We start from the raw sequence: 52,473 nt of genomic DNA, 5'->3' as shown, positions 1-52,473 counted from the left end.
CAGTGGTTAGGGTGTCTGCTCTAGAGTCGCGGAAAAAGGAGTTGATCCTTACGTCGCAGGTTCGAATCCCACTGCGGGTCGTGGAGACCGGTCCTTTGGATGAGACTGTATAAACCAAGGTCCCTTGTCACAGTAAGTGCTGGCTCGAAAAATATCCCTCACTGGCCCTGAGTGCTGAGTATAGGTCAACATTTGTAGCCCTACACCAGCAAGTGGTAGCATCTCTATATGAATGAAAAATTCTCGAGAGGGACATTAAACAACAAACAATCAATCGATCAACAAGATTTATTAACTGGAATGAAATCTATAAGACATCACGGCTTAAGGAAAAAAACATGCTTGTATACATGTACCATTACTTGCTAATAAAAAATAGGGTTGATAGGTAAAATTTTGTTTTTATTTTGTTTAATTTTTTTTTATAAAGGCATAAACATTGCAATTCATTTTTTTTAATAACAATTTGAAATTTTCGCAAAAAGATTGGAAATGAAAAGGGTTAAAAACATGAAGAATGCTGAAAAAAAGATTTTAGGGAGTGCCAACTCACTTCGACAAACATGTATCCATGTATTTGAGATATCAGTGTTCTAGATAACAACCTTCATTAAAAGAAATTAAAATCTATAACAGGACATGAATGCCTTACCCAGGATAAGTTTTGATGAAACAAGGAAAAAAGCATCAGGCTTCTATGGTTCAAAATCAGAGTAAAGGAGGAATGATGAGGTCAAGGTCAAAGGAAACTTTATAAAGGTTTGAAGTATTATGACACAGTTGAATAACTCTCACCAATTTTGTGTTATTGTACGTTTGATAGAAATATTATGAATACTTTCTTTAAAAAAAAAGAGCTGTAACTAAAATAAATAGTAAGATTAATGATTAACAAAAGGAACAGGTCATAATTTGGACACAGTTGAAATGTTATCACCAATATGTGTACTCTTAAAATACACAAAAACCCAGGAGCTTCCGGGGGCTTCGCCCCCTGGGCCCCCCTCCATTCAAAGTATGATATGACTAGTATTAATAATGCCAAACTTTGGTACATATAAACTAACCAATACCCCTATTATTGTGCCTGCAAGTGCATAGATAAAAATAAATTAAAAGATTTTTTAAGACTAAGCTACATGCAAAATAAGGAATAGCGAGGTCAAAGGGAAGATCAAGATAAAAAAAATTGACATAGTTTATCTCAGATATGTGTATAGATAAAAACATCTTGAATAATTTCTTTGAAATTGAGCTAAATGCAGATTGAAATAGTTGGGTCAATATCATAGGGGTCACAATAAAAAATTCAGGACACATTTGAATACTTCTTACCAACATGTGATAGTACACTGTATGTGTATTTGGATAAAAAAAAAGTTCCTTTAAAACTGAACAAAATGCAAAATGAAAAAAGCTAAGTCAAGGTAAAAAAAATGGACACATTTGAATAGTTCTCACAATATATCATTGTGTGAATTTAGATAAAGATATCTTGAATACTAAGTATTTCCTTTGAAAATCAGCTGAATGTTAAATTCAAGTGTAGTAAAGTCAATATCATAGGGATAGTCAGACTTTCAGAGGATTGTTGGAAACATGCATTAAATTATAATTATTTCTGATTTAATTGTAATATTATTTTGTTTAGTTTTGAGGATAGGGAAATCATATTCAACATTTTCTATTATATTGTCAATTTCTATCAGAGCCTTCCTATTTGTGGATTTTTTTATGCACTGTACAGCAAATACCTGACCATCCTTAGATTTATTTGCAACTTTTATGAGCCTATATAGCAGGCAACACATGTTTTTTCTTGGAACACTCTAGATAAACATACGTATGTACAAGTAAATATTTTTTGGAAAGAATTTTCAGCATAATGTCATGAACCACAGAAAGCATACAAAATAATGCAACATCCACTTAATAAGTATATTTGGCTTCGTATTCTTAATTACTAGGATAATTTGAATTGCAATATCAATTACATTCAAGTTTCCACAAATTTATAGTCCATGAATAAGAGACTAGGCAATATTATTCACCAGAGTGGGACCAGTGCATAACCATAGATTTATAAAGTCTTAAATAAATTGGTCTCATACCTTCCACTGCAGTGAAAGAATATATTTCCCGTCCTCATTTTGTATGAAAATTAAATCAAAGTACAATGTAAAGTTCATAAATACCCCTGTACATATATACAATATAATATGACCTTTAAATTTCTCCTTCATCAGCCATGTTGAGGCTGTGATATAGATGGCTACTACTTGAAGGGTATAGACTCCATTCAGTTGCAAAATATTTGGTGATTTCCTTTTCTAAATGAAATAATTTTGGGAATTTTAAACGTGCATGATTTTGGATATCATGCAATCTGAAAATGTTTGAAAGTTGTATAAAATCTTACTTGACCATGACATTTTTTATTTCTAAGGAAATATGACATGCATTGGATTGTTTTTCTTGTAATTCTAGCAGGGATATATCCACTGCAATTCAATCAAGGATGTAAAGAGATTTTCCTCTGGTAAATTGTATTCTATACATCCTCAGAGGCTGAAGCAGCAAGCTAACTTGTAATACAAGATTTGTTTGTATAGCAAGCCAGCTGGTGTAATTTAGTATACATGTACTATGTACAGCTTGAGCTGAAGGTAAAATATTGTGATGTCACAAGGCATAGTTAAAAAGCACTGGGGCCTTCTGCACACATGTATGGAATACAACACAGAGTAAATCCCCTACACCCTTGATTCAGCCTCAAGGTGTATGGAATACAATCCAGGGTAAATCCCCGTACACTCTTGACTAAAAGTATATTATTCTAAATCTAAATTGATTAATTAATTTCCTGATAATTTGATTATATTGATTAATTTGACAGTTTTGCATGGAAGGCCAGGTCTAAATTGTCCAAAAACTAGGAGGAACCTGTGATTTGAGGGTTTATTTCATGGATTTGAATAACTACATGTATTCATGAGTCTTTTCTCAATTCATAATAAAATCAGGGACCTTTATTAGGAGGGGGTTCGGGGGGGGGGGGGGCGCCAACTCCCCTGTTATAACCAAACTTATTCGTATAAAGATTAAGAAATTTTTATTTTGTTGTTGCTAAATATTGCATTTATATATTGTGTCCCAGGCCCTTAATCTTTAGACACTTCTGGATCCGCCACTGCCCTACAGTTACTGAGTTATATAGATTATGTATGTAGGGTCTTTTGTTGTTAAAATGACTTGTCCCACCCTAAAATGGCCAAAATAAGTACCTTTGCCATCATACTTTGCAACTGTCCCACTCTAAAAGTCATAAATATTGCCTGCATATTACAAGATTTTCACGTTTCAGAAATGTGCTGGTTACCGGAAGTTCACAAGAACCAGTTAAGCGAAGGTAACACCCTACAACATGAACATGAACTGATGAAGTTGAACTGATCACTGAGACTGCATTGCGTATGAAAGACAGTTTTGTAAGTATTTGTAAGCTTTAAAGTATAAAAATCTTCTCTTGTTACTTTTGAAGATGGAAATTTAGAAGATGCTTGAAGTTCATCGTATGTACTGTGAACTTTGGAAAGTTGTCACTTAGTTGAGAAAATTCGAACTAGGTCAGTTGTATGTGTCAATTTTTCGGAACGATAATCTTTATAGTGTCCGTTTTATTCATTTTTTATACACGTACAATGAACACAGTTGGGCCTGCATTACAGTCTATCCTTGTTTGGGATTGGGAAACACAGAAAAGTTACAGTGTCTGTTTAAGGGTTTTTGGTCAACTCGTAACCAGCCTCGTATGATCGTATCTAGGTCAGATCTCCTCCTACAAGTAAGAGCCTCGGTTAAACGTCCCTACGCTCCTTATATACCTCGGAGCGCCAAGTCAAAAGTATATCGCCGTGAACCTCTAGCATGTTGAGTAGATCAGATCAAACCCAATAGGTCAACTCATATTAATGAAACGACAAAATTCAACTCGTAACCAGGAGAATTGTTACAAGCTGACTCCCCTATATAAATTGATGACAACTCATAACTTAACAATATTAACAATTTATTACCTCTTCTGAGGTCAACATGGTGAAATACAGACCCAAGACTTGGTCTACGAGGTGAACTGACCTGACCATAGATAGAATGTTCTATCATTAAAATGATAAATGTCCTACGGACCCTGTTTAATGATAGAATGCATTCCGTGTATTGTCCATGTAGCAAAGAAAATACGGGAGATAACTCTAACTTTGTGCATTTACTATGAAATATCCTGAGAGTTCTGAATGTCAACATCTTGTGTAAATTTGAAACGAGTAAAAAATGTTGGTGAAAAAGTGTTGAATTCTTCCATTATATGGATTAAATTTTTAGATGAAAGGTATTTACAGTCTCAAAAGGTTTTTTATGATTAATTTGACTGTTATTTTCAATGCAACTTCATTAATTTTCTCCAAAATCATTTTGGAGCGATTCTGCAATTTTCTGCTATATTATTGGTATATGGGAGGGATTCTAACTGTAGTGAGGGCCTGTCCCAAGACACAGTTAGATTATTCTAATTAACCTGAAAAAGGCCACGTAGTGGCCGAGGTCATGTCTGGTTAGCAAGTCAGTCATGTCAAGGGTCCTTCTTTTCACCATGTGGAACTCATATGGGGTATCAATTGTTTTACAATACCGATAAGAAAATTATATATTATACACTTGAGTGCATGATATTGCATTACATTACCAATGTTTTTTGAATGGGATCTTGATTCGCTAGTGAAGTTGTTTATGCTGACTTCTGCAAGTTATGTTAGTTTTTGCATCATGATTTACTGATTAAAACAATTTTTGATTGACAGTAACATGCATTAAATTGTTATGCCCTGTTCACACGGAGAGTTTAATTCGCAGTAAATTAATGCTAAGTAAATAATGTGAATTAAAATAATGCAAATTAAATTGTGTTCACACTACAGCTAATGCGAAGTAAACTAATGGGAATTAAAATTTTATTTCTACAGTAAGGCTATTCAGTAAGGCTATTATGATGTCATTTTCAAATCACGTCGCCTTATGCGCAGCAAACCCATATTACATTCTGTCATAGTCTCTATGCACATTTCAGTGATTAACATAATTTTTCTTTGTTTTCCACTAAAAAATAGCATAAGTATCCATATCTGTCCACAGACATGTGGCATGTGACTTAATTGTGCCATTACGCATGCGTCAAAATTTAATTCGAATTAGCTTCGCTTAGCGTTCACACGGAGCTAATGCGAAGTAATTTAATGTGCAGTTAATTAATTTGAATTAAACTAATTCGCATTAAATTCCCTGTGCGAATGCGATTCAAATTTAATTCGCAGTAACTTATGTTTATTCGAATTAAACTCTCCGTGTGAACAGGGCATTATAATTGAAGTGAACTTTTACTGAGCAAAATGAAAATCTGGTGCAGAATTTTACTATAAAGAAGAGCCATGTCTGCATTTCCTGGAATTGTAACAAAATTTTCAAATGATTAAACAAATAAATTTTTTGACTTATAGGCCCTAGATCTGTTGTATTCCGTATCATAAACAGACAATGCAAATTTTATAACACACTTTTTTAACGTATAATCATTATTCTATGCATTAAGTCAGGGATCTAGATATACTAACGGGATAGGCATCTCCTTCAGTACCATGTTTACTCGCCCAAAACACTACAAGTTTTTCAAACTATGTTTATTCTCAGTAAAAAATTTGTTTTCCGATAAATGTAATCTGTTCTTTTTGTTTATTGGAATGGATATTTAATAAATTTTAAAGTATACGTTGTAAAATAATCTAAATGTAAAGCAAATTACCACCAAATTTTGCAATTCTCGGCCGATCAGGGGTATGTGTTGATTTAACATGTTTAAGTGATTCAAATTAAGAGATAATTATGGGATATTCCAAATTATTGACTCAACGAAATTTAGCCTATGATATTTTCTGAAAGAAGAACAGAGGCCAGTATATATATATAATTATAATAGTAACTTGATCCGAAGAGCCGTATCATGTCAAGTTGACATGCACAGATCATCAGATCAAATTAGTTTGATCTGATGATCCGCGCCTGTCAACGAGACGTAATACGGGTCTCAGGATCAAGTTACTGTTGTAATGATAAATTTATTATATACCCCTTTACAACTAGCAAAATATAATAAAAGGAAACTTTTAGGATCAATTACATAACTTTTATCCGTTAAGCAAACCATTTTATCAAGGAACTTTTTGATCCGTGAGAATAAAAACAGCATTTATCTGTGTCAACTCAAAACCATATATGTTTGTATGTTAACATGTTAAGATTTGAATTGCCTTGGGTACGACTTGACTATGGCCATATGACATTGGGTGGCAGGGGATAGTTTCATACTATAGATTAGTACGCACTGTCAAATTTCTTTAAAAACTGAGATATCCCCTGATTGATGTGATATTTTATGTAGAAAAATGAATAGAATAATTATGGGATACATGTACATGTGCAGTGTAGCAGAGCTTGCTGAGAAAAATGATGTGCATCATGTAGGTGTCACTCTGATGCTTAGCATATATAGAGCTGTAAATGCGAAACTAAGACATTTGGTCAGTCGCAGAGGAAATTCAGCTGAAAAGCAGTGGTGTGCATCTCAGAGGGAAGGTGAATGGCCCCAGATCAATTGGTGAATTTTCATTAGGGCATGCATTGTTCTACAGAATACTGGGTGTTTTATCCTGCTTGCTCGGGAATGGGATGGGCTGTATAGGTGCAACAGCAGCCCAAATCTTGGAAAAACAAGCCAAAATCTTTGGAGACCTCCAAGTTCATTTTCGGTACATGTACACTTTAATATGTAGGTTACATGTTATACGTTGACACATTTTTTGAGCTATAGATATATGAAGTGCAATTAATTAGCACCCAAGAAACTGCTCCAAACTATGATCTGTTTTTATTGACCTCATGCATATGCCTACCCCCTCGGCACATGTTTGGCATTGAAAAGAAAAATTATCCCCTGCCACCTTGATAACAGATATGTGGAAATAAATTTTCTGTTTTTAGAACTTCATGGAGATTTGTCATCTATTACAGCAAGTATTTAGAATAAAATATATTTAAACCAAAATCATTTTTTAATTCCAACTTTTAGAGATCAAAGAGCGAGCCTAGATAATTAATTAGAATTTGTTAGTAATATGGTATTTCATTGTACATTTAAGGCCATTCCAAGTTTTTTCAATGTTTAGCGTCCGCGTGTGCCTTGGATTTTTTGACATCCCTTAACAAAAAAAAAAAAAAACCAAACAAACAAAATCAGGAGTCCTGAAATTGTTTATTCTGGTCGATTCACTGAATTCTGTCAATTTCTCTAAGTATTTGTCTACAATATGCCATATTTGGAATATTTTAAGCATTTAATACCTTGATTTTGCTGAAGAATAAATATTTCTATGAGAAAAATAGATGAATGGAATCATATTCTTTGAATGACATCATTTTTATGGCTATAATGACTTGTGTTTTACTTTTTGGTTTGTGTGTTTTTTGCGAATAGGTAGGGAAGTATTTGAAAGATGGGTGGATGCTAAACATAGAAAAAACTTGGAATGGCCTAAGGTAATATTTTCCATATGCATCAATTTCATAAATCTGTGGTGCAGCCATGCAAAATGACTTGATATTTTGGAGTTAGGAACCACATCAGAGGAAAAGTTTGTTGCTTAGCCAGTGGATGTCAATATGTTGATTGGTGGCTCTGATTTTATTAGGTCACCTGAGTCACTCAGGTGACCTATTGCTACATGTATCTGTTTTCATCCGTCGTCGTGCGGGTGTGCGTCTTGCGTAAACTTTTTACATTTTCAACTTCTTCTCAAGAACCACCGGGCCAATTTCAACCAAACTTGCAACAAAGTATCCTTGGGTAAAGGTAATTCAAGTTTGTTCAAATGAAGCGCCACACCGTCTTCCAAGGGGAGATAACTAAGAATTAGTGAAAAATTAATGGCATCTTTTAAAAATCTTCTTCTCAAGAACCACTGGACCAGGTAAGATGAAACTTATGTGGAAACATCCTCAGGTAGTGTAGACTCAAGTTTGTTAAAATCATAACTCCCAGGGGTAGGGTGGGGCCACAATGGACGATCAAAGTTTTACATTATAGGAATACATAGGAAAAATCTTTAAAAATCTTCTTCTCCAGAACCACTGGGCCAAGAAAGATAAAACTTACGTGGAAACATCCCCAGGTAGTGTAGATTCAAGTTTGTTCAAATCATGACCCCTGGGCAGGGGTGTGCAATTACAAAAATTAGTTACTAGCCTGGGCTAGTGGAAGTTACAAAGTTACTAGCTCGAGGTTGACAATCATCACTAGCCCATTAACTACCGAAAACAATACATGTATAAGTATAACAAAAAGGTAAAAAAAAAAAAAAAAATTTAAGTTGAAATAAATAAAACAAATAATGGTTTCCACTATGTTATTGTCAGGTACTTCTCCCTATTTTTATTGAATATAATTGTGACAGTCACTGAAACGATTGGCGATAGCAACACACAATACATATATGTTGAAAAGAATTAAAGATTATGATTTTACAACAAAGTTAATTCGTACATCAATTCAGTCGATGTAAATATACATATACTTTCGTTTCAGATTTACTAGCCCGACAGGCTAATGCAGTATAGATTTATGATAGCCCAACCTGTAGGTAGCCCTGAGCGTTGGGCAATGGTAATTGCACACCCCTGCCGGGGGCAGGGCGGGTCACAATGGGAGATCAAAGTTTTACATGGGAATACATTGGAAAAATCTTCTCCAGAACCACTGGGCCAAGAAAGATGAAACTGATGTAGAAACATCTTCAGGTAGTGTAGATTCAAATTTCTTAAAATGATGATCCCCGGGGAGGGTGGGGCCATAATGAACAATGAAATTTTTACATTGGAATATGTAGGAAAAATCTTGAAAAAATTATTTTCTCAAGAACAGCAAAGCCATGATTGGTTATATTTACATGGAAGCATCCTCAGGTAATATAAAGTGGGGCCACAATTTATGATCAAAGATTTACATATGAATACATAGGAAAAATCTTTAACAATCTTCTTCTCAAGAATAGCAAAGCCATGATTTGTCTTATTTATATGGAAGCATCCTTGGGTAATGTAAATTCAAATTTGTTCAAATCATGACCCCCTGGGGTAGGGAGGGGACACAACAGCTGGTGATCAAATTTTAGTTAGGAATATATATGAAAGATCATTTAAAAATTTTCTTCTCAAGAACAAGAAAGCCATGATTAGTCATTTTAATACAGAAACATCTTCAGGTGCTGTAGATCACTAAATTTTCGGGACACTTCATTTTTGCGAGATAGTCACTGACTCCTTATTAGCGAGACAGAATATTCACGAAATGTGTTTGCTGTATATAATCTTTAGGAATACTAAGATAAGTGAGAATGAAATTTTCACGAGCACACTGTCTCACGTAATTACGCAAAAATAAAGTTCTTGTGAATAAAAAGTGTTTAACAGTAGTGTAGATTCAAGATTATTCAAATTATGACCCTCGGGGGTAGGATTGGGGCATATTAGAAAATAAAACTTATAGGAAAAAAATCTAAATTGGGGACAGATTAGAACTTAATTTATGAGTTGTTACTGAATATTAGACTAATTATTTCGAAGATCATGATCATCCTATTTTTCTTGCTTTTGGGCAACAAATTAAGGTTCTGTCAGTTTATTTTATACTCTATGGATCCTCTATGGATTATTGTTTTATACTCACGTGACCGTTAAGGCCCTTGGGCCTCTTGTTATATGATACATCATGGATATCATTTAATTTCGATGACGAATACCAAGAGTGCAGACTGCAATGAACTTACAAACTAGAAAATCAGGCTTTCTTGCATTTTGTGGGGTCAGCCAAATGGCACAGTGCACATTTTACACTAATACAGTGGCTATACAAGCTATAATTTGGGTCCATTAAAAATGAATTTGTAATTTTTTTTATTTGTTTACCGAATAAAATTATGAAAATGTTGTAAATCACACTTGAAATTGAACATTCATGTGATTTAGATGGCAAATCATAATTATTGATTTTCGTTTGTGTCGGCATCCCGGTTAAAGTTTTAGGAGCAAGTCCATTCCCAAGTAACTATAAGCCGTACCTGGACCCTACTTACATGGATGATGCATCTAGGGATGGACAATACTAGACTTGCTTCAGATACTGGATCTGACCTAAATTTTTTCTAGATGAGTGACCAGGTTAAAGTTTTTGGAGCAAGTCCATGCATTTCCAAGTAATAAGCCCTACCTGAACCAAAGTTGCATGGAGGATGCACCTAGGGATGGACACTACCAGACTTGCTTTGGATGCTGGATCTACACCTTTATTTTCCAGATGAGTAATTATTAGCCTTACCAGAACCAAACTAGCATGGAATGATGTATCTAAAGATGGACACAAGAAGACTTGCTTTGGATGCTGAATCTGACCTACATTTTTCAGATATGTGACCAGAGTAATGTCTTTGGAGTAGCTCTATCACTATATGACATGTTATGATTAAACTTGCATGGATGACGAAACTAGGGATGGACACTACCAGACATGCTATGGATGCTGGAACTGACCTACATTTTCTTTATGAGTAAACAGTTTAAGTTTAAAGTTTTTACGAGCAGGTCTATTCCCATGCAACTATAAGTCCTACTTTAACCAAACTTGCATTGATAATTGATCTCGCACAAAATTGGTACAAGATTTACCTTACTTATAGATACACATGTACCATTCATTGAGCTTTGTAATCTTTGATTACCTATGTTTATATGTTTTAAAAAAAAAACTCAATAAACAGTTAACTTTTTTGTAAAAAGTATCACTAGTCAACCAAGAAACTTGTTTTCCCTTAGATCCAACACAAGTTTTGGTGGTCATTTGATTACAGACAAAGAATTGATTAAAATTTTAAAAAAATCTTCTAATATTTGGTCAATAAAATATTTCAGGAGGGATCATTTCAATGACAAAACAAAAGGTTAACAATGGTTTTCAAAAGGGTGTCAATTTCATTTGTTACCCTCCAAAACAGGCACCATTTATATAGTATGTTATGAATTAAAGCTTATGTATTCCCTGATCACATCTATTTTCAGAGAAGACGAATGTCACCTTCGTCAGAAGCAGATTTTTACTGCTAGGCTGGCTTTGACCAAAAAAGTTTTGAGATCAAATTTATCAGACTATAAAAGTAAGTTTATATTATTAATTTACTCTCAACATCTGTGGTTTTGTTTTGTAAAGTGGATGGATGTAGAAAGAATGATAATATTGCTTGAATTTCATATTTTTTCATTACATGATTATAATTTTATATGCTCTTAATTTATAGTTTTGTGCAAAAAAGTTAAAATCCAGATTGATCTGTATTTAAATTTAAGTTTGTATATTTTTTCCAAAAAATATTTTTTGTATAATTTTTAACATAAATGATGTTTAAACAAATTGGAAATACTGGGGCTGATTTTAGAGCAATCCCCTAGTTACAATATGATGTCACACAAAGACACATTTAGCAGAAGACTTATACCTGGAAAATAAGATCTCAGAATCTGAATTGATAAATTTTTTTGTAATATTTTGTGTCTATAAGTAAGTCTTTTATTGAACCTATTTGACCAAAGTGAGCATCGTGGCCCATGGGCCTCTTGTTTGAAGACAGTTTTAATTTTTAAAAAGTGATGTTGAATCTAAATGCTTTAATGTTTTAGACATCCAAATGGCTAGCTCAGATGTGGAAGTGGAATCGAACCCTTTTAGTTGGGAATTCAATGGAAATTCATTTGACAGTGATGATGATGATGAGATTAATTCAGGTAATATATATAAATATAATTATACAAGTTGCACTACCCAGTCTGCTGTTAAGCTAATTTCATGATATCATAATGTCATAAAGAGGGATTTAATATTTATCATGTTTATTCACATGTTTTTGGACACAAACTATTTTTTGAGGCGCATCCCTAACAGCGATGTGGCCTCATTGCAGTCGACCCCCATTTCTTTCTTTTCAATTACTGCGGCGACAAAGGACTCCACAATATTGATTCTAAATACGCCATTGAAAATAGAGCAAATGTATATTGACAAGTTGGTGATATTCATTGTCTATTTTAAATACCAAATAACATAAAATCTCACATATATATGTTGTTTATACTTTGAAAGCAACAAAGATAACAAAAAAGAAACAATTACAAAACAAAACAAAAAGAGAGAAAGAGAGAAAACAACAACAAACAAACATGTGCTACGCGGAGTAAGATCTATTTACATCACAACAGCTCTTGCCATAAATTATTAGGCCTTGTAATACGACATTGCTTGTACGAATATCTGAGAAAAATATACAATAATTTTATTTTATAAAACATCACTAACAGTAGGAACAAGATGGTTGTTTTTATAGAAATAGAAGGGATATCATTATTTTTTCACTTGATGAAACGAATAGTAAGATGTTCAACTGAATAAATTTTTGCAACAAGGGCCACCTTTCGCAGTCAAGACGAACTCTAAAAACGGCGTGAACTCCGAAAACGAAGTCTTTGGCTCCATCATGCATTGCGGCAAAATGGCGTCCAATGTAAACAAACGATGGATTGTCGTTCGCTTTCTTCAAATATACGGCTGCATAATGGTTGTATTTAGTGCATTGTGACTTTACTTTAATTTTTGTTGAATGGATAATTATATTTATGAAATTATTTTGTGGATATTGACTTATTTATTGCTTCAAACTCTTGCATAGTAGTAAATTGGATTATACGACATCGAATTCAATACTGCCGGTAAGAATTATTTTCTTATTTGATTTATTGTCTCCTTGATTTAAATTTTATGTTGTTCCTATGATATCTAGGTGCTTTTACTTGTTTTAGAAGACACCCAGCTTGTATGTATTTTAATTAGAAAATGTGCATTTTTCACTACGGAGCAGAGATATTCACAGGTTTATATTTAGAAGACATGTTGTGACCTTAATTTCTAGAAGAGTGGTTTTTAAAGATTTCATTTTGATAGCTAATAGTTTTAAAAATGTTTTCATAATAATATCTGTTTGTATGTGATAAAAAAAAATCGGTAAATAACCATGGTAAGAACTTACGCGTTCAATTCAGATGTCGTACACAAATAAAAATACCGGAATGCTAATATATGTGTAAAATTCAGTCAAGTTTTTAACAGTTACAATATGTATTGTCCCATTTTGCATATATATCCCTTTTATTATGCATATTTACTTCTCAAACGTATCATTTTCTCTGTAATTGACCTGACTTCAAACGTCAACTTTGAAAGTAAATATCTCCTTTTTTGCAAATAAAATCAAAAATCTGACAAATACGATCTCTTCCGAAGTCTTTTATTTAGCATTTCTGAGTACTGGCATAATTGCCATGCTTTCCAAAACTTTGCACAGACAGTTTTTGTAGACCCATCATTTTTGCTGAAAAATCGCTATTTTTTGTGTGTGTGCGCATGCGCGGACTCTATTTTCGGAGTCTTTTTCAGTCTCAATTTCTTACTTCCGGAAAAGCAAAGCTGTTTTTGGAGTTCGTCTAGACTGTTTTGGGAAAAAAATTCCACGAGGAAGGGTGACATGAAACGGTGAAATGATCGGTTTTTGGTAAAATGTCAGTTGAGTATGATAAAATATCTGATAAAAAATTGCAATGACAGTGGATTTCAATTTATAGGTTTACTAATACCGTATAAACATAGGCTTTTTGAGTTAATTTTATCGAAAATATCGGAGGAAACGTGTTTCATAGTATACCGTATACCACTCCCGATTGTTTTTTTTTTTCAGTCCGAATTATATGAACATTTCATGTATCCCACTATGGTTTACGTATTATGTCATTTTGATTCATAAAACTAGTCTAAGACAAAGTATTGATATTTAAAAAAAAATGCTCATAATGAAAGAAACGGAAAAAATTCAGATATGAAATTATATAGAATTATTCAATAATCATTCATTTCTAAATTCTCTTTCATTATTTCATCTTTCTACTATGTTTATAATGAAAGAATAAAAAAAAAATAAAAGTATAATTAAAATCAATTATAGATTAATTTAAATATCAATGAATTATAATTGATATATCAGACTATCTTTAAAAAAATGTTTGTTTGCCCTCTTCCGACCGACTAAAAAAATGCCACGACTCAAAATCTTTTTTTAACCTCAAAGAAATGATATTTTTAATTTTTATTTTTATTCCTGATTTTTTTTCGTTCCCTCAAGATGTATGTCGAATTTTTCTGAGTAAAAAAATTTGAGTTTTCTACCTTCAGTGCGATGCATCTCTCAGGCCTTCAGGTCTTTGATTTTATGTAATGCCACCATCAATACTTCATAAAGATAGGCTTCACCCAGTCTGACTATTAAGCTAGATTTATAATAAGGTTACGAACAAGGATATATTTTCATCAAAGAGCAGTGGTCTAGCTTCCATTTGTTGCAGTGTCTCCTAAATTGTGCACATCATTGAAGAACCATTTATAAAATTTTCAAATCAATCAGCCAGAACATTGTTATAGCAAACATGCTTAAAATGAATTTGTATGCTTACATTGAAGTGATTTCCTTCCCCATAGATTTAAAAGTGTTGTAAATGGAAAGTTTATGTTTATAAAGAATTAAATATTTTGGTCCCCACTCTTTGCTATTGAAAGCATGTTTTACTGTATTACTCCCTGTTGTTTGAATAATTAATTTATCTTTATTTTGTGTGATGCCATTTTAACCATTTCTACTAGTGTTGTCAACGAGTACCTGGTTAACCGGTTAATCGGCAAACAATGCGAGTATCAGATAGTAAAACTGCTACTCAGTTACTCGGATATATAGACAAAAGTAGAAAAGAAATGTTATTTTGTTCAGAAATGAATGTACACCTCTACCATTTTATTTACCGTTATTATACCCCCCGCAAACGAAGTTTAGGGGGGGTATATTGGAATCAGCATGTCCGTCTGTCTGTCCGTCTGTCTGTCCGTCTGTCCGTCTGTCTGTAGACGAGAGTTTGTCCGGACCATTTCTTGGAAACTGTTGGAAGGATTTGTCTGAAAATTTGTACACTTATTATTCACCATATGAAGGTGTGCACCTGGTATTTTCATTATGATTGGATAATTATTTTGCATTTTACAGGTGTTTTTTTCATTTTTATTATGTGGTTTTGTCTGGATCTGTTCCCAGAGACTATTGCATAGATTTGTATGAAAATTTGTACACTTATTATTTACCATATGAAGATGTGCACCTGGTATTTTCAACATTATTTGATAATTTTTCTGCATTTTACAGGTGTTTTTTTTAATTTAATTTATTGACTTAGTCATTTCGGGTTCATCTCTAAGGTTTGAGACATAGAATCTAGAACATCTGTACAAAAATGTGAACTACAGCTTAAAACTACTCATTAGAACTAAAAAAAACCCACAAAGTATTAAAAACAGTTTTTACATTACACAGCAGATAGTGTAAATCCATTTGTCCCTTGGGAGTAATGAGTGGACATGCATCCAGTTAAAGATTAATTAATGAGTTCAGTGTGGGAAGCTGTTAGGGCATCTCTGATCAAGCAGGTCTTATCTATATCTCAGGGGAATTGGGCAGAAAGAAATAAAGATCTCTGTTGTCTAAGTCTCTTACTTGTAATTTATGTCTGTCAAATACATAGTTACTAAAACCAGCCTTTTATTTTTAAAATGAGTTTGATATAAAGGTATTAAAATCAATTTGATTTTCTATAATTAATTATGATATTCTTTTTTTCAACAATCAATTTGCAGAGTGTCATGTCTCACAAAGATGGCAGATAGTTGCAAACTATTTTTTCAATGTAATAAAAAAACACTGTAATTATTAGTGTTGATGTTTTATTAGGCTGCACCTTAGTTTCATTCATTAAATAAAGTGCCCCACCACAGCATGATACGCCCATCAAATATTGTTAAATTATCATAAACAGTTTAGATTCAATTGTTTGAATGACATCTTAGCGAGACAAGGCAGTCTGCAATTTGTTGTAAAGATATAAAAATTCAAATAAAAAATGTACAATAAATAATTAGTTTAAATTATATTATACAATATCATATAACTTTTAATTATTATATACAGTATCAAATTAGTTTTAATTACGTCAAATTTATCTTGAAAGTAAGACTAGCCAACAAGAACAATTCAATACAACATGTACAACACAAGCAATTAATTAAGAGACTGATTCCTTTTGCCCAATTCCCAAGAGATGTAGATAACACCTGCTTGATCAGAGATGCTCTACCAGTTATCTCCTCACACAAAACTCATTAATTTCTCTCTAATTTGACATGCAATTTTCTGCTATCAAAATTTTCCTTGACCAGTGCCTGATCATTACACCCATGGGAGAAGTGGAATTTTTGTTGTTACAGATTGCTGTAAAGAACATAATGAAAAAAAATAAGACTAGTATTTTCTTGATTTAACACTTTTTTAATAAAGATACTGCAATACTCTGACATCTTTTGGGACTGTGTAATTTAAAAGTTAAAAGACATAGTTTTTTGATTCTAAGTCTAATGGTTTTCTAGTTATGATTTTTCCATATCTGGCCATAGCGTCTTTATTAAAGGTCAGAGCGACCTGGTTTTAATGTGCGACACACCTTCTACCCTAGATGTATCAGCTGACAAAGTTTGATAATTCTAGGCCTAATAGTATTAAAGTTATGAGCCGGACATGAAAAAGCTAACGGATGGACAAACATGAACGCTATAACATAATACGTCCCGTCGTAAGACGGACGTATAAAAATATATAATGAGTAATTAAATTTTCACTGTAAATGTTTAAGGAAATTGTGAACACCTCTCACATCTAGAAAACATTAGTGATTTGGTACTTTCTCTGAAAAACCCAGCGGGGGGTATTTGTCCCTTTTGGACAGTTCTAGTTTAACATTAGACTTGATCTAGCGTTTCACAAACATGACCAATTTGTTTTGATAACACTTAGTTTTCACAGTTTATCTAATCGATGGCTTTGATTGCCAAGCAGTATACAATGTAGAAAACCTGGGTTAATTATAATTACCTCACTTATACTGTGCTAGTCCGCAGTACAGGATTAATTTTAAACAAGATGCCTCCACAGCCATCAAAAGCATAGATTCCGAAATGTTTTAAAAGAATTTAAATCCGAAAGGTGTAAAATATGTAAAATGAAATTAACATACACAGAAACAAAACTAAAGTAAGTTTATATTTAGAACATCCGCAAAAATTGCCAACTATTACAGGATATTCAAGAACAAATTCATTTAGAAGCTTTAATTTGTCTTTGTGTAATTAAAAATAAATAAATGAAATGCATCTACAGTGCATTTGCGTTTGATATTGGCCAGTATGTAAATGTTAAACATGGAAATTGTAATGACGTTACATATATTACAGTTATTATTGAATACATACCATGAGCAAGGATGATTAAAGGTCTAAAAAAAAAAATCCATCTGTGTAACCGTTTACTTGATCGGAAAAGTAAGCGAGTAACCGGTTACTAAAAATTGTCCGATTTGACAACACTTATAAGTATCAACACATAATTATAAGATTGGATGCTGCTCAGTTCGGATGGCCAGAGTCTTTTTTATGACATAATTGAAGACATATTACTGGCATTTTGTTTTTCTCACATTACTTGAATTCTTGGTTGCCTACAACAAAAATATTTAAATTGATATTTGTAACAGAGATTTAATTTGCAAATTTAAAAATAATGTTACAGTAGTTAAGAACTGGAATTAGTATAAAAGTAAGAAGAACTGGTATACATTGCTAACACAATGAAGCATCGGCAAAGTATTGAAATTATGAAGAATAAGAATCAGAGTGAAATGTATTGAGCATGGATATGAAAAGAAGTGACATACTGTTATGAATGAGATTGAGTGGCCTCTTGCTTTTACTTAAGGATTTTCCAAAACACTGATTGATTTGTATTTGAGAATAAATTGTAGGATTCTTATGAGATGCAAATCCAATTTAAAAGCTTCATCAAATTAAAGACCGACTGAATTATATGTCAAAAGAATGTGAAATGGCATTTCATTTTGAAATAAAAACATGATTTCAACTCAGAAAAACCAATGGGGTACAAAGTAAACAAACTGGAGTGACATACCTAGATTCTTTCTAATGGTCTAATACATGTATGTTTAATTTGGGATGATTATTTTGATTCCATATTTCTTCTATGATATGCATTATAGATAAGTCTACTAAACATGTTTTATAGAGTTCACTACCCCAGGAGGTTAAATATTATGATTAGATATTATATCGTGTTTTTTGTTTTGTTTGTTTGTTTGTTTGTTTGTTTGGCGGGGGGGGGGGGGGGGGTTGCTGTTTACCAATCTCCTTTGCAGAGTAGTCGTTCGTTCCTCTCTCAGACCTCTGCAATGGGCTCGCGTCAAGATTTTTGACATAATGTAAAAAACATAATATTTCAAGGATTATTTCTTTATTATTACTTTCATTCTGAATGAAATATATTCATGTTACAGACATACATTTTTAGGGAAAAAAATATAAATTTTGCTATTTTCTATTCAGGGATATACTTTCATTGTTTATGATACTAGTTGAGCCATATATAATTTATCCATAGTAGGAACAAGTTGATGATGAATTTACTGCAAAGGAAATGTAGTTTGTTTTAACATTGCCAAATCACTCATTGTGTTCATAGTTAAGTGCTAGGTATTGCAAATTAAAAATCCTATTACAACACCTTGGATACATTGCAATATTAGATTTTGTATTGAAATATTTTACAATATAACATTATTTCTATCTTTTTTATTTTTTTTTTATTTTTTCATCAAAGACAAAACATGTAGTATATTTTTTTCCTTCATTCCATAGTAACATTGATGTGAAGCCAGCAATTTTTTTCATGCTACGTACAGTATCTAATAATCTCTGCATTAATCACATACCTCAGTATTTGTGTCGACGTTTTGAGTTTCTATCTTTAACTTTAAAATTTATCACGCAGATGTAGTGAATTTCCGTGTCAGAGGACAATAATTGCACACGTAGTGATTTTCCTTCCCAGAGTATATTATTTACACACACATGTAGTGAGTTTCCTTGCCAGAGTACATTATTTACACATATGTAGTGAGTTTCCTTGCCAGAGTATATTATTTACACAGATGTAGTGAGTTTCCTTGTTTGTTTAAAATTATCACACACATGTAGTGAGTTTCCTTGCCAGAGTACATTATTTACACAGATGTAGTGAGTTTCCTTGCCAAAGTACATTATTTGCACACATGTAGTGAGTTTCCTTGCCAGGGTAAATTATTTACACTCATGTAGTGAGTTTCCTTGCCAGAGTACATTATTTACACATATGTAGTGAGTTTCCTTGCCAGAGTATATTATTTACACACACGTAGTGAGTTTCCTTGTCTGTTTAAAATTATCATACACATGTAGTGAGTTTCCTTGCCAGAGTACATTATTTGCACACATGTAGTTAGTTTCCTTGCCAGAGTACATTATTTACACACATGTAGTGAGTTTCCATGCCAGAGTACATTATTAACACACATGTAGTGAGTTTCCTTGCCAGAGTGCATTATTTACCCACATGTAGTGAGTTTCCCTGTCTGTATACATTTATCACACAGATGTTGTGAGTTTCCTTGCATTGGTTTATTTTCATTTTTGATCAATGTTTGGAATCAGCTTCTAGTGTTTCAATGTTATCGATTATAATCAGACACCAGATTTCTACTTTACAAAGCATAATTTTGAAATTTTAAGTTCAAAAGTAATGAGAATCTTTTATCAAGTATATTTTTAGAATCTACACACCCAGCTTAATTAAAAATCAAAACAAATAATAGGGGTTAATGTGCTTCTCTTGGCGCTATTGAGCATTTAGTTTGACTTTTTTGCACTGTAAATACGTCTTACACATAAATCAATTTTTAAAGTTTTTCCTCCAATATTTTTTTCAAATAAATTATGGGAACAAACACAGTCTTATTTCACCTTGAATATATAGGTGTATTAAAATTTGTGACAACAAAAAATTTTCAAATTACTTCGCAAGTTCAATTATTTGACCTTTTTGCACTCAGAAAATATTTTTCTGGCATTAAAAAAATTATCAAGCAATAAAATATCTTGAAAGTAATGACATTTTACTGAATTTAAGAAGAATGGTTAAAAGTATTTTATATATTCAGAAAAGAAAATTAAAAGTGGGGGTCTGTGATGTTAATTTTTAGATATTACCAAAATAGTGCTAATTTTAAGCTTAATTTAAATTACGGCTCTTTTTTCCTGGATTTTCACAATATATTTGCTATACTTATCAAATATAATGATAGAATTCATGATATTTTATTTGATATATAATTTAGGACCAGCATAAAACAATTCGTGGCTCAGAATAACTCTGTGTGTAGGCTGCATGGAAAAATAGGAATCCAAACTTAGCATACTTTAAATACTTTGAAAGAGAAAGAAATGATCATTTTCTTCTTAAAAAAAAAACCTTCCGCCACAAAATATACTGTATGTGTCCATAAAATAGTGTATTCAAAATTTAGCGAAATCACTGGGTTTTGAGGTGTTGGCGACATCATGAATTAGCGCTATAAATGTCTGTACCATATATTGTATTTATAAATGATTTCTTAGTGGTATTCATGAATTAGGGCATTGTTGTCTGCACAAAGGGCCCTCTAAAATATGAAGCCTGCTTTTTTAAGTACACATACAGTAGTTCCTCACTTAATGCTTTTGGTATGGAATTTAATCATGGAGTTTTAACTGAATATATTTTAATTGGTATTGTAGAATCCAAATTTATTGTAAGAACTAAAACATTATGCAAAAGTGGAAATATAGGTTAAGACAAAAATCTACTCAAAAGCTCAGGAGCATTTTACTTCTTCTGGAGAACCACTTAGCAATTTTAATTTGTTTAAATGAATGGTGACCAACTTTTCAAGGAGAAGTAGCTATGAAACAGTGAAAATTTGATTCATATAAAAATCTCCTTTTTATAAACCATTGAAACTTATGTGGAAGTGTCCTGACATGGTATAGATTCAAGTTTGCATGTTCAAATCTGACTTAATGGGGTAGGTGGAACCAGTATGGAATCAATATTTTTTTTACATCAACATATAAAAAAAATGTCATAATAAGATGCAGTCATAACATGGTAGTTTGTTCAATTGTCTTTTTGTAATTAAAAATAAATAAATGAAGTGCATCTACAGTGGGGTAGGATAGGGCTACAATGAAGGATTGAAGTTTTTCATTGGAATGTATGTCACAACAGGACATTGATTAGTGATATTAATGTCCTATCTGTTATCCTCAGAAAGTGCTGTACAATTTTTTTCCCAATCATGGTTCCTAGAGGTACCCGTAGAGTGGCACAACAATAGTGGATTAAAGTTTTTTGTGGGAATATAAAGGAAAAAATGTTTAAAATAAAAAAGAAATGGAATTTTTTTTTAAATACAATGTGTTTTGTGATAAAGAATAAACAGCAGCATTTTTTTTCTTCCATAACTGGTACCATTGAACAGAGCCATTCCACCAAAAATGTTAATTATCCCTAGTTTGAGAGCATTAATATTTTTCATCAAATTTTGAATTCGTCTATTTTTATGAGGAAAAAATTGTAAAATGCTAAGTTCAAGATCTTTGGGATTGGTATTTTGACTACTTTGTATGGACATTCTTTGAATAGTGCACTGTGCACAAATTTGGTTGAGAATGCACATTTAGTTAAGTATTTTAGTATATCCCTATTCGTTCAAGCTATATATACTGTCCTGTCTGTCCACTTTATTTTGCAAGTCATCTAAATATTTAAGTGGTAGCCAAAGAAATTCATTTTCAGGTGATTGATTAGTTTTTGTAGATGTGTATGAATTTTGATCTCTCCCCTGAAGCTAAGCTGAAGTGAAGTGATAATTCTGTTGAACATGAATTGTTAGATATCAAATGAATTCCAAACTTTAAGACTTCGTTTCAATATGAAGGGATATGTTAAGATTCGAGCATTGATTGGTGTATACAATTAAAAGAATGTCTTTGTGCTTGCATGATGAACTGGGTTGAAAAATTTTGAAAATATTAAATGTTTCCCTCAGCTTGTTGTGATCCTCCTGGAAATCCAAGTGTTTTCGACATTGATGAAGATTTTGTCAATCTCTCTCTTGGACCAAACCAAGAAATGATGGTTTTAAGAAGATTATAGGATATGTCATAGAATACGAAGACCCCACCACTGGAGGCAGGCTAATGACTACCCAGTAGATGAGTGTGTTTATGAGGGTGAGTAACTGATTACTTGTTGACACATGTATCTTTCTTATGAACTAGTAAGTGGATTTACATGTCCTTTTGTTGCATGTAATTAGTATATTATGGCTGAAAACTGTGAAAAGATGTTTTACAAAAGTGATTCTTGAAATTTGTTTTGTTTACAAAACTTGAATTTGAGAGTTTTTTCATCAGTGAAGGGATTAAAAAAGGACAAGGAATACAACTTCCACATACAGGCCAAGAATCTTGAAGGTTTTTAAATTAGTGAGCCTAGTGATGTGATTGGTCCCATAACTCCCAAGCCCAAATACAGTAAGTATATTTGAAAAAAATTATAACATTTTAAAAAACAATTACCATATTGTACTTTATTTTCGATTATTTTTTCTTTCACGTTTTTAAACTTTTATTTTAGCCAAGGTTTTGCCACCTGGTGTACCAGAGGCTGTCAACAATTCTATAACTTATCTGAAATGGGAACCACCTAAACATAATGGTGGCTGTAAAATTACAGGTACTAATTTAAAAGTAGAATAAAAAAAGGGAAATGTTGATCTCTGTTCAAAACCACATAAACACTGTAGCAGTTGATAATATTGATTATCTTTGTAGACTACCTTGTAGAAGAGAGGTTTAAGGGAACAGAGAAATGAGTACCCCTGCACTGACCCCTCTTTACTGTCACCGATCTTCCTCAGGACTCAGAGTGGGAGTTTAGAGTTACAGCTGATAACTTTGCTGGAAACTGTGAGCCCAGTCTGTGCTCACCAGCATACAAAATCCAGGAGAAGATTGGTATGTTGTCAAGTTAATAAATATATCGTACACTATTATGGTACTAGAAAAAAGATTTGGAGGTCAAATTAAACCATAATGTGTATTTTCTTCTCAAAGCCCATAATACTCTCACTTTACTGGTCAGGAGCTGAAATTTATGTGAAAGCTTCCTGATGTAATAAAGATTTTAAATTGTTCAAAAAATGGCCTTTGAGGTAGATGGGGCCACAATAGGGGATCAAAGATTTACCTTGAAATATATACATACATTTATGTACTGGTTAAAATCTTTACAAATCCTCTTAAGAACAACTGGACCACAAAAGGGGGGATAGTGGATTCAGAGACCCTTTAGAGTTAGGATAGGGTCATAATATGAGTTCACAATTTTGCATGAGAAAATTAAGGAGAAAAACTCTTTATAAAGATTAAGAAAAGCTTCTTTTACATGGGAAATGTTGTAGCCCATGGGACTCTTCTTTGCATGCATAGTAAAGGCAAAAAGAAAAAAATAGATAACCCCTATTGTATTCATAAATTTGAATCTTACTTTTTAAGAAAAGTGTTATTTTCCAATTTAATATCTAATTTGAATGTTTTGACAGAGTCTTTTGCAATTGAGCAGGATGAGGAATCACACCAATCATTTGTAAATGAAAGCAGCAGTCATGATGTTGTCAATGAGAATGGTAATCTATATTTATGATGTTGTTTGGATGTTACAAATTAAAAGTTAACCCCATAAAAATGAACAGTTTTAAAATGATAATTTCTTTTTTAGAATTTTAAATAGGACATGATACAGGGCCACTTTTAAGTGATGAAGCAGACGAGTATGATGATGGTAATGATGATGAATCATACCATCCTTCAAGCGATGAAAAAGCTGTGATGAAGATACCATTAATGATCTTGGTAATAAAGCTGAAAACAGAACTTTCTTAAGCTCAAGTAAGCTTTTCTGATCAAAGTTAGTCCATTGTCCATCTCCAGCGTCACTGTTGTTTCAAATTTTCAGCTCCTTCTCAAGAACCACTGCGTCAATTTCAACCAAACTTGCCACAAAGTATTCTTCGGTGGGGGATTCAAGTTTGTTCACATGAAAGGCATCACCCTATTTTAAGGGGATATAATCAAAAATAAGTGCAAATTTGATGGCATCTTTAAAAAAATCTTCTCCAGAAACAATGGGCAGAGTTGTTTACTTGTACAGCTTTTTAGTATTTTCCATGAATCTTCGAGTAAAAAAGTGCTCTACAGATTCACGTTGAAAATGTACAGATTTTCCCTAAAGACGGAAAAAATCGGAGTCGTTCCCGAAATTTGCCAATCAGTTTGATAAAGAAGCTTGTTGACTGAAGTGGTCTTATCAAAAATGATCTAAAAACAATATAATTACGGCAAATGTAAAATATGTAAGCAACAGTAGACAGCATACGGTGACTTGCGTAGTTAGTGCTTAGTATTTGTATAACAAGGGGTTCTTCATATAAAAATGTCTAATAAGCTGAGTTGCATTTTTACTGACAAACTGCTCAAAATACTGACAACTTCTAGAATACTGACATCAGTTAGAAAAGTTAAACAGGTCTGAGTGGGCCAGAAAAATTATTCTCCAGAACAGCAAAGCCATGACAAGTCATATTAATACAGAAGCATACTCAGGTAATGTAGCTTGAAGTTTTATCAACTAATGACCCCTGGCAGAAGGGTGGGGACACAATGGGGCATAAGACTTTTACATGGAATTATATAGAAAATGTCTTTAAAGGCCTTCTTCTCAAGAACAGCAAAGCCATGATTTGTTATATTAATACAGGAGTATTTTTCAGGTAGTGTACATTCACATTTATTCAAATCGTAACATCAAGGGGTAGGATGGGAGAAGTAGTTTCAGGTTTGTTCAAATCATCACCCACAGGGCATAGGGTGGCACCAATTGTATAATTACTCAAACTTTCCAATACTGAACTGATTTCTGCTTTTCTCTTGCAAAAGGGCTCAGGTGTCATGGACCATGGGCCTCTTGTATAAGGTGTTATGTATTACATTGTACAATATGTAGATTGTTTAAAGTGAATTAAAATTCTGGCAGAATTTCTGTCTTGAATTTTAAGTATGACTGTTTCTTTATTACAGTTAAGGATTAATTCCATAAGTTGTTTTTTTCTCCAGACATGATCACAGTCTGATAAATTGACAAAATTCATTTTAAATAAATTACTTTCCTTTGCATCACATTAACATGATGTTCATTAGCCAGCATTAAAGATTATAAATATCTCCATAAGGAGCTTACACAGAGTGTTTCAATCATGCCTAACAGATTGAAGTATGGAAAAACAACTTTCATACCTCTTCATTAGGTTTGAATGGGTAAGATGAGGCCATAATAGGCAATCAAAGCTTTACATAGGGATATATGGGGGGGGGGGGGGGATGTGCAGGGCCATTGTGACTTGGGTGAGCCATGTGGCCCATTGGCCTCTTCTATAAAAATAAAGATGAATCCCTTTTGTCAATACATGTACATATATAATAATTTCAGATATGCCCAGTAAGCCTCTCAAATCTGAAATGCAGCAGAAACAAGCTGCACTTGCAAGTGACAGCGAAAAGGACAGTGAATGTGAAGATGATCATGATGATGTCGGCAAAGTTTTACCACAGTCAGAGAAGCGAAAGACCAGGTTTTCAGAGGCCAAAAACATCGTCTGGGAACTATGATAATAAAAAACATTCATGTCTCTTTAGTGAGAAGTTTTGCCAGCAGGCAGTTGATGGTATGCATATCATATAAGCCCATAGCTCTTTAAGTACAAAAAATTGTGAGATTCATTTTTGCATATAGGTTCAGGATGGAGCTGAATATTGAAAAAATATATCCTATAAATTTTTTTTCATGGACATGTAGCAGACAGCTGTTTGCATAATTTAAGCAAGTAATTATTTTTTAACCAAAATTTGTGAAATTTATCGCTCATGACCCATTGTTCATGCAAGGTTTACCTATTTATATTGACACTGCAACAGGCCCATAGAACCCCCCCCCCCCCCTCACTTTTTCCGAGTATAGTATTTTGCTATAGTAAAGTATCCTTTATATCCTGGTTGCCCCTCCCCCCCCCCCCCCCCCCTTTTTGTTGCAATAAGGTCGGTTCAGTAAATAATGTTTTTTTTTTGCTTGTCGGATATTTTTTGAAGTCCCCCCTACTTTTGAAACCCTTGCTATGGGCTGTAAATTGAAGTTTTAAAAAATCCTTTACTGGTGAACATCTAGCAGGCAAACTAGCAGGCATAAAATTAAATATGAAGATTATGAATAGTAATCAAACTCAAAAGTCCATTAGAATAATCCATATTCGTAGCAGAGCAAACATGGACCTCTAAAATTAATCTTAATTAATGCTTAGCCCTCTAATTGAAGGCTTCTTCATGTTTCAGGCCCATGAAAAGGCAGAGTTAGTCATAAATTAGAATGTTTTATACAGTATTAGCCAGTATACCTTATCCTCTTTACTTTTGAACTTCTAGGAGTTCAGCTGCATCAATATGATAATAAATATAGAATTCTTGTGAAAATTTACGATTTTTGTTGCATGGGTCTAGATTTCTAGATCCAGGCGGTTTTGAAATGACCACAGCCTGAGAAATTCATAATACTCAGGTAATAGTCAAAGCCTAGGGCCTTTTGTTGCATTTTAAACACAGGAAGTTATTAACTGCATGATATTTATATTTCTTGCTTGGTTGTCAGCTTTAAGCTTAAAGAGTTTTTTTTTTATTTCGAAACTTGTATGTTGTTTAATGCACTAAGAAAATGCCACTATATTTTGCACAAATACTGACTGATTGTCCTTGGTTGTTCTGTGAAAATAAACTTATTTTGGATACCTTAAAAATTAACAGCAAGAATTATCTATTAACACTTGGCTTATACATGTGTATCTTATTTCATGCCAGCCTTCTTTTTATGTACTTTTTTGTATAGTTGATGCAATTAAATTGTTTCATGCAAACAAACCGTCTTTTTTGTTTGATCTTTCAAAATGTTGTAAAACATTTGAGCAAAGGGATAAGAAAACTAAAGGGTGCTGTATGAACTGCATTTCGTAAAAAATCATGGTTTTAGAGACCAACATATTTGAGCAATGGGATTTTTAAATGCTGAATTGGAAAACGAAATGATGAATATGAAATGATAGAATGTTATGCAAAAAAAAAACAATGAAGTGGACTTTCCCCACCAAAGTAATTTCCGTTTTTTGAAGTCATTAAATTGCAAGAATAAATAAGAGGGATCATTATTTTCCCCCTTATTTCAGGTCCGTAGAACGCGGAGGCTACCCCCCCCCCTTTTCTGAATATACTATATTACTATTGTAAATTTTCCTTTGAATGCCAGTTGTGGTGTCATCCACATAAAAAAGAACGAGATGTTATTACATGAACAGTAGTTAAGTAATTTGTAATCCTATAAAATTCTTGTTAAGAAAAAAATAAACTCTTTAAGATCATAAAAAACATAATGATTGCATTTAAAATTGGGGAACGATTTTCAATTTCTACTTGTCTTACTCAATGCAACAGAAAAAAACAAAAACAAAACGAATATTCTTGACGAAGCAAGTCTTGAATCAACGCACACTCGGCAATTCATTGCCGTCAGCGACGTGAAAGCAGAGGGGAGGGGTAGCTTGGCCCCTCCTTTTTTCAAACTTAAAATTTTATTTTTAATTAACTGTGAAAGTGTTCATTAACACCCCCCCCCCCCATACACACACTGTTTTGTTATGTATTTATATGCGGTCATTTTATTGTAAAGAAATTTTTTGGAGGGTTCACAAAAGTTCAACCCACCAATAGGATTTTCGACTTTTTGAAGTTAACCTATTTCTCTTGCTTGCCAAAGATTTTCGGGTAATAAGTTGTATTTTCTGCCCCCCCCCCCCCCCCCCGACTTTCAAAAACGATGTTACGTGCCTGGCCGTTAATACTTTTAAATCTTTGTCATGACGGTTAATTTATTCTTCTCATTTCATTTGCTTTATTTTAATCTATATACAGATGTTGAAAGCCAATTTTTTATCTTTTAACTTTATCGGATATCCTTTGACAATTTTTTTTCTATAGCATACAGATTTCATGCAGACATTGTCATGTATTTTCGACAATTATTTGGAAAAATTGGTGTTTTTACGGGAAACGCATTCAAAATTTACTGAATGTAGTGATTTTCTTGTATAATATCTTACAAGAGTGTTTATGTACTGAGTTTCCTGTGTGTGTCCTGGTAAAGCCATGTAGTGACTTGTCAACTTCCGGTGTGTGATTGAGCAAAATCACGTGACCAAATGTAGTGACTTTTAGGTGAAAAATCATTTTTTCATTATTTGAATTTTCATCTTTCTGAACCTCATTTGCATATACAAAGACCCATAGAATCACAGTTATGGTCTGTTTATCTTGTTAGCATTGCTGGAACATAGTGTAGTGACTTTCAGGTGTAAAACCTCGTGTAGTGAGAATTGCGGTTGTACACGTATGACACACACACACCCTCACACACAACTTAAAGGGAAGTTAGTATAAGCATTACATATATTACAATAGTGGGTGTAATTTCAATAGTGGTCACATATATAAAACCGCTATTGAAATAATGACCGCTTTTGAAATAATTATTTGATTCGACTAAGTGATCTAAATTTCAATAGTGGTTGCATCAATACTACCGCTATTGAAATAATGTCTACTTTTGAAATAATTTCATTAGTGGTCAGTATTTCAATAGTGGTTGCAACAATGTACTCACTATTGAAATAACGTTCATTACTGAAATAATTAGTTCAATAGTGGATATTATCTTAATAGCGGTTTTATATGTGTAACCACTATTGAAATAACAACCTCTTAAGTTATATCGCTTATACTTAGTTTTCCCGAATAGTGGATTTAAATGTATATATAGCGAGAATTTACTTCTATTCTATATCTTTCTGATTAAAAATAATCATATTTTCATCAGAAAGTTTGAACACATACAGTAATTACACATAGGTGTCTTTTTTCTTCTTTTTAAAGTAGATACTCTGATTTCTACAACTATATCTGTATAATCTTTTACTTTCCCCAATTAAAAGCAAAGAGGAACCTTATATAAGAAAATAACTTAAAATTACTAGATCAGTTAAATCCCACATATACTTGTTAAAAGTATTTCTATACAGAAATTAAAACATAAAATTACATATCATATTTTAAACTCAATAAATTAATTTATTATGTTATGTATGAAAACAAAATGAAGTATTTATCCTTATACCGGTATATTTTTTTCCAATAGTGGGGTTATTTCAATAAGGCTTGCACTGTGGTAATGGTTAAATATCATTGTCAACAACTACTGAAATAATTATTCAATCACTATTGAAATCATTATTTTAATCACTATTGAAATCATTATTTCAATAGTGAGCATTATATCAATAGGGGTTGCAACCTGAATTAGGTTTTGAAATGCATTCAAAACCTCTTTTGAAATCATTGTTTCAAAATTGAACGTTATTTCAATAATAGTTTCAACCTGTGTTTAGTTTTGAAATGCACTTTCAACCACTATTGAAATAATTATTTCAATAGTGGTCGTTATTTCAATAGAGGTTGCAACAGTGCTCATTGTCATAATCGGGCAAGCGGAAAAATCCGTAGGCAATTCAGTGTTTAAGTAATTGGCTAACAATTAGTAAGAAAAGGAAAGGCAAGATAAGGTAAAGTATATCTTATTTGCATAAAGAGTTTTCGCTAATTGGTCTAAAAAGTCGTTTTGAAGGGATGGGGCACACAAAAAAAAAATTTTTCAAGGAAGCTTCCGATATAAGAAGAAAGTACTTGTACAAGCTCTATCAGAAATTATCAATCAGCTTTCCTATTAATTCTGCATCAGAATATGAACAATATAATATGAATAAAACTTTAATATCCAAGGTTAATGGATATAAGCACTGTTTTAAAGATTTTATTTGTTTCAATAAGTTTATCGAAAAAAATAGACTTCTAAACTTGACCATAATGCAAGTAAATATTGCTTTGACGTAATAAAAATTTATTAAAGATGCCATGGTTGTTAAAATTAATTTAATGAGCTGTTAATAAATCATCATTAGATATATTTAAAAGAGTGAAATTACATAAAACCTAACATAATAATGATAATGTCAACGATTGTTAGATAATACTTAGTATGATAACGTGTAATTCAAATATAATACAAATAAAAAGAAGTTTCTTCACAATTGTACAAGTATGGCATGTCAACGTTGCAATATTCGGTCTTTTCCATTTATATTGTATAATTTTCCATTTGTATTCTATAGTTTTTCCAATTTCATTGTATAATTTACCACTGTATTGTATAATCCTTATTTGTATTAATCTACATTTTTCGTGTTCTATAATTTTTCACTGTATTTATAATTTTCGCTATGCTTTGTAAAATTTTCCATTTGTACAATCCACATCGAATCACTCGTCTGTAAATGATACTTTTAATGAACGTGGTTTATTCTCTTTCGATTATTTTAATTTATTGCTGAGTAACATACATATATAATTACCGGTAGTGAGCATATCAAAAATCGATTACACAAGTGATTTAAGGCTAGGTATGGGTCAATCGCAACTTCTCGGGCCTTTCCGACAAGCGCAAAACAACCTCGAATCCCCCTTTTCATAAACATTGAAACAAATGTAAGGAGATCTCTTGTGTTAGAGAATGGAGCTTAACTTCATTAAATGTAAAGATGTTACCAAAAATACTGTATGTATATTTAAAAAAGCGGGCTTCATATTTTAGCGGCTTTGGCGCGGACAACGATGCGCTAATTCATGAATACCGCTAAGAAATCATATATTAATACAATATACGGCGCGTTGGTGTGAATGCGCCAACAACTCAATACCCAGTGATTGCGCTAAATTTTAAATACGCCAATTTATGTGCACGTACAGTATACTACAGAAGGGACACTCAACTCAGTCTCTCCTATACTTTTATAAACAGAAGGGTAATTCAGAAGGGTAATACACTTGCGTAGTAAAAAGACAGCATAAATCATTTACAAAATAAATCATTTCCTTGGATACATGTACATGTATTTAGAAAATATTCTAGTACTTACTCAGAGGTTACATGTACATGTAATTGTGTTATATTACGGAATCTCAAGCATAGGCTTGACATTTTTATAAACACCCATTACATGTAGCCAAAATATAACTTGTGAATAGTTGAAATGTAAAATATATATGTTATTTACAAAATGTAATAAAGTTGATATAGTAAATAAGATGTTTTTCACCGTTTATTTACATTTTAATTTTTTTTTAATTCAAACTCCACTAACAGAAAAAATTCTTGTACTTTAATCCATATAAACTTCCTTAATTTAGAGATGTGGTACTTGCTCATCGCCTTATTTTTGGGATCTTCTGTTAGCGTCCGAGGACAACAGCAACTGCCATGTAGCGTAAGTGAAAAATTTTGTATGATCTCTTTTCATAGTCCTATTGTCAATATGTGCAGAAAAAATTGACTGCCAAATTATTTTTTTAGTCCACAAGTGTATTTTCTCTGCAACAAATTTTGTATCGTACATTTTCTATATTGAAACTTATGTACGATATTTATTTCTATAGTTTTTATGTCCACCGGGTCATAGCTGTGTGAATAATGTGTGTCGAGTAGACGATGGTAAGTAACTTAATCAATCGCTAAATTACCTCCTTGCGTTAGGACATTGCTTACTTGCTTACAGTAATTTTTTTTTTTGGTTGTAACATCTGAAAAACTGTTGGTAAAAACAATATATTGTCTACTTAGTTATTTCGATGGTTCATATCAGATATTGAAGAAATTCTAAATCAAGCAATTCTCGATTAGCTTTCAGTGAAAAAAAACAAAACTGGGAACCTTTATCTAGAGAATTGAAATGTTTTATTGAAGAATTTTATTATTTTAACCTTGTACTGATTTCTTTTCTTAAAAAACTAACTTGTTACTTCTTTCAATACTGAAAACATAGGATGTTAGCGTTTCAGTGTAATACTCAAACACACTCTTCAGTAATATTGAACAAAACTTTTCTAAAATCATCGACCTTCTTTACCCTTGTACTTCTCAGATTGGTATACATTTTGTGTGGATATAATGCTCATATAACGAATTCAACGAAATACGACATAAATTTTCTTCATTCTAGGCATTTGAAAAAAGGTATTTAAGTGAAATTTATTTTCTCTGATGGATGTTATAAAATTTAGAAAGAAATGGTTATAATGTATAGATATTTCACTTTTAGAGAATCCCTTGTCTTAATCAACGGTAAAGGTGTATAAACGGAAGGTGTATATGATGTATGCACTATGTTTAAAAATTTCAAAATAGGAAAATTATAAAGGTAATTTGTTTTTTTTAAATGCATACAGCTACATGTAAATAACATCATTATTATAAAATATGAAGATAACCATCTGTCATCATTCTCAAAAGTCTGTTTAATAATACAAATAAAGAACAGAACCAACGCAGACCTCTGAAAACAGAGAAGGGATCAGGTGCCATGGAGGAGTAGGCATCCATGATCAATCAGACACATCCGCCGTGTACTACGATGTTATGATTGGTTAAAGGGAAAAATCCGTAGACAATTTAATGTAAAAAAAAAATGGCCTAACAATTTGTATGAAAGACGTTAGTCAACATTCGACTTTACGACAAATTGTACTTTCAAGCAAGGTCATTGTTTAGTCCGTAGAATGTGCGAAATTTTGACTTTAAGATTCTTTATGATAATACTGTTTTTACAGAATTTTTTAATACGATTAACAATCCAAACAACACAAAATCGTAAAATTGTGAGCAGAAGTGAACATTACAATATTTATTTGTTCTACGATTGCAAAAGAGGTATTCTGCAGGCATGTTTTTAAACTATCTTAGGATTAAGATATGTCTGAGAATGGACTTACGGCATACTAGTATAGACCTATTAGTCTAAAGTAGGCCAACGAAGCTATACTATATAAGGTGATAAAGACTTAACTTAAGACTTCCTAATCTTTGTCCTAACTTTAGGACGAAGACAATCTTTATCTAAATTAAGACATATATCTTAGTTTGTTCAAGAAGCGCTGGTGCCTGCAAAACAAATTTGACATATGGAGGTTTGCAATGTTTGCGTAATAAACCCAATATTTCAGATAAAAATCATTTGCTTTCATGAATTCTATTTAATTTAGTAATCATGGAGTTGTGTCACTTTATTTGTATACAAGTATTTTACAAATAGAATTCGAGATTGTAATAGTTGTATTATACATGCAATATGTATCGGAGTAAAAACGATCTGAAGAAGTTATATCTACCCGTAAGAAATGAGTATAAAATCACTGTCATTCATTATTATCTTTTTTGGGGGAGGGGGGTGGGTGGGGGGGGTATAGGAAGATGTAATTCCATACAAAGATGTTTAATAGAACTCGAGAATCCTCCACCTTCCTACATATCCTTTTATGACACTCTCCCTCCTCCAGTTCCTTTGATGTTTTTTTTATCTGCCAGAACAGTAGATACATAATATTATTTTTTTAAAAAAGATTATGATTCAATGTTTCTCTCTCTCTGGCTTTTGCTACTATCGAAACCTGTCACTTGTATCGTAATAGTAGCATTTGTTTGAGAATTTTTCAGTCTTATGAGACGCCATCACTTGCCGGTGGAGAGCTACAAATTCAGACTTGTACTCAACACATACAGCCTTTGAGCAGTGAGGGATCTTTTTCGTGCAATACCTATTGCGATATTATGGGTTTTATCCTTTCTTGCATGAAATTTTAGTCATTGTAGTTATGCGTTCTTCGAGTTACGTAAATTTAGAGTTAAGCATTAAGCTCAAATTTTCTTTGCTTATGATCATGCATCATTTTAAGAAACAGTCGAATTGTACATTATATTTAAAGTTTGACTCGTAACAAACCATAACAAAACGTTAAAAATTAATACTATTATGACTTTTCAAAAATAAACATGTTTACGTTTTCAATTTAAAACCTACTTAAAATTTTACCCTGAAAGCTTGGCTGAAAGTGTGTGTATTTTAATCATAAATAAGACGTCTTTTTAAAAAGCAATAACGTTAAATCAATTTTTTGTATTAAAAAAAACAGAGGGAATATGATTATCAATTGACAAAGTAGTATTTAATTACCTTTTTAAATGTAATAGCATGAAATTAAGTTTCTTCATTTAAGCATTGAATTCTTATTTTTTGGGTGCTTCGGTCCTACAACGCACATGACCATGCCGACAAATTGAATACCGCACGTTAGCGCGATAACGCAAATGAACATTGCGAGAAAAAACCAAATTAAAGGGTTTTTATCAAGTATCTAAGTTTCTTTAAAATGAAACACTATTATATTCTTGAAACATATAATTATCGTTTAATTATGAAATAATTTTGAAAACTACACCTATGACGTCACAGCAATGGCGCGTAACATCAGCGATCAAAATAAGCATATTGAGAAATTCAAACTTTGAATCGCTGAAAATCAAAAATTTTCTAACAAAGAATTTTAAATATATGATTTAAAATAACATGTAAACTTTGTCATATCAAAAAATTTCGAGACGTGATAAAAACCTTTTAATCTTAAACGGACAGTTGTTGTATTTTACATTAATTTAACAGGGTAGTTTTTTTTTTTATTAAACTGAGTCAAAATCTAGGTGTTCCTAGATATTGAAAATGCGTATAGTTCCTACTGTGTATTCTACCGTATGTTGACAAGGTTTCGCGTATGTTACAGAGATGTCAACGTCGTAGATTTCTAATGGATTTCATAAAGAAAATTACACTGAATGTAAATATTTTTGTATGATACAAATTTTAAGAAACAATAGAACTGACAACATCCAATATCTACACTGACGAAATCCTGCTCCTATCTGTTATATGGGAACAAAATATAAAGTTGGAGAAGTTTTTTTTTCATTTTTAATTATAAATATTTATCTGCAATTTATTATACACGCAGAAAAAAAATTTAACTGTTGGTTATTGTGTTATTGCAACTTAAGGATGGTATTTGCTTAAGAGGGCAGTCCTGCTTTTCGGCGATTTTATTTTCGAAACCTGTCTGCTTTCTGCGACTTCTTCACATTGATTTTCCGTGATTGATCTTTACTATATGTTATGTGTTATTTCCTTATTTTAATTATCCTTTCTGCGATTTTTAAATGGCCACGATTAGCGCTTAGCATCAAACGGTTGGCGATATACCAGTATTTCCCCCGAAGATTTCTGCTCATTAGTGAGTACTATCTCATTTTGTGATCAAATTTGAAGGAATTTCACATTTTACACTGATCTGATTTGGAAATTGTTCATACAGAAACAAACCCTGGAAACAAATGTATTATACGGAAGCCCATTAGTGCCAACCTCTATATATAAAGGAAAAGCAATACATGTATATAAAAGCAAACCTCGATATATAAAGGAAATGCCAAATATAAAAAAAAAATCTCGATATATATATAAAGGAAATGCGAAATGTATAAACAAAACCTCTAAATATACGAAGGAAATGCGAAATATATAAACAAAACCTCGATATATATAAAGAAAATGTGATATATATATAAACAAAACCTGGATATATATAAAGTAAATGCGAAATATATAAACAAAACCTGGATATATATATTAAGAGAAATGCGATATATATAAAGAAAAAATTTTCCACTGTGTGACCTGTTATACAGTACTCATGTATTACTTTCCCAGAATCATCAAAATAGTGCTGTTTAATAGTGTTAATTTCTTTATACATGCATGCATATATCAATGAACTGTAATTGTAAAATTAATTAATATAATGCACTTAATTGAGTAGATGAGCATTTAATTATATATATTCATGAAATAAGTATAATGTGTATCGTATTTTCTGTGTATCTATTGACTTTACATGTATTTTGATTAATTACGTTTTTACAACCTACGTACCTTGTGTCCTGTTTTACCAAAACTTAGCCGTACTACCTTTGGTTTCACAACCGAGAATTTATGAAAATAATGATCAACGTATAAAGTCTTAACAAGTTCAGTTTTTTTTAATGTCCTAATTCAAATTTATTTACATTTATTATAAAAATAATATACTAGTATGCCCATTGATTGTAAAAAAGGAATCGAAATCAGAATGGGAGAGAGGGGAGAGATCAATGAAGGTGCTCGTCCCCCTCCCCCTTCATTTGAATGTGAGGGAAGATCGGAATTTGAGAGAAGGCGACAGGTACAATTACTGTTATAATTTTAGGGTATTTGGTGTGAAAGAAATATCAAGTATTAGGGAATTAATGAATTAATGAAAAGAAATGAGTTAGTGCACACTTACATAATTAAAGTGCGGATTATTGTTCCACGTTGTAAATTAAATCGATTTTAAATTCTCCATGCATCACGTAAAAACATAGTAAAACGTTAACGAACTTATAAAAATGATAACACACACTTGCATTTTTGCATTGAATTATATTTCGATTGAAAAGACCCCCAACATTTAGTGCTATGGAATATACATACTGAGCAAAAAAGTCTCTTTAGTGTAATTCTGTCCCACACGTTTGAACTGTAAGAAGAACAGCAGTTTATTAATCCCCTACCGGTGAAACCGGAGGGGACTATAGGTTTCCTCTGAGTCTGTCCGTCCGTCTGTCTGTCTAGCTGTCCGTCTGTCTAGCTGTCCCTCTGTCTGTCAGTATGCCCCACTTGATTTTTCGCACTTTTTTCTAAATGCTTGCAGATATTGAACTGATTTTTGATATGTAAGTGTATATTAATGAGTTACAGATCAAGTTTGCATTAAGTTCTGCTTCAAAGATTTTTGACGGAATTACAGCATTTTTAAATTTAAACGGGAACCAGATTACACTAGCCGGTAGGGGACTAGTATTGCTACTGCAATACTCTCAGAATGCTTGTTAGCTTTAGTTTTAATCATCATAATTATTTAGATACACAAATAAAGAAAACATAATACACTAATACCATCCTGAAACTGAGCCACTCCAAATGATTGCACTCAAAACATTAGATCGGCGATGGAAATTTTTCTCTTTACATATATCGATGTTTTGTTTATATATTTCGGATTTCTTTATATATATATATATATATATATATATATATATATATATATATATATATATATATATATATATATATATATATATATATATATATATATATATCTCGAGGTTTTGTTTATATATTTCGAGTTTCCTTTATATATATCGAGGTTTTGTTTTTATATTTCGCATTTCCTTTATATATCGAGGTTTGCTTTTATATATTGCTTTTCCTTTATACATATACAGGTTGGCACTTATGGGCTTCCGTAGTATTATATACGATAGATTTACGTAAAGAATGTCTTATGTTTTAAGGAATGGTATTGTGTCTTACCGATGGAGCGTAGGTAAAATATGCAAAGCCACAATTACAACCGATGCAAAAGTAATGACAGTGTTAAGCAAGAGGAACAGACTTTACCTGGCTAACGGAATTGAAGAGATACATGTTAAAATAAGTCGCAAAAAAAAAATAATCGCGGAAAAGCAGGATTTGTTTAGCTGAAAAGCAGTATCGAATCGCGGAAAAGTGGAACTGCACTTCAGAGTAATATTCTAAACTTATTCAACATCCATGATTTATTTTAGTAATAATCTGCAACTCATTTCTAATTAAAAATGTTATAATACAATGATAAATGAGATGTTTTTTTCTTTCATTTTAGGAGATCGGCAACCTTGTTCTCCGGTAAGTCTTATTTTAAATACATACTTTAAAGAAGAAGTGAAACGTTGATCACCATTATATATATATATATATATATATATATATATATATATATATATATATATATATATATATATATATATATATATATATATATATATCAAAACGCATTGTATATTATTTTTATTCACTTATTTGATTCTTTATTGAACAGTTTAATCCGTGCCCTAATCCATGGGATGTATGTCGAAATGGTAAATGTGTTTCAGGTAAGGGAAACAATTTTACTGTTTAAATATTAGAAGTATTGATAAAATTTACAGATTTATCGTCAAAAAACCCATTCTAAATATGCATTCAAAGCAACAAAAAGTGCTATTCAATATAAAGTATGAGTCAAATTTTATCTCAATTTCAGTTGAAAGCGATCCTTTAACAGTTTATTGAAACACGCAATATTTCATGATTGTATTTTTTTCTAGTACTTAGTGGTTTCCAATTTTGCACGATTAACAGCTTAAATGCAACTATTGGCATGTTATAAACTTAGTTTTCATAGATCGTTTTTTGAATTGAATACCAATCCATACTAATACGTTAAAAATACTATAATGACTTTCAAAATAATCATGATTACATTTTCAAGTTTAAAAGCAACTTAAAATTTTACCCTAAAAGCTTTGCTGAAAGTGTGTGTATTTTAATCATAATTAGACATCTTAAAGGGGGAGGAAATAAGCACCGCCCTCAAATTTACATGGTCTGTGAACCCCTGTCAATCAGATGAAATTGAGCCTGGGATTGGATACTGAAAATTGATTGACATTTTGTTACCAGCCTTTGTGAATATCTTATATACCTTGGCTGGGGATCGTACCGATCATTGAACTAACATTCAGTCTTTTGATGCCTACCGCATATATAACATCGGGATAAAGAAGGAACCAGAGCTAATATTTTATTTTTATTTTATGATTAAGAAATGAGCTATATATATAATAAGTCTGTCAAATAATTAAATAAATAAAAAGAAAAATCAGTCATCTCTATTTACATTGTAATTAAGAAGGCGGGGGAGAGGGGGGGTCATTTCGAGATACAATCTATAATTCAGTATATTATCCATCCAAATTTACACGTACATCGACTTTACTTAAACAGAAAATACCGAACTTCATTAGAAGCATCATGTAATTTAATAAAATAATAAATAATTCCTTTTTATAATTATGATATAGACATTTTGTCCAAGTAAAAAATTATAAGACAAGTGTAATATTTCTTCGAGACATGGTGATGAAAGTTACGGTAAAATGACCAGTTTTAAATAGAAATAAGCAGTGTTATAAAAGCTGCCTTTGCATATACATGTTATGTTTAGAATTTTTTAGTTTACGGATCCTGAAGAAAAAAAGCAGGAGAACGAATGATTAAATTCCCGATTCGTCAACCTGTCGAAGAAACAGCACCTTGATGCAATGATCACTTTTACAAAACATGCGTTATGGGAAAACCACGTAGAAATTATATTAAGAAATATTTATTATATATTTTATACAATTTAGCCTTCAAACAGGATTTCTAAGTTTTAGAGACTTATTCAGGACCGCGCTTTTTTCTACTTTCGTTTTGAGAGTGAGACTTTTTCCCTCGGTGTCGCCAGCTTACAACCCAGGATTATAGAACATTTGAAATTTATTAACGCACAAAATAATACTAAAATTGTCTTCTTTATTCAAACATGTTTTGAAAAAAAGAATTGAACTACAGGAATCAATCTACAACATAAATTTGTCATGTTTTATTTCATAAATTTGACCATCAACATTTCGATTGGCCAACACGCGAAGTTTTACCAAGTCTTAGGAAAACATTTACAGGTAATATACAGGTAACATCCTGTGTATATAGGTAGGTATACACAACCCAGCCTGGTTCCCTCGGGGCTTCACAGCCGCTTCAATTAAGCTCCACCCCACACCAAACTTACCTGAGGAAAACCGACCGGTTGAAAACCTCGGCCTTTAAGCAGTAGCGTTAAATCCAACTTTTGTATATATATATATATATAAACAAAAAAAAGAAATACAGAGGAATATTAGATAGCTAGGTAGTATTTAATGACCTCTTTTAATACAAATAGCATCAAATTAAATTTCATTTTTATGATGCTTACAAATTTTAAGATACAATAGAATTGACAACATCAATTATCTACACCTACTAAATCCTTGCTTCTGTCTGTTATATAGGAGCAAAAATAATGTTGGAGAAGGTTTTACTGGAAAAGAAATGTTTTCTTTAGGGATAAAATTTTTACCAGTTCATGCCTTTATTGTCAATAATCAACGACTTTTTGCCATTTGTAATAGTTTTAATACAATGTTTAAGGAAACGTTTCTTCCATTTAAGGAGGTCAGAAAACTTGCTCCCAGGTAACTATTATTTTTAATTTATGCAAATTTCTGTTAATTACCGATTTTTAATTTTTTTTATCATAACTAAATGTTGGTGTTATTATAATATCTCTTAAAATGCTTCATAGAGTTTATATATTATTGCACTTTAGTGAGTTCCTCAATAAAAATTGATTTTTGTTTCAGTTTTCTCCATGCCGTGATCCACGAGATACGTGTCTAGCCGGAAGATGTGTTCGAAGTATGAATTACATTTATGTGACAAGTGATCTGGGTTTTATACTTTCCTGCTTTTATTTTAAATCATTGTGGTTATGAGTCATTTTTTTTCAAAACTGCGTCCCTTTAGAGTCCAGCATTAAGCTCGAATTTTCTTTGCTTATTTCTTTGACTCGTAACAACCATAACAAAACGGTAAAATACTTCAATGACTTTCCAATTAAACATGATTACGTTTTCAAAAAAAAAAAAGCTACTTAAAATTTTACCCTGAAAGCTTTGCTGAAAGTGTGTGTATTTTAATCATAAATTAGACATCTTTTTCAAAAGCAGTAGCGTTAAATCCAACGTTTGTATATATATATATATATATATATATATATATATATATATATATATATATATATATATATATATATATATATATATATATATATATAAACAAAAAACAAAAATAAATACAGAGGACGATGAATATTAAATAGCTAGGTAGCATTTAATGACCTCTTTTAATAAAAATAGCGTCAAATTTAAGTTTCTACATTTTTTATGATGCTTACAAATTTTAAGAAACAGTAGAATTGACAACATCCAGTATCTACACCTACTAAATCCTTGCTTCTGTCTGTTATATAGGAGCAAAAATAATATTAGAGAAGGTTTAACTAGAAAAGAAATGTTTTCTTTAGGGATTAAATTTTTACCAGTTCATGCCTTTATTGTCAATAATCAACGACTTTTTGCCATTTGTAATAGTTTAATACGATGTTTAATGAAACGTTTCTTCCATTTAAGGAGGTCAGGAAACTTGCTCCCAGGTAACTATTATTTTTAATTTATGCAAATTTCTGTTAATTACCGATTTTTATTTTTTTTTTATCATAACTAAATGTTGGTGTTATTATAATATCTCTTAAAATGCTTCATAGAGTTTATATATTATTGCACTTTAGCGAATTCCTCAATAAAAAATGATTTTTGTTTCAGTTTTCTCCATGCCGTGATCCACGAGATACGTGTCTAGCCGGAAGATGTGTTCGAAGTATGAATTACATTTATGTGACAAGTGATCTGGGTTTTTATACTTTCCTGCTTTTATTTTAAATCATTGTGGTTATGAGTCATTTTTTTCAAAACTGCGTCCCTTTCGAGTCCAGCATTAAGCTCGAAATTTCTTTGCTTATTTCTTTGACTCGTAACAACCATAACAAAACGGTAAAATACTACAATGACTTTCCAATTAAACATGATTACGTTTTCAAGTTAAAAAAGCTGCTTAAAATTTGACCCTGAAAGCTTTGCTGAAAATGTTTGTATTTTAATAATAAATTAGACATCTTTTTGAAAAGCAATAGTGTTAAATCAAATTTTTGTATAAAAACAGAGGGACGATGATTATCAATTGGCTAAGTAGCACTTAATAACCTTTTTGAATGTAATAGCATGAAATTAAGTTTCGGCATTTTTATGATGCTTACAAATTTAAATAATTAATAAAATTAACATCCAATATCTACACTTACGAAATTCTTGCTTGTTTGTTATATAGGAACAAAAATAATGTTGAAGAAGGTTTTCTTTTTTGGAAGAGAAAATATTTTCTTTAAGGATAAAATGTTTATCAGTTCATGCCTTTATTGACAATAATCAACAACGACTTATTGCCATTTGTAATAGTTCTAATACAATGTTTGATGAAGCGTTTCTTCCATTTAAGGAGGTCAGGACACTTGCTCCCAGGTAACTATTATTTTAAATTCTTTTTTTTTAAATTATTAAAATTTTATTTTAAATTCTATTTTTAACCATTTCTATTGATTAAAAAAAGTATTCAAATTTTGTCATAACTAAATGTTGGTTTATATATCTCATAGCGTGTATATATTATTGCAAATTTAGTGAGATCAACAATAAAAGATTGATTTTTGTTTCAGTATGATCCATGCCGTGATCCACGAGATACGTGTCTAGCCGGAAGATGTGTTCGAAGTATGAAATACAATTTAAAATTTCAAAATGCACTTTGAAGTATAGATAAAGTTTTCATATTTGTCATAAAAAAATCAATCTGTGATCATATTTATCTACAGGTAGGCTAAGGTGCACCCGGCAATGTATCTTTAATTGAAAGGATTTTTATAAAGTCCTCAAATTATGGAAAGGTAGGGTAAATTGAACACACCATGGTTGACTGGAATGTAAAACTTATCAAACACTGAAATATGAATTTGAGGTATTTGATTTTTAAAAGTGAATTGCGAGTAAAAGTTAGGTTTCCAGACGTAGAATTAAAACCAACTTCTTAAATTCACTGCTCAAAGGTCGTAAGTGCCGAGTACAGGTGTAAAATTGCAGTCCTCCACTAGATGGTTGTGACTTTTCAATATGAGTGAAAAATTATCGAAGTTTAAAAAGCAAATAATCAAACAAGTGAAAACATTTTACAAAAGATGATATTTGCATTGGAGTTTCATTGTAGTTTTCTTTATAATTCATGGCTCAATCATTAGTACTGCTTTGTGATTCGTTGCCACTTGCAATGTTTTAAAAACAATGATTAATTGGATGTTTTCCTCCATTTCAGGACATCAGCAGCAGACTTGTTCCTTGGTAACTGTTATTTTAAATTATATATTCTACTATTAATTCCAAAGAAGAAAATTTATTACAATTAATTTATGGTGCTATATAAAGAAAAATATTTACCATGTTATTCTCATTCAATGATATATGTTCTTTCTTAAAAAGTTGGAGCAATGCCCTGATCCACGAGATAAATGTCTAAATGGTAGATGTGTTAACGGTCCAGGTAAGAGATACATTGAATCTTTAAAAATGTTGTTAGAGGTATGAACAAAAATTATAGATTTACCACCAGCACACCGTTTTCTATATGAATACACAAATAACATTAAGTGCAAATCAATACAAATTATGTAATCTTTCTCGCACGACATACATTGTAATTTGAAATTAGAGAAATTATTTGAGCTATTGTATTTGGACACCTTTCCAGAAATCTTTGCACCTGCCAGTTATATATGAGTGAAATAAATGAGTTTTATTCTAAATTTATTTAGCAGTTCATGTTTTAATTATTAATATTAATCTGCAATTTATTATACACGTAGAAAAATTTTTACTGTTGGTTATTGTGTTATTGCAACTTGAGGATGATATATGCCAAAGAGGGCCGTCCTGCTTCTCCGCGATTTTATTTTCGCGACTTCTTCACACTGATTTTCCGAGATTGATCTTTACTATATGTTATGTGTTTTTTAAAATACATCCTTTCCTCAAGTTTTAAATGGCCATGTTTAGCGCTTAGCATCAACGGTTGGCGATATTTACTCGTATCCCCCCCCCCCCCCCCCCAAGAGTTCTGCTCGTTAGTGAGTACAAGCTCATTTTGTGATCTTTGAATGAATTTCACATTTTACACTGGTCGGATTTGGAAATTGTTCATACAGAAACAAATCGTGGAAACAAAAAATTAATGTATTATATAAGATAGATTTACGTAAAGAATGTCTTATGTTTTAATGAATGGCATTGTGTCTTACCGATGGAGCGTAGGTAAATATGCAAAGCCACAATTACAACCGATGCAAAAGTAATGACAGTGTTAAGCAAGAGGAACAGACTTTACCTGGCTAACGGAATTGAAGAGATACATATTAAAATAAGTCGCGGAAAAAAAAATAATAATCGCGGAAAAGCAGGATTCTTTTCCCTGAAAAGCAGTATCGAATCGAGGAAAAGTGGAACTGCACTTCAGAGTTATATTCTAAACTTATTTAACATTCATGATTCATTTTAATAATAATCTGCAACTCATTTCTAGTTAAAAATATTATTAATACAATCGTAAATGAGATGTTTTTTTTCTTACATCTTAGGAGATCACCAATTTTGTTCTCCGGTAAGTCTTATTTTTAATACATACTTTAAAATAAAACTAAAACTTTGATCACCATTATATATATATATATATATATATATATATATATATATATATATATATATATATATATATATATATATATATATATATATATAATAAAACACATTAAATATTATTTTTATTCACTTATTTGATTCTTTATTGAACAGTTAAATCCGTGCCCTAATCCACGAGATTTATGTCGAAATGGAAAATGTGTTTCAGGTAAGGGAAACAATTTATCTGTTAAAATATTAAAGTATTAACAAAAATTACAGATTAATCGTCAAAAAACCCATTCTTAATATGCATTCAAAGCAACAATAAGTGCTATTCAATATAAATCATGAGCCAAATTTTATCTCAATTTCATTTGAAAACGATCCTTTAACAATTAATTGAAACACGCAATATCTTAATGATTGTAATTTTTTTTTTCTAGTACTTGGTTGCTCCCAATTTTGTACGAATAACAGCTTAAATGCAGCTGTTTGAATGTTATAATTAAACTTAGTTTTCATAGAGCGTTTTTTGAATTGAATACCATTCCATACCAAAACGTTAAAAATACTATAATGACTTTCAAAAATAAACATGATTACGTTTTCAAGTTTAAAACAACTTAAAATTTTACCCTGAAAGCTTTGCTGAAAGTGTGTGTATTTTAATCATAAATAAGACATCTTTTTGAAAAGCAATAGCGTGAAATCAAACTTTGGTATAAAAACAGACAGAGGGACGATGAATATTAATTAGCTACATGTAAGTAGCATTTAATGGCCTCTTTTAGTAAAAATAGCATGAAATTAAGTTTCTACATTCTTGTACGATGCTACAAATTTTGAGAAACAATAGAACTGACAACATCCAATATCAACACTGACGAAATCCTTGCTCCTATCTGTTAAATGTATATAGGAACCAAAAAAATAACGTTGGAGAAGGTAGTTTGTGTTTTAATTCATAATATTTATCTGGAATTTATTATACACGTAGAAAAAAAAATTCTGTTGGTTATTGTAACTTAAGGATGGTATTTGCTTAAGAGGGCCGTCCTGCTTTTCCGCGATTTTATTTTCGCAACCTGTCTGCTTTCCGCGACTTCTTCACACTGATTTTCCGAGATTGATCTTTACTATATGTTGTGTGTTATTTCCCTTTTTTTTTTTTAAAGATATACACGTTATAACTTGCGTCAGTTAAAAATAAAGTTGGAAAATTATTTATTTTCTTTACCAAATACAGTTATGAAAATATTGTAAATTACACAATTGGAAATGAACGCATTATAAAGATCTCAAATCATAATTATTTATTATCCTACTAGGAAAGTAATGCTTCTATTTAAATTCATGCATCATGTGACACCGTCGCTACTTTTAGATTGATAAACAAAAATGGCGTCAAGAAAACGAGGTAGGCCGTTTGGTATACAAAATAATATATTTTGACATGGATGGCATACGTTTTATGCTTAAAGATACTTATCTTTGAAAAACACCAGTATTAGCCATCTACTCTGTAATGACAGATATTAACTTTTATTCAAAATCGTAGTCAAAATGCAATGTACCTCATTGTCTATGATTTCCCGCGGACATGCGTGTCTATATACTGTTTACGCACTTCCTTCATCAATATTCATGAACAGGCTAAATTCTTAATTGCAGATGTTGCTTAATTGTTTTGTAATTACAACGACTTATTTAATAAAACTTTGTGGAAAGTAATTATTTTTATTGCATATCATGTTTCTCAAATCATTTAATCATTTTGTTTCACATAAAAAATCGCGTTTATATTATAGCGTGAATATCTTTAAATACCTCCTTTCCGCGATTTCTAAATGGCCACGATTAGCGCTTAGCATCAAACGGATGGCGATAATTACCCCTATTTTCCCCGAAGAGTTCTGCTCATTAGTGAGTACTAGCTCATTTTGTGATCAAATTTGAATGAATTTCACATTTTACACTGATCGGATTTGGAAATTGTTCATACAGAAACAAATCCTGGAAACAAATGTATTCTATAAGATAGATTTACGTAAAGAATGGTCGAATGGATGTTTTAAGGAATGGTGTTATGTCTTACCGACGGAGCGTAGGTAAAATATGCAAAGCCACAATTACAACCGATGCAAAAGAAATGACCGTGTTAAGCAAGAGGAACAGACTTTACCTGACTAACGGAATTAAAGAGATACATGTTAAAATAAGTCGCGGGAAAAAAAATAAGAATAATCACGTAAAAGCAAGATTTTTTCGCTGACAAGCAGTTTCGAATCGCGGAAAACTGGAAATATGTTGTAAGTGCTAAAGCGATATCGATGTTCAATTTCAAAAAAGTTACGTGAAAACGTAGTAAATAACACACCTAATTGCATTGAAAAGAAGAATGTTTTTCAAAATTCTTGATATATGTTTTGTCTGTACCTTTGACCAAAATATGCATTCAATTAAATCACGAAAGCATATAAATTAAAAAAAAAGTTTTGTGACCTGTACGGTAAAATGTGTAATATTGATGAAAAAAATGAAGACAATTATCAAACTTTTTATTTTGTTTTCATAAATTTCAGGAGACTTCACAGAATGCTATACAGTGAGTTGAAATAACTGTTTTTTGTTGTTAAGTCAGTAACAGAGAATTTTCAGGAAATATTCCATTACATGCTGCACTAACTATATTGTATTTATTTTTCATTTAATAACATATTCAGTTGATGAACAATCTATACGTCATATATATTTAGCCTATTTTTTGATTATACCGTAAAAATTAAAACCCGGATAATCAAAATATTCTTCATGTCACAGGACCTACATTGTGGTATTGGACAAGCATGTTTTAATGGGAACTGTGAAATCCGTTTTACAGTAAGTTAGCTACTTTTATTCATAATTAATTAATAATATAGTGATTAATTGAACTTGCATATGAAGATAACTTTATGCATTATGCATTACTCCCTTCTTTAAAAAAAATTAGAGCTGAATTGGATTTTGCAAGAAAAATCTTTGAGATGTGTTTCATTTCAATCTAATCAATCTAATACAGTTTCAAGGAATACTTTTCACAAAATATTAATACATATAAGGTCACATTATTCACTCGGAGGATAGCTTGCTGTTTTATTTATATTCATTAGGTCAGAGAAGGGGTCACTTATATTCTTTATATGTCCTATAAAATAATTTCAAATTATTTTCCCGAAAATAAGGTTAATATTTCAAAATTGAACACATTTTCGTAATTAAATCTTATCTCTGAAACATTTCTATTAAGCTTTCTATCAAGGCGAGATAAAGCCTCTCGGGTTTTACAAGGAAGAGGATAGAACAAAGGAACTTTTAGCATGGTTTAAAAAAAAAAATCAATGCAGTGTAACTGGTATTCATTTAACCTGTAAGGCCCATAAACTCTTTTTTCCTACTCCTTTATAGCCAGATGGGTCAAATACTTTTTAAAGCTATTTCATGTGAGAATTTATACAAGAAAAGATTCTTGTTCTTAAAGAAAAACATATTAATATATTAGGACATTAGGTAATTTTAATAAATTACCTAATGTCCTTGAAAGTATTGCTATATGTATTATGTCTTTTAGAAATACATTTTGTAAAATGGTCTTAATATTAATTTCCAAACTATAATTATTCCAGATTGGTTGATTAGACGGACTCAAAACTCACTAGACACGGAACGAAAAGAATGAGAGACAGAACAAAATCTATGTCTTGAAAAAAATAAACAATGTTTGACGCATTCTAACTCGTTTTGCAGAACATTTATTTGTATTTATCTCGAAAACGAAAAAAAAAAAACTGTTGCAAATGCAAAGCAAAACAAGAGACAGCCCTTCAAAACTAAATTTTACGAATTATGAGTACAATTTTCATTCGGGACGGATGTTGTTAACTTCGGAGTTTGTAAAACAGATGAAGCAGATCTAAAAATTTTCCTCAAAAGGAGTAATCCATTGCTGTGTATGTGTATTAATTAGTAATACGTGCATTGACGTGGGTTGATCGAAAAAATATATTTCATATTTCTTTTTCCGAGATAAAAATACAAATGTTAAAAAAATGATTTCTGCATATATAAAGCTATTGGTCCATCGATAGACGTGGTTAAAAAAAATCACTTGCTGTGTGAGAGTAACAGAAAGGAAAGAAGTGGTCGGGGCTTGGATCGACTACATGAATTTATGGAATCATGTAAATGAAATATGGAGATACCGAATAGTTATCAAGCCTAAAATCTGTAGACAATTCAATGTGTAAATATTGGCCCTACAATTTGTATGAAAAATATCAATCAATCAACATTCGACTTAACGGTAGATTGTATTTACTAACAAGGTCATTGTATATCGACCATAGAATTTGCGAAATGTTGACGCTTTATCAGGTTGGGCACAATTAACTTCATTAGTCATTGTTTGTTTGTTTGAAGTTTAACGTTCCTCTCGAGAATTTTTCACTCATATGGAGACGCCACCACTTGCCGGTGGAGAGCTGCAAATTTTGTCCTATACTTAGGCACTTACGGCCATTGAGCAGTGAGGGATCTAATGCGACACGGGACCTCAGTTTATACGGTCTCATCCGAAGGACCGGTTTCCACGTCCCACAGTGGGATTCGAACCCGTAACGTAAGGATCAATTCCTTACGCCGCGACTCTAGAGCAGATGCTCTAACCACTGCGCCACGCGGGCGATGAAAAAGGAACGCAACTGTCAGTAATCCTAAAATATTTGAATTTTTCATCTAATGATTTTCAAAAATGAATACAGTTAGGTAAAACTCGATTTAAAAACATCAGAGATTTGATAACATGTTAATGATTATCTTTTAACGTTAGAAAGTAACACATGACTGTTAAAACACCCCCACCCCGGCAATTCAATTACAGCGTGCAAGACTGCCATGCACAATTGCAGCCTGATTTCTACGATGCAATAGGTTTCTCAATCTCGAGATCCGAGCGAAAGGAATATTCATTGCCATTTTTAAATGCCCGTTTTTCAGATGATGAGGTCGAATTTTCTCTAGCCTAGCGCAGTGAAGTAACGATTGGACTTCCGGTCCAAGGACTGTCATTCATGATGATGATACGTAAGAGCATGTTGAGGCGTGATGTAGTGCATATTTGCATCTGCAACTCTCAATCAACTTTATTTTGAGATTTTCCAACTAGAGCAATGGAAATTGTTGTGGCCTTCAACTCGACATTTAGATATATCGATGACGTATTGTCAATTAACAATAGTTATTTCCATTCTTATGTCGACACGATATATTCCAGTGAGCTTGAAATAAAAGATACCACAGATTCTGATATATCTGTTTCATATTTGGATATTTTACTAGAAAAAGACGTTAATGGTAATCTAACAACCAAGCTATAAGATAAACTTGATGACTTAAACATTTCAATCGTCAACTTCCCTTACTTATGCAGCAATACACCTTCATCACCTGCATATGGGGTTTATATCTCTCAGTTGATTCGATACGCAAGAGCATGTTCTTCGTATGAACAATTTCTAAAAAGAGTTAAGTTATTGACAAAGAAGTTGATGAAGCAAAAATATAAGCAGTCTCGTTTAAAGTCGTCATTTAGTAAGCTCTATCGTCGATACAATGGCCTTGTTAGCAAATACAATTTATCATTAAGTCAAATGCTGACTGACGTTTTCATACTAATTGTTAGGGCATTATGTACATACTGAAATGTCGACGGATTTTTCAGTTATTTCCCGATCATGACAAGGAGCACACGGCGAGTGGGACCGGTCGGCAGGGGTTGCTCACTCCTCCATGGCACCTGATCCCGACTCTGATGTTTTAGAGGTCCTGCTCCAAAATTTGTATTGTTTAATGGACTTTTGAGCTTGAATACTGTTCGTTATCCCCATATATTTCATTATACATGTGCGTCTTTAAAGCAAAAGTGTTATCATATAAATGGGAATGCTCTTCAGTTAAACTTGATTGGTAAAAGAAATATGACGTTTCGCGGTAAAAAAAAATTATGCAAAGACAGAGGAGACTTCTCGACACTTGGGGTATGTGTTTTTTTTTTCTTTAAGAACGACTTTTATTATTTTAAAGGTTGTTTGAAGGGTAAGTGCTTCGGATGCGATCCCATCTCACCCCTTTAAAAATCATTGAAAGTATGTGTTTGAAACAAAGAGCTAGGTTCACTTTATGCATGAAATGGCCCCGTAGATATACCAATTTTGTGACTAACATTTAATGTTCCATTTTAAACATCAAGATAAAGTAGAGATTTATTGCTTTCATTTCCTATTAAAAATTTTCTCCTTAAAGCCAAGGTCTTGGAAAACGCTTCATGCAATTGCAATGGTCTTGAATTTTAAAGAAAACAAGTATATTTGAGTACTTTCACAGAAGAGAAATAATATGAGCGACCCTCTGATCTAAAAATAAAACATGTTTTGTAATCGTCAGAAATAGTTCTATCATAAATAGTTGCATATTTTTGATCAGAGGTGGCGCTCTATATTAAATATCGGACTTAAATAATAAATAAGAACATTTAATTTCGATAATCAAAAAAAACGTATCTCTATGGTCTGATAAGTGTGTAAAACAAAATTTAAATTCTGGTCCTGTATTATTTTTCCGATAGGCTGTGATCTATTATAAGAATAATTATAAAACGTCCGTATTATTCTGAAATAATGAGCTTACTTGCACATAAAGTAAGTTCACTAGTAATAAAAATGATCTGCCTTGTTACTTACATAAACAACTTTATTCAATTGTTTCAAATAAAAATGTTTCAATTAATCAAAAATCCAGAGAAGTGCGAGTGATAGCTTCCTCCCGCAATGCGTTGAAACCCACTTCCTGTGGTTCTGACGTGCAGGTTTACTTTGTCCCCTTTTGAAAGTTCCAGTAACGTATTTTCTGATCTTTTGATCCATATACCTTGAGTTCCGATAAACAAGTACCCGGATAATTTGCCATTCTTCATGATATCTATCCTTACGTAGTCCTGGCCGTTTGCGGGGGATGGGGTTGGAATACTTACAGTGACCACGAAGAAGTATGACCCGGATACCGGGGCGGTAAAGATACCAGTATTTCTGTTGTAAGCTCCCCCCTTATTGGTTAGAACTTGGTCAAAAATAAGAGTTCCTCCGACGATTGGTTTTATATCGCGTGAAGCAGTAGCCATGAATGAGATTTGATGAGCTAAAATGGCAGAATCGTCATCCAGAGTTATTCAAAAACATTAGTGATATGCATATGATAGAAAACAAAAATCAGCTAAAGATTAAAACAAACTTACTTGGTTTGTTTTGTGATAGATTAGTGGGTCCAGCTTTTGACTCCAAGAGCGTTATCTTTTCATTAATACACATATTATATCCGGTAAGGTGACGTTCACAAGAGTCGCTCTGGCGCCATACCGTCACTACAAAAGCAAAGTAAGTGCTTAGAGATAGTGTGATCTGAAACATTTTTTTGCCGATAAAATGAATTTTAAAAAAGCTCTGTCAATTATATATACATATATGTCTGACATCGGTTATTTATCATAATGATGACTTTTTACGTTTAAATATCGAAACGTGATACCCAGAGCACCATATTCCACAAATCCCCAGAGGTTACAAACTACATCACATGTAGGCATAACACGATTTTTAAAAAAAAGTTTACAAAAACAGTCTGAATAGCGATGTCATGATTTAAAATCTCTGAAACAAACATTCCCTTATTT

At 32.0% G+C, this 52,473-nt stretch overlaps 2 protein-coding genes and 2 long non-coding RNA genes across 4 annotated transcripts in view; 3 read left to right on the top strand and 1 right to left on the bottom strand.

Moving 5' to 3' along the window:
• LOC133192515 (uncharacterized) overlaps window positions 1-8,310 on the top strand; it is a 17,936-nt gene extending 9,626 nt beyond the window's left edge. The window contains exons 2-3 of the long non-coding RNA XR_009721821.1: window positions 3,365-3,488; window positions 7,583-8,310. This is a non-coding gene — a long non-coding RNA (uncharacterized LOC133192515). The remainder of the gene's footprint in view (window positions 1-3,364; window positions 3,489-7,582) is intronic.
• Window positions 8,311-22,759: 14,449 nt separating this feature from the next.
• Window positions 22,760-25,951, top strand: LOC133192514 (uncharacterized). The gene is made up of 6 exons (XR_009721820.1): window positions 22,760-22,801; window positions 22,905-23,003; window positions 23,102-23,284; window positions 23,872-23,955; window positions 24,048-24,181; window positions 25,815-25,951. It is a non-coding gene; the product is annotated as an uncharacterized LOC133192514 (long non-coding RNA).
• Window positions 25,952-31,719: 5,768 nt separating this feature from the next.
• Window positions 31,720-48,485, top strand: LOC133192513 (latent-transforming growth factor beta-binding protein 2-like). The gene is made up of 17 exons (XM_061328509.1): window positions 31,720-31,794; window positions 31,964-32,018; window positions 38,132-38,154; window positions 38,348-38,402; window positions 40,546-40,568; window positions 40,737-40,791; window positions 41,565-41,587; window positions 41,757-41,811; window positions 42,487-42,509; window positions 42,704-42,758; window positions 43,354-43,379; window positions 43,518-43,578; window positions 44,669-44,691; window positions 44,883-44,937; window positions 47,294-47,316; window positions 47,532-47,591; window positions 48,377-48,485. Exons 1-17 carry the CDS (start codon window positions 31,720-31,722, stop codon window positions 48,383-48,385), a joined length of 699 nt encoding a protein of 232 aa, XP_061184493.1. The 3' UTR covers window positions 48,386-48,485.
• A 2,991-nt stretch (window positions 48,486-51,476) lies between these two features.
• Window positions 51,477-52,201, bottom strand: LOC133191910 (cerebellin-3-like). The gene is made up of 2 exons (XM_061327664.1): window positions 52,039-52,201; window positions 51,477-51,941 (listed from the first exon to the last, which is right to left on the bottom strand). Exons 1-2 carry the CDS (start codon window positions 52,109-52,111, stop codon window positions 51,526-51,528), a joined length of 489 nt encoding a protein of 162 aa, XP_061183648.1. The 5' UTR covers window positions 52,112-52,201; the 3' UTR covers window positions 51,477-51,525.
• Window positions 52,202-52,473: the final 272 nt, after the last annotated feature.

This window comes from Saccostrea echinata, unplaced genomic scaffold (genome assembly GCF_033153115.1).
Source record: "Saccostrea echinata isolate AGI-Se365-2 ecotype Australia unplaced genomic scaffold, CSIRO_AGI_Sech_v1 ptg000025l, whole genome shotgun sequence".
NCBI classification, from domain to species: Eukaryota; Metazoa; Mollusca; class Bivalvia; order Ostreida; family Ostreidae; genus Saccostrea; species Saccostrea echinata.
Note: the sequence above shows the minus strand (reverse complement) of the source record. Positions and strands in the feature narration are given on the sequence as shown.

Bases quoted from the DNA above. Each gene is read 5' to 3' on its own strand.
- LOC133192513 (XM_061328509.1), top strand. From the start codon at position 31,720: ATGTGGTACTTGCTCATCGCCTTATTTTTGGGATCTTCTGTTAGCGTC. The intron at 41,812-42,486 runs GTATGAATTACA...CTTCCATTTAAG, and splicing joins AGCCGGAAGATGTGTTCGAA to GAGGTCAGGACACTTGCTCC. The intron at 43,579-44,668 runs GTAAGAGATACA...CTTACATCTTAG, and splicing joins TAGATGTGTTAACGGTCCAG to GAGATCACCAATTTTGTTCT.
- LOC133191910 (XM_061327664.1), bottom strand. From the start codon at position 52,111: ATGTGTATTAATGAAAAGATAACGCTCTTGGAGTCAAAAGCTGGACCC. The intron at 51,942-52,038 runs GTAAGTTTGTTT...CTGCCATTTTAG, and splicing joins TCTATCACAAAACAAACCAA to CTCATCAAATCTCATTCATG.